At 42.7% G+C, this 72,089-nt stretch overlaps 3 protein-coding genes across 5 annotated transcripts in view; all 3 read right to left on the bottom strand.

Moving 5' to 3' along the window:
- Positions 1 to 3,442: 3,442 nt before the first annotated feature.
- On the bottom strand, positions 3,443 to 9,073 carry LOC117403695 (myogenesis-regulating glycosidase-like). 2 transcript variants are annotated; one of them, XM_034006019.3, is made up of 3 exons: positions 8,968 to 9,073; positions 7,054 to 7,518; positions 3,443 to 6,472 (listed from the first exon to the last, which is right to left on the bottom strand). In XM_034006019.3, exons 2-3 carry the CDS (start codon positions 7,311 to 7,313, stop codon positions 4,684 to 4,686), a joined length of 2,049 nt encoding a protein of 682 aa, XP_033861910.2. In that variant the 5' UTR covers positions 7,314 to 7,518; positions 8,968 to 9,073; the 3' UTR covers positions 3,443 to 4,683. The 2 variants fall into 2 exon arrangements, with proteins under 2 accessions (XP_033861910.2, XP_033861911.2); XM_034006020.3 differs by having other exon boundaries at positions 8,933 to 9,050.
- Positions 9,074 to 21,105: 12,032 nt separating this feature from the next.
- On the bottom strand, positions 21,106 to 29,584 carry LOC117403584 (BOS complex subunit NCLN-like). The gene is made up of 9 exons (XM_058986222.1): positions 29,137 to 29,584; positions 28,394 to 28,533; positions 27,941 to 28,119; positions 27,428 to 27,515; positions 27,080 to 27,118; positions 25,754 to 25,917; positions 23,749 to 23,802; positions 23,411 to 23,489; positions 21,106 to 22,621 (listed from the first exon to the last, which is right to left on the bottom strand). Exons 1-9 carry the CDS (start codon positions 29,465 to 29,467, stop codon positions 22,562 to 22,564), a joined length of 1,134 nt encoding a protein of 377 aa, XP_058842205.1. The 5' UTR covers positions 29,468 to 29,584; the 3' UTR covers positions 21,106 to 22,561.
- A 12,288-nt stretch (positions 29,585 to 41,872) lies between these two features.
- The window catches only part of LOC117404046 (protein FAM219A), a 60,301-nt gene continuing 30,084 nt past the window's right edge, over positions 41,873 to 72,089 (bottom strand). The window contains exons 3-6 of one of the 2 annotated variants that reach the window (XM_058986235.1): positions 65,851 to 65,953; positions 55,744 to 55,824; positions 51,926 to 51,980; positions 41,873 to 50,591 (exon numbers count right to left, since the gene is read on the bottom strand). In XM_058986235.1, the coding sequence (XP_058842218.1) occupies positions 50,436 to 50,591; positions 51,926 to 51,980; positions 55,744 to 55,824; positions 65,851 to 65,953 (395 nt within the window). In that variant the 3' untranslated portion in view covers positions 41,873 to 50,435. Of the gene's footprint in view, positions 50,595 to 51,925; positions 51,981 to 55,743; positions 55,825 to 65,850; positions 65,954 to 72,089 lie in introns of both variants that reach the window. The other variant, XM_058986228.1, reaches the window with a different exon arrangement.

Here is a 72,089-nt window from a genome sequence, read left to right on the forward strand (position 1 = left end):
AAATCTAGTCCTTACACACATCACAGATGGTAATATAATACATACACACACACACACACACACTTTAAACTACTCTAGGCACAGAACTAGATGACAGGTTTAGATTTTAGATTTTGATGACAGAGCACGTTTTTGATTAACTTGAATTAAATATTGTAAACAATGGAAGCACAAATATAACATTAAACAGATTAATGATCTTTTTAGTGCAAATGTTTTTTTTGTTTTTCCCCCATTACAAAAGAAAGTTACCTGCAGGATGTGAAATATGTATACATTTACAAAAGTATGCAAGACGCTGATTTACAAGTCCCTTGTCTAGTGTATATTTTTTTAATCACAACATTTTAAAGACATTTTTAGATGACATTAATAAGCTGCTCTTGCTAGTATTCACTGCACGTTACATGGCTTTTTCTTAACAAGCATTGGTGTAACTTGAGACACTTGACCTGATTCATAGAACTTCTGCAGTGAGCATTTCTGCTAAATTAATTATTTAGAGGTGGATTCAATTAACCAACCAGTGCAGGCGCATCAGAGCTGCACAACACAACCAGTGCAGGCGCATCAGAGCTTCACAACACAACCAGTGCAGGCGCATCAGAGCTGCACAACACAACCAGTGCAGGAGCATCAGAGCTGCACAACACAACCAGTGCAGGAGCATCAGAGCTGCACAACACAACCAGTGCAGGCGCATCAGAGCTGCACAACACAACCAGTGCAGGAGCATCAGAGCTGCACAACACAACCAGTGCAGGCGCATCAGAGCTGCACAACACAACCAGTGCAGGCGCATCAGAGCTGCACAACACAACCAGTGCAGGCGCATCAGAGCTGCACAACACAACCAGTGCAGGCGCATCAGAGCTGCACAACACAACCAGTGCAGGCGCATCAGAGCTGCACAACACAGCCAGTGCAGGCGCATCAGAGCTGCACAACACAACCAGTGCAGGCGCATCAGAGCTGCACAAAGCGTTATTCAAATCAAGATCTACACAGGCGAAGGTCACTGATGTGGATTAGGCTAATTTAACATTCCAGTTGAAACAAGTGCAGAAACAGCTGCTTTTATCTGACTCTCTGGAGAATAGCAATCCATACAAACCCAAGCAGCTGTTTCTTCAATTGCTTTACTTGGACTGGTAAATTAACCCAGTCAACACAAATGACCCTCACCTGAGGAGAGCTTATCTGAATAATCGAATCATTGTTCTGTGCAGCGCTCAGGAACGTACTGAGGGTACTCAATCGCTTAAAGATATTTTAAAGTAATGCCTATAGGAGGCTAGGATAGGTGTGTGATAAAAGTTTTGTGAAGATGGAGGTGCAAAATCAAGGCAGTTATTGCTTTCACCATGCAGAGTGAGACAGACAGAGACGATCGCTTTCATCATGCAGAGCGAGACAGACAGAGACGATCGCTTTCACCATGCAGAGTGAGACGGACAGACAGACAGACATCAGCACATAAGGCACCTCTTTTTTTTTAGGGCTTCTAGAATGATATTAACATTCTAGAAGCCTGTAATTTCTAACACACAGGCTTATATGCTGTGCCTCCTGAGAGTCTGATCAGATGTCTCCACTGAACGGCTGAAGAACAGGCACTTATTTTTATTGAATCCATCCCTTGGTAGCTGAGAGAGCCACACATGCTTAGACCAATCTAGTAAAAGTTGGTAGGCCACATGTTATTTTAGTATGTTATAATTTATTTCCCTGATTTACTGTAATTTTGTTGTACGTTTCAGTTGAATAGTTTTATAGCTTTTTGCTTTTCAACCTTCCATACTTTGTCTTAAAATAAATAAAATCCAGAAAGTGTTAAATCACATAAAAAAATAAACACACATCTTCGTCATCTCGTAAAGCAAACAATACATATCTGAAAACACTGTGTAACTTAAATTCTATGGGCATAAGTAATTGCCATAAATGCGGTTGTTCACAGCCCCTAATATAATGTAACCATTAACGTGACTGTAGTAAAACAGTCAGTGATGTGTGATGCACTGTCGTTCTGATTCTGACCCCTCCCAGTGAGATGAGACGAGGTTAAAAGCTCTCGAACCACACATGCACACGAGCCCGGCTCTTTTATATAGTGGTGAAGACGCTTGCTTGTAGTGTGCGTGGCTGCAAGCTCCTGCCCAGCCTCCTCCCTGGTACAGTAGCTAACAAAATAATACATTTCTATGCCATGCACATCCATTCACTATACACGTCTCAAAAACACAGTTTTGAAATAAATACATTTCAAAACTACACAAATAAATCTGTGTTTTATCAAACATATTTTTTATTGTAAAACAGGACAGGCAGTACAGCAACATGTTTAAGAAATCTCCAGTTGCAGGTTTGCTTTCAGACGCTGCTTTCAGCCAGCAAAATGCTTTGAATGCAGGAGACTCCGCTGAAATGACCTAGGAAGCGCACAGGTAACATACTTCTTGGAAGGGAAGTCAAGCAAACTGAGAAATTTGTTTCACCTAGTGAACTACCAAATGCCACGTTTTAAAATGAAAATACATGTGATGCCGTTTCTTTCCAAAATCGGAAGTGCATGACAGGTAAGACTTATGGAAGTATTTTGTTAGTTACGCTTTAAACAAAGTGATGTTGCAGATTATTTACAGAGCCGTCTACCTCACCCCCACACCATGATATTCTTAAGGCTGTGAATCTGTGTTGAACAGATTAAACACTCAAACCTTTTGTTTAAACACTTTACCATTTAAACTATCGGGATAGAAACAGGACTCCAATTGCATAGCAGTTTCACCCATTCCAGGTGTTAAGACGAGCTTGATTAGACCCAGTGTACAGGTAACAAACTCAAATGTGTCTTAAACACAGTAAAACGAGTACTTCCATCCTCGACGACATACATTTTCATTGAAACAGTACTTGATTTACTATTTATAGTTACCTCTTTATATTTTTCTTTTGTGTTTATTTCTCCTTTTACATCGATTTCCACACGCTGTATCCAATGACAGTGTTTTACAGTGCATCAAGATGAAGCATTTGAATCAATGCAATATCCCCGTTGGACAGCACATATTTGGTAAATGTTTAGTGAAGTATCACATGCCTTTTAAGATTTGTATTTCCGTTTATCATTTAAACCTTTACAGCCTCAGTTATTCTGGTATCCAGGGCAATGGCAGAGAGCAAAGCCGGGTTCAAAACTGAATTTAAAAACTAGAGATAAAACAGATCAAAGCCAGAATCAACGCACTGCTCCAACTGCCAACCCCAGCATTCTTTACAAAGACACATTACAATATTTGGTATTCTGTTACTCCCTTATTGAATCCTGTTGTAAAGTCAATTTGACAGCTTCTTTCCACAAAATTATATACTTACAATTCCTAAATCATTACTCGAAAAAAAAAAAAAGGCATTTCCCTCGTCCCCGCCCCGCCCCGCCCCCAACATCCATCCTTGCCTCCTCCTCTCCATAAAGGATTACAAATCTTGGTTAGTGAGGAGGCACAAGGAAGCAATTATAAGTTAAACAACCAGGGTCATACAACACAGCAAAGGAACCCTGAGAAACAATGGCACTGCACAAACCTTCCACATAATTTAGCATTCAGAAACATTACTGTGATTTTAAGGCACCTCTATGCTTACAGGTGACGGGCACTATGTGACTGTGTAGTGTAATGTACGGTATGGTTATAAAGGCAGCTATAAAGGTTCCTTTTATTCACAGTATAAAAAGGACAAATATAGGTGCAATTTCCGCAGAAACGTTAGTATCTGAAATGTATAACCATGCTTTAGATTTTTTTATTAATTCAATTTTACATACGCTTTTGTAAATTATTATTTTATTTTTAACTGAACTTTCCCTCTCTCAGAGTTGTACACATTTAGTGAAGATTTAAATTGCAATCTTACTTAAAAGGTTAATTCTTTTACATTAACAAACTCGGGAGAGAGACAAGGTCTAGCTGGAGCTTTTCCACAACAGAGATCTGCTGTGTGAGGCAGCTAGTGTAGCATGACACCTTTTACTACAAGTGGATACAGAGAAAACCAAATTCCCCGTCCAAACACAACACCCATCTCCTGCTGCAAGGCCAGTCAAGGACCATATGTAATTTAGTGCTTTAAGCTTAAAGTCTCTACCTCAACAGAGTCACACAATCTGTTATGCCAGTGCACAGACATTACAACCCCAGGTATTAGTATAAGAAATAATATCCCTGTTATTACACTGGTCTGGAATGATCTGTAACAGTAATCAGTAACAGGAAGTGATTGTATAAGAATAATAATAGATAGAAAGATAATAACATACTATTTCAGTAAGCATGACTGAGCTGTAACCACTGCAAATTATGAAAAGTTCAGCATCATAATGCATTCAGTCTGGACTCCAAATTGTTCTCATCGATTGCTGTATAAAAAGCATTTAAGAAAAAGGTAAAGCAAAACAAACACACACACATACTATGGGTTATAGACTGAACTTCAGGGCTAAAGATATTTCACCCTAACAAAAATAAGGAACTTCAACTGGATTGTTAATGAAGACACATGGGGGGACAGAGTAGGGCTGCCGGTAAACAGAATGACTGGTCAACAGAATGACCTTCGCTCGGTGTGTGTATGTCATTTTTCAGTACTTTTTGACTCCAATAAAACCGGCGGCAAAAAGCCCTAAGACACCCAGGTGAAATAAGCTATCTCATCCAGATCGATGGGGTAATCAGTGAGCAGTTGGGGCGTTTTATCAAAATGCTCCCCTTTGTAACTCCGCCACTTGCCTTTGGGGAGGTATATGTCCCTCTCTTGCTTGCCAGGCTCCAGCACGGGAGCCACCATGAGGGTGTCCCCGATGAGGAACTGCGAGTCGACTATGTGGGCATTCTCATCGTTGGGGGCGATCCACCAGAGGGGCCGGATGATGGGGTCCCCGGTATCCAACACCTCCCCCGCCAGCTCCAGAACCAGGGGGGCCACCAGGGTCTCGTGGAGGGCTGTGAACCTCTGCGCGATCTCGATGACCTCCTTGTCGTAGTGCCAGGGTGGGATGGAGAACTGCATGGAGGGCATGAATGCAGACAGCTCCAGCCAGCGGATGTAGAGCTCCCGGTCCGGCAGCTCCCCTGAGCCGTCGGTGCGGTTGGGGTAGACGTTGCCTCCGATCATGTCCGGCAGGATGAACTGGTACCCCAGGATGCTTATGGTGAGCACTGTAGGGATGAGGGACTTGAGGCCCAGCTCGAAGCCCCAGACGGAGTCCCGGTCAATGATGCGGAACAAGCAGGAGATGTTCTGCGACTGGTAACCCACTCGCAGCTCAGCGCGTTCGTAAAAAGGCATGGCCATCTCTGTGTAGCGCCGCGTGAAGTAGCTGGGGTCGGGCAGCGGGGTGAAAGTGCTGAACTGCTCAGGGAGGTAACTGGTTTCACCGGCATCGAACTTGAAGGAAGCTACCCCGTACTTGGACTTGAGGTCTTTCAAATTGGACAGGTACCAGTCCCGTGCCGCCGGGTTGGTGAAATCCAGGATGGCCCCAATGCCGTTCCACCAGCGCACCATGGCGGGCAGCTGGCCCGTGGGCTCCCTGACGAAAAGGCCCCTCTCGATGCCCACGCCGAAGTTGGAGGAGTTGTAATTGATGAACGGGTGCGTCCAGAGGGACACGTGGAAGCCGTCGTCCCTGAGCTTCTGGAACATCTCCGTGGCATTGGGGAACTTGACAGGGTCGAACTCGAAGTCACCGTAGTAGGTGGTGTACCGGTTGTCAAGCTCCAGGTGGCTGCAGTTGAAGTTGTTCTTCTTGATGTTCTCCGCGTATCTCAGGAGCTTCTCCCTGTCGATCCCAGACTTGTAGATGGCCCAGGTGGACCAGATGGGGTATTTGAAAATGTTTTCCGAGGGCACCTTGGTGGGCTTGTTGAAGTACCTCCTAACCATGTACTTGTGGATGGAGGTCACATCAGACCCGACGCAGACACGGTAACTCAGCTCTGGGAAAGGCTCCTGCCCAGGGGCAGGCTTGTAGGGGGTGTTCTGGTATCTGGCTTGGAAGTAGAGGGTCTCCTCTGTAGCGTTCCAGCCCAGGTGGAAGGGCACAGAGTCGTTTATCTTGATGGCGGTCGCGCTGGAGGAGAGCCAGTACCTCTCCAGGATTCCCCCAAAGGCATCACGGTTAGAGTAGATGTCGCTCGTCAAAAACGGTTTGGGAGGCTGCAACCCGGAGATCAAGATGGGCCAGTGCTGGGTGCTGGTTTCAGCACCCCCGTACCAGTGCGCCCCCTTATAGGACATGGCGTGCTCCACCTCACGCTCTGAAAACTCCTCCCAGCGCACGCGGTAGCACATCACAGTCTCTTTGGGCTTCACCGTCTGGATGAAAAAGTTCAGCTTCCCAGCATCAGACTGGGTGCAGCTCAGGATCTTACCATCCTTCGAACACGAGTCCAGGTCCAGGGCCCCTGACCTAAAAAAGTGCAAAGTTTGAAATTTAGCAATACACAATTAGAGGTGGGGGCTGTGAATAAGTGCATGATAGTTCCCCTACTGTGGTATTTTTACAATGCATTTCCCATGGTTATACTAGGCATTTAGCATAGTTTACCCTGGTTTTCCATGTTTATTAAGATGTTTTACGATACATTCCTATGCTTTTTACACTTCGCTTTGATTTTACTGTGGTAGTTTTAGAAGGGTTATAAATGGAATAATCAAGTAGACATGCTGGCCACCTGTAAACATTTCCTCACTATCAAGGCACTGCTTCTTGAGTATTTCATTTACATAACGCTTTGTGCATGAAGGTACAGAGGCAGTAGGAGTCCGATTTCCATCACTGTAAGGAGTAAGAAGCAAGAAAAAAAGAGGTCCCCAGACAAGTATTACAAAAGAACACTGAAAAACGAATCAACTATGGAAAAAATTCAACAAGACAAAGCAATGCTCCCTGCAAAGCTCGGTTATGACGAGAACCCTGCACACTGTGCCGGCGCGTTGTTACCAGGTGTATTTTTATTTAAATAAAATGTACAAATGAATAATAGTAACCTGAAGTCCATGCGGAAGACAATCTTCCCGCCCGGGCGGTTCCAGATGACGAAGCCATCGCGGTTGAGATCCAGCAGCTCAGTCTTGAGCAGGTCCGCCTTGCGCAGCGAGGCAGTGTAGTAGCTCCAGGCCACGACCGCAGCGAGCACCAGCAGCATTCCGAGGACGCTCGCCCCCACTAGTGGGCGCATTTGCTTGGTCTGCTTGAGCTTGGGGTTGACAGGGCTGGCGGCGACATTCCCCTGCACCATCTGATACATGACGTTCAATATCCTTGGCCTGCCACCTCTCTGCAGGGTATGGTATAGTGCCTGGATACGTGCGGGTTTGGGAGAAAGATAGCTGCAATAATGGCTCAACAGTGAAGCTGGGGTGGGAGGGGAGGTCCTTTAACTTTTCATTCTGCTAGGCAAGGAGGAAGAGGAGGGATAATGCTTGCCGGTCTCGTTTATTCCTTGGATTAACCTGAAAGGAAGAAGAAAAATAAGAAGAAGAATTTGGGAAACGCCAGATTTATTTTTATTTTGCATTTAATTTAATCAAAACTCACTGTGTACAAGTACTAGGGCGCCGACATTTCTACTGTAGCAATTTTCTTTATTAAGCAGGTGTCAAAAGTGTACCAAACTGTACCTAAAGAGACACACTGCTGTTCTTCGATGAACCCTGTTGGATGTAAACCTGCAACTCTCACAGCGTACAGTGCTCTGTTTGTAAAATGATATTAGCATCACATGATTGCCAATATCAAAATGACATTAGGGCACAGTGACCGCGCTGTGGGGGATTAAAAATACACTGGGAGTTTCACGGCTACAGCTACCAGCCAAGTGCATTACAGATCTCTGAGCAGCTGTCTTTAACACCAGCCTCTGCTCGACTCACTCAAAATACCTCGTTCAATAATGAAAAAAAAAACCCCCCAAAAACATAACTTATTCAAAATACTCCCTGCACAAGTTCACAGGCCTATTAAATTGATCTAAACAGTGCTGTAGAAAGAACTGCTGTTAAGTACTCAAATTAAGGATCCAATCAATAAATGTGATCTCGCTGATGCTTTTTCGCTCAAGGGTAATGCATTGACTGACTCATTTATTAAACGTCACAGAAGATAAAGAAACTTACAGTGGGGAAGAAGTCAGCAAATACAGACCTGTGACCTTTTGGGTGACGGCATAATATGTGCCTTCGTTTATTTTAAATAATCACAGTACTGGACGTGTACATTGAAAGTAACTAACAACAACCCTCCCGAAGTGCTGCAGAAATAAAATGCTACTGTCCAGTAGTAGGTGCATTTAATAACTCAAGTGGAAAATGACTCGTCTGAAATGCACTCAGAAATTATATCTACGTATTGAAGTGTTTATTTTAAAATGTGAACATTTGGTTGCTTTCTCTCGTCTGACTACTTTGTTAGTTCGTGTACAGTCTCAGCAAAGTTTCTCGTCTCCTACTCTGCCAGTCTGACTTCCAGAAGACAGGCTATTGCAATACCTAAAAAACCCTGAGACTGACAGAGTTGCTCGATCTCAATTTTCTTTTCTTTGCCTATCGAGTAGAATACCAAACTATTCGTGTCTAATCTTTACTAAAACGTGGGGTCTCTTTTTCTTAAATGAAATACAACATCAAACGTTATGAAATGTAACATGATAGAAATAACAAGCCCTGTGTTTGTGCATGCTAACTAAAACAACTCACTTCTGCTTCCACGGGACAACTTCACAGAAACAGCAAATTGTTAATGCACCTAGAAAAACAACACCACACGTCGTCTGGTAAAGACGCATACGGTTATGATGAGCAATGTTAAACAAAATAGTGTATGTATGTGTGTCTGTGTATACACTTGTATATATAAAAACAACAATACCTTTTTGTCAGAAACTAGACAGTAAACATTCTTACCCCCAACCGAATCCCGCCTCCTGCTCGGGAAAATCAGGCAAAAAAACACATTACGTCGCACTTAGGACGTTAAGGATTGGACTAGAGAACAATCAATCAAATACAAATAACGACGCTGACTGAAAAGACTTCTGGGAATTGTAGTATTTTCAGCTATCCTGCTCTGTTTGTAATTGCAACCTTCACTGTCATGACTCATGTATGTGCGCAAGTTTTTGTTGTTGTTGTCACAAATACACTTGGTTTCTTAATAGATATTCAGCACGTTAGCTATATAAAAACATGCAGCACATTCGCCTTTAAATGGCCTGTTTTCAAGTTTGCTTTAACCGAAAATAAGCTCTTTGCGTTTCCCATTGTTCTGTGTGTAAGACATGTTTAGACAGTTGATTTGAACAAAACTCTTAAAAATATCTTTCCTTTTGTGAAATGATTCCCTTTCGCGGCTTTGAGATTGTGAACAGGTCTGGAGGAAGACAGTGTGGCGTTCTTTCAGGGAGCACGCATTCGAGTTCAGTTCAATTAGTATGTTAAAATCAATACCTCAGTATTCCCAATACCCATATTCTAAATAAGCCTCTGATTCATGTGAGATTTTATTGTGATATTTACTAACTCATATTCACGCAAACAGATATCCTGCATGCATATTCATATCAGATTTGCTGATTTAAGAGTTACTACCTCTACTTATAGAAAAGACCAATTATAGGCAGCTGTTGAATGCTTGCTCTTACATGTGGAGTAATTGATATTTACTCTGAAGCCGAGATATGAACTCAATATTTTTGATGGCTGAATCTTAACGTACTGATTTATGCTATTTTGATATTAATCTTCTTTTCTGCTTTTGTACTGTACCTCGTTTCTAACTTATTGATAACATTCATAAAATATAAAGTGGTTTACTGCTACAACCTTGAAGTTGAAAAAGGCATGTATAATTAAGTGCTGATTAAGTTCCAAGGCTGTGATTATGGGAACACGTTATAATTTAGAGAAATGGAGGACAGAGCAGCCTGAACATGACATAAAGAGTATAAATTAAGCCATTATTCTATATAACTAAAGTGGCCCCAGCCTTCACGGTATACAAGAGCCGTCATTCAGAGACTATTGTACAGTAATGTTCCTGTTTTTGCTGTTGTTGAGCTGTAATTGAGCTGTAATGAACTCTGAACCGGGGGGTGTCACGATGTCACATTTTTAGAAATGGTCTACCTAGTTTGGAAATTTTGCGTGGGCATGTGTTAAAATGTACACAGAAAGGTGTCTGATTTGTGTTCAAAATAATCAAATGCATTTGAGTCTATTTAGTTATTCTAAATGGTGTTGGATTAAATAATAATAATAATAATAATAATAATAATAATAATAATAATAATAATAATAATAACTATAACTGCCATCGTTTAAATCATTCAAATAGATTCCTTGCTGGTGTTTTACTAGTGCTAGTGACATGAACATGGGGTTTTCAAGCTCGAATACTCTTAAAACATTTTAATAAATATTCAGCTCTTTTAAAATTTAAGTTTGAATTAGCTGGAAAATAAAAGTATAATTTATACCATATTATAAAGAAACATATCAGAAGTAAAATATACCCAGTACCCCCTTAAATGTTTTTCCCGTGGTTATACTGTGCATTTACTAGAGTTTACCATGTTTTGCTCTGTATTAATATGCTTACCATACTACTCTGGGCTTTACAAATTTTACCAGTACCTATGCTTTACCATGCTTTCACTTTGCTTTATCACACTTTGCTATGCTTTTAAGGGAGTCATTTATAAATTGAACGAATACAAACATGGTCATTTTTTTGCCACAACTACATTTCCAGCAGTGTTAGTTCAAATATTCATCCCAGAACTTATTTTATAAAGTTGTGTATTTATTTATTTATTTTTTTTAGCAAAAAAAACTAAACTCTTTCACGCTTTCTGTCCCATGGTAATGTGATGGAACTTTGAAAAGTTCTGAGCCGAACCAAACTTTAGAAAGTTACAAAGACGACACCCCAGTTTTATTTTGCAGCTTGTCTGACACAGTTTCTGTTCTCTTTGCTGGCTCTCTGCTCTCTTTCCTGTGTGTCTCACTGCAGATAGTGCCATTTAGTTCTTAGTTTCCAGGGTACCTTAGCAACACATTCGGTCTTCTTTATGAAATAGTAGGATATAAAAAGCTGGTTCTGTTCCTGCTGTAGAGTTTCTCAGTTTAGTAAATCAGCGCAGTGATTTGTGTTTATCAATCATTGTGTTGCAGTTTCTATCAGACCTCGTTCCCAGTTAACTCCATACTGTGTACAAGTCCACCCTGGCATATGTGGGCTCCCAATTTAGAATGTCCAATTATGTTCCCTCACTGTATCAATTCCCCACACAGCTGAGGAGAACTGAAGGTTCAGTGGGAGTCCTCTGATCCCACCACAGTGCCAGGAACTCGAGAGCGGATGTTAGCGAGCTACTGGCCTCTGGAGGACAAAGACCAGCCCTGCAGGTGTCCCTCTGAGCTCACTAGCCGCCTGGTCGGTATGGTTTGCCGATATGGACTGCCAACTTCACACAGCCAGGATGCGAACCTGCGCTCCCCTGACTATATGACTCAACCTGCACTGTGGGAGCCTTGGTTTTCCTATTCTAGCATATGCTTTTCCTATGCTTACATAGAATCTCACAAACAGGTGAGTGCACTTAAATAATGGGAGTGCGCTTGTATAGCAGATGTGGTCATTGTCATAACATGCCATGATGCTGTACAGGAAAGCAGATTTAGAAACATGCATTGCCCCACATCTTGAATGTTAGATCATATTCAATCACAGGGGTGCTTATATTCCTAAATGGACTCACAGGGCTATATGTGAAACCAGAGGAGTAAATGCATTGTAAATAGTGTGTGCCCAGGTACATGCCCATTTAAACTATTATACAATACACAATGGATCAGTCGCAGTGAAGACTGAAGTTATTTAAAGATGGGACACGTAGAAAAAATGACCTTAAAATTGAAACGTATTGAAGTATCTGTGCACAGCTAGGTATGAGGTGTGGTATTATTATTATCACTGAGTTATTTTTACATGTCTTATTGGTTTTTCACCAGGTGCTTGAGCTTATCAATGATTTAGCAAAATCTATGCTGGTGAATTCCAGTCCGAAGTATACTCCCAGTAATGCATGCAGTCATGAAATGTTTTGGCATGTGGTTGAGAACACCCTAAAACACCCTCTTTCTAACAGCGACTTTCCTGTTGTACATAGGCTTCCAAAAAAGAAGGTGATACAATGTGGGAACCCCAGGTCACCTGCACCAAACAAAACATCAGTGCTTTGGGCCTCAGAAACCAGGTACAGAGGACAGCTGGAAACTAAGTGGAGACAGACTTTGAATAGCAGGGAGGAGACACTTCTTCACACAGAGCGGTGAGGGTATGGAATGGCTTACCTAGCCTTGCTGTTGAGGCAGAATCACTTGGATCCTTTAAGACCTAACGTGACAAAGGTCTGAGATCAATCAACTACTAGGAACCTGACTAGCATAGAAGAGCCGAATGGCCACCTCCTGTTCGTAAATTTTTACTGGATCAAGGGTACAGCAGCAGTGTCCTCCACCTGGGATTGAACCCACGACCCTCCGGTCAGGAGTCCAGAGCCCTAAGCACTACTCCACACTGCTGCCCACACACTTATGTTCTTATGAAAGGCAAGGAGAGACCTCCGGAATCAGAAGTAGAGTTTTCTACACAGGGGTGTAGACAAAACTAACTGACCTGCTTTTAGCAGCGATTAGGAGGAATGCATGTACACCACTGCTACCAGGCCTGCTTTCAAAGAAAATGTTATCATGAAGTAAAAGAATGTTAGGACATTCAATACTAATGTTTTTTCGACTGGTGAAGTGCCTATACTGGTTTTGTATTACATGAACCCCGCACAGGTGTGAATAGCACTTGTCACACTTTGCCCCCTGGTGGCGGAGCTCGCACTACAGTAAGTAAATGAAACAAAACATTTGTTTCAGTCGAGACGTCTGTAATGGAATGTATTAAGTTTCTTTCAGTGTATTTTTAAATGTAGCACCATTGAATGTTTAACTATACCCCAGTCAGTCTTTCCTAAATAACTTACACAAACATGCCTTCCATTTTTCAATGGCTTTCTCTTCATGGAAGGATGAAAAAAGTAAACTGTGAAACATCCTCTGGTGAATGACTTGGTGCTGTGCGGATTGGACGGGAAACCAATGCATCCCTGTGGCAGGCTGGCTTGAGCAGTGATGTCAGACCCGGAAGACCCGGAGGATGAAATGAATCAATCAATCAGTCAGTCAATCTTTATTTTATATAGCGTCTTTCATAGTGGACCACCATCACAAAGCGCTTTACAAGATGCAGTAACAACAAGAAAATCCAGAATACTTTAAAATACAGAGAAATGCATCATACATGATATACAGTAAAAAAAAAAAAGTCACCTGCACCAAACAAAACATCAGTGCTTTGGGCCTCAGAAACCAGGAACAGAGGACAGCTGGAAACTAAGTGGAGACAGACTTTGAATAGCAGGGAGGAGACACTTCTTCACACAGAGCGGTGAGGGTATGGAATGGCTTACCTAGCCTTGCTGTTGAGGCAGAATCACTTGGATCCTTTAAGACCTAACGTGACAAAGGTCTGAGATCAATCAACTACTAGGAACCTGACTAGCATAGATGAGCCGAATGGCCACCTCCTGTTCGTAAATTTTTACTGGATCAAGGGTACAGCAGCAGTGTCCTCCACCTGGGATTGAACCCACGACCCTCCGGTCAGGAGTCCAGAGCCCTAAGCACTACTCCACACTGCTGCCCACACACTTATGTTCTTATGAAAGGCAAGGAGAGACCTCCGGAATCAGAAGTAGAGTTTTCTACACAGGGGTGTAGACAAAACTAACTGACCTGCTTTTAGCAGCGATTAGGAGGAATGCATGTACACCACTGCTACCAGGCCTGCTTTCAAAGAAAATGTTATCATGAAGTAAAAGAATGTTAGGACATTCAATACTAATGTTTTTTCGATTGGGGAAGTGCCTATACTGGTTTTGTATTACATGAACCCCGCACAGGTGTGAATAGCACTTGTCACACTTTGCCCCCTGGTGGCGGAGCTCGCACTACAGTAAGTAAATGAAACAAAACATTTGTTTCAGTCGAGACGTCTGTAATGGAATGTATTAAGTTTCTTTCAGTGTATTTTTAAATGTAGCACCATTGAATGTTTAACTATACCCCAGTCAGTCTTTCCTAAATAACTTACACAAACATGCCTTCCATTTTTCAATGGCTTTCTCTTCATGGAAGGATGAAAAAAGTAAACTGTGAAACATCCTCTGGTGAATGACTTGGTGCTGTGCGGATTGGACGGGAAACCAATGCATCCCTGTGGCAGGCTGGCTTGAGCAGTGATGTCAGACCCGGAAGACCCGGAGGATGAAATGAATCAATCAATCAGTCAGTCAATCTTTATTTTATATAGCGTCTTTCATAGTGGACCACCATCACAAAGCGCTTTACAAGATGCAGTAACAACAAGAAAATCCAGAATACTTTAAAATACAGAGAAATGCATCATACATGATATACAGTAAAAAAAAAAAATGCAAATCACACAGCAGACTGGGGTATGAAACGTGCTGATGTGCGCATTTATTAAACAAAACAAAAGATTTAACAAAACACAAAACAAACGGCACATGGGCCAAAACAAACAAACTAAAACACAGATAATAATTATAACAAGTACCGTGCTGTACCTCCTCTCACTCCCGTTCTCTACTCCTGAACACCTCTCCTCTCCGTGCAGCCACAGCTGCAGGTCTTTTATATTATGGCAGAGGGATTAACTGGCTATTCATTATCTTGTTAACCCCTGAGCCATAGAGTCTGCATGAGTTTACTAAAGATGCATGACTGTCAGCTAATTCAATAATTACCAGCTGACAGTCACGCATTCTCACGAGAGAATAAAAAATAAACAATACAGGCTTTCTGTCGTCATATATATATATATATATATCATAATGCCATAAATCATAATAAACAGCACACAAATACACATAAGGGCCGGGCTCCCCGTCACAATCCCTTAGTCTATTATTATGTGTTGCAGGCTTTCCTTGATTAATAAAGAGGTCAGTTACATATGTGTTGCTTCCACTTTGAGAGTTCAACTGGATCAGCTGTATCAGGCTGTGCTGTTAATGGGAGCCTTGGTGATGCTTATTTATTGAAACTTTACCGTGTTGTTTTAAGACAGGATAGCAGGATTTTGAATCCCGGTGAAAGTGAATGGCAAAGAGATTCACCTTGTCATGTAATGTATAAAATCTACAGCGGTTTCCTCAATACCACGTGCTCTCCAACAGAAATCATAAGAAGTACAGGAAGAAATGGCCTGAATGATCATTTTTACGTAGATGACACTCAGATCTATATTCATTCTAAATCGATATTGATGCTGCTGCCTCTGTTCTTACTGCCTGTATCTCTGATATAAAAAGTTGGATGTGGCAACATTTTTTACACCTAAATTGTAAGACTGAGGTTATGCTGTTAGGTACTTCCCATCAGCTACGTAAAACCAATGCTGTAAATTTGTCAGTTGATGGTACCATGCTCGAGTTCAGATCTAAAATGAAAAATCTGGGTGTGATTTTTGATCCTGGGTTAACCTTTAAACCGCATGTGGTGAATACTGTCAAGGTTTCATTTTTTCACCTCAGAAATATAGCGAGGCTTTGACCTATGCTCTCTGTATCTGCGGCTGAAAAATTGGTTCATGCGTTTGTTTTCTCTAGGATTGATTATTGTAACGCCCTGCTTGCTGGTGTCTCTAATAGCATTTCAACAAATTGCAAAATGTTCAAAATTCTGTGGCTAGAATTTTGTCTAGGTCGCGCTCTAGGGATTACACCTGTGTTGGAGGCCTTGCATTGGCTGCCTGTTAGGTTTCAAGTGGATTTTAAAATCCTTCTCCTGACCTACAAGGCTGTCCATGGGCTTGCTCCTCTTTATTTGTCAGATCTTTTAACCTTTTACACACCCACTCGCAAACTCCGCTTCACCGATCTTAATTATTATTTTTGTAATTCTAGTAATTATTTTTATTATTTTCTCCCAATTTGGAATGGCCAATTTTTTTTTTTAAGCTCAGCTCACCGCTACCACCCTTGCGCTGACTCAGGAGTGGCGAAGACAAACACACACTGTCCACCGAAGCGTGTGCCGTCAGCCGACCGCTTTTTTTCACACTGCAGACTCACCCTGCAGCCATTCAAGAGCTACAGTGTCAGAGGACAACCCAGCTCTCGGACAGCTTACAGGCAAGCCTACAGGTGCCCGGTCAGACTACAGGGGTCGCTGGTGCGCGGTGAGCCGAGGACACCCTGGCCGACCTAACCCTCCCCACCTCCCGGGCAACGCTCAGCCAACTGAGCGCCGCCCCCTGGGAGCTCCTGTCCACAGTCAGCTGTGGAATAGCCTGGACTCGAACCGGCAACGTCCAGGCTATAGGGCACATCCTGCACTCCACGTGGAGCGCCTTTACTGGATGCGCCACTCGGGAGCCCCTGCGCCATCGATCTTAGACTGTTGTGTGTCCCTTCTGCTCGCCTGCGCTCTATGGGTGACAGGGCCTTCTGTTACTATGTCCCAAAACTGTGGGACTCTATTCCGTTAGAGATCAGCAACTTTGAGTGTTTTGTTTCTATGTGTTATTGTTTTTGTTGTATTTACCTTTGTTCTGTGAAGTGCTCTGAAATGATTGCTTTTAAGGGCGCTATATACAATTATTATTATTATTATTATTATTATTATTATTATTATTATTATTATTATTATTATTATTAACATCAGTTTGTCTTTAATTTTGAAGAAAAGCTTCTCATGATAGGAGCTCCGGAGGAAGAGAATGGAAGAGACGGGACATGCCAGCCTTCAAGTTAGTCTCTCGGAAACAAACTCAGGGTGAATTATGTAGTGGCCCGGCTGGGATTTTTTGACAACCTGGAAGCAGCTGTATTCACACCTGCGGGAAAAGACAAGAAGAAAACAGCCCTGTACTTTCACGACAATCGTGTGATCTAGTGGTTAGAGCAGAGTGACTGGGAGGCAGTGTGGTCTAGAAGTTAGAGCACCTTCTGGCAGGGAGGCAGTGTGGTCTAATCATTAGCGACGATGGACTGTTTGATCAGAGGGAGTGATAGAAGTGTATTTAAAGATAAAAGGGTAGAAAAGCAAGCTCTAACTTTGCAGCTCTATTATTTCTGCTCAACACACCACTTACCTAAAGTCCATGGCTGTCTTTGGGCGGAACCTGTTCTGGCAGGCGAGTGGTGCAGGGTGGGGGCTGGAGGAACTGTATTTTGTGTACCTTGGGCAGGAATCGTGCACCTTCGGGGGTTCAGAATCTGGGATTACTCTGGAAGGAATATTTAAAGGTTTGCGTGTACGTAGGGTATGAGTATTCTGCAAAGTGATGTGGGGTGTGTTTAAGCATGGATCACACACTAGACCTGTACTATGGAATAAAATACTAATTACTAATCATGAATTACAAGTGGTATACCATTAACTACCATCCTGAATCATGATGTATTAGCAAAGGTACACCATTAGAGAAGGTACCGGTACACCATTATTTTTAAACTGTACCTTTTTGCAAAGTGCACTAAAGTATAGTGAAAGCATGATAACGCATAGGTAAGCACTGATAAGTGGTAAAGCATGGTAAACTATGGTAAATACATAGTATAACCACAAGAAAAGTGCAATATTAGCATGGTAATATTTTATAAGGGGAGGGGCCTTGCACAGCACTCTGTACCTGTACCTCTCTATGTTGTGTGGAATTGTTTGGAGCTTCTTCTCATTGGCTGGGGATCCACACACCCTGGGGTCCAGGCCCTGCAGTCTCTTCAGCTGACCAGCTGTGGCAGCCCTAACCCCACTGCCTGAGTGAGAGCCCTGCCTGTGAAAGTCTGGTCCAGGCAGAGTCAGAGGGGATAATAGGAACCGGACAGGGTTTGTCTTCTTGGGTTGGGGTTTCTGCATATGCAAGGCAAGTCTGCCCTCTGGTGGGAAAAACGAGAAGGTAAACACCAAGCAATATTTACACAGTTTCTTGACACAGCTTTACTGGGGAGGATAATTGTTTGGTTAAATTCATGAAACATGAAGTGAAAGAAGCAATGGGCAGAACCTTTAGTAAGTCTTTTAGTACTATGTACTAGCATGTGGGGAACTGACCAGAGGCTAGTTTGCATATATTTGTGATGATCAATCGAAGAACAATCAGGACAAAATGAAAGCCTTCCTTTATAAAGGCTAAACTTAAACAAAGTTCCCTTTGCATCCACAATACACATCACTGGAACAGAGAGACTAAATTAAAGTACAAACAGGACCGTTATTCCTTAATATAAAATGTCCACATTTTGGGGTGTAAACAACAACTAGAAGGGTGTTTGCCCAATGTGGAACAGCCATGGAAGAGACAGCACATTTTTAGATAGTGTCTTCATATTTGGTACACATCTGTATTCTATGATTGTCACTTCACTGGACTGGCTTGTTTGGCGGTTTGCTCCCAGCCCCCGCCCTGTTGCACCTGACTTGTTAAAGGTAAGTATTACCAAGACCAACAGGTCATTACAGGAGGTCCCTTTCTGGGGGGTAGTTACACCTTTACCTGGAGGGAAGAGGTCGGCAGTGCAGGAAGGAAGGTGGTAGCAGCTGTAGGGGGATCGTGTCGATATGTAATTATGAACCAGCTGTCGGACTCTGTCCTGAATGACACCATGGTCACATGGTAATCTTTTGGGAAACAGGAAGCCCTACAGAAACAAAATAGCCATGAGCAAGATATCTACTCTTGCACGGGTATGCCCTTATAAAGGGTTACCACTGGATTTTTGAACACTGCTTTTGCTTTTCCCATGGTTATACTATGTATTTACAATCGTTTACCCTGGTTTGACATGTTATTACTATGCTTTAACTATTCTTTACAGTGCGTACCTATGCTTTATTACACTTTGCTATGCTTTTACTATGGGAGATTTATATAAGGGTGTGGCAGGAGATACCTTTCAGCACACAGATAACCTCACAATCAGAACAGTACATGCATGTGGTGTTTTTGTCAACAGAAACGAAGTAAGGGAATAACCCTTGGCATCTGTGATCCGTTAGTGTAAATGTGAATTAAAATGGATATGACAGGATCTGTATCATTCATATGACCAGAGGTTAAAACACTATTACGTGTGTTAAACCTGACCTGCTCAGATGGCTTTGATCATGAATATATTCCAGAACGAGACATTATCTAGTCCAGTAACTGTACTACACACAGTGGCTAATGTGTAGACAAAATAAGAAAATGTGTAGACAAAATAATTATACTGCAGGAATGAAAAAAAAGACTCCTGGTCCATTCCAGGTTTTACTACGAGTTTAATAAGATACACTTGAGCTTCTTACTGATACACTGTGGCTAATCAAGCTTGTATTACAATCTGGAATGAGTGAAACTGCTTTGCAATAAGAGTCTTATTTCCATGATATGTGTATGATTTCATAAAAAAAAAAAATGGTCACAGTGCTATTATTATTTATTTCTTAGCAGACGCCCTTATCCAGGGCGACTTACGATTGTTACAAGATATCACATTATTTCACATTATACAGATATCACATTATTTTACATACAATTACCCATTTATACAGTTGGGTTTTTACTGGAGCAATCTAGGTAAAGTACCTTGCTCAAGGGTACAACAGCAGTATCCCCCACTGGGGATTGAACCCACAACCCTCCGGTCAAGAGTCCAGAGCCCTAACCACTACTCCACACTGCTGCCCTATTCAAGACCAGATATGTGGATATACTAATAATAAAACAGTGGTGCTAGCAATGAGAAGCACGTGTTTTAAACCGCAGGGTACACTAATCCTCAGCCCTGTATTGCACCCCTATAGTAAATGAACCCCGCTCAGACTCTGGTACGCAGTTGTGTCCCTACCGGTTTGGGGTGGGGGTTGTTCCTTCTGGTCGCTGATGAAGGTCTTGCCTTTGTTGGCTTCCCCAAGCCTGGGGCTTTGTACTCATCTGTGTAGGTGCTGTTATTGGCTCGGGAGCTGTGGAGAGCTGCAACGAGCATTTCCAACCAGGGCATTCACTCCAAGAGGCAGCAGCTTCAATCTGTCTCCCAGAGGAACTCCACTGCAGGCTTTATATGGAGACAGTCCCTCAGGTGCACAGGACCCTGCCCCCTGCCATCCATTGGCTAACTTCATGACTTCTTGGAAAGCTCAGAGCAAATACCCTTTAGTTTATAGACTTCTAAAGAAGAATGAATAATTGTTGCTATAGCATTTAGTTGCCCAGTGGACTGGGCTGTGTGCATTATTTTTTTTGTGCTCCCTTGAAGTGTACCATACTGTAACAAGGGTTGAAATGACAACAGGACTAGCAGAAGGCACAGGTGTCATTGTCCATCCATCAACAGTCCAAAGCACCTTTAACCAATTTCTGTGTTCTTGCGCATATTTTAGCCTTTTAGTCTTGTTCCCTTTTCTTAACAGAGGTAAGCACAAAGAGGTATTCTTACTGCAACACTATATATATATATATATATATATATATATATATATATAGTAAAATGTGAATGTTTCTATTACAATGTACATCCAGTATAAAGGACACATTCTGTTGGTCCATTATCTGGCCTTACTATCAAGGTTTTACTGTACTGTACTATAATTCAAACTGTCACTTCTCTATAAGGGCAGCAAGAGGATCCTTTAGAGAAACAGAACTCGGGGCCTGGGAAGAATTGGGAAGAATTGAAAGTCCAGAACAGCCAGTCGGAAGAATACAATCTGTGTCCTCCAAAGGCTTTGTGAAGCAGTCAGAGGAGCAGCTCATTTACTCACTCTCTGATTAAACCTCCTCCTCGTCAACCTGCCTCCGTTCTAGCAGCGCACCCAGTCAGCCCGCTCGCTCCACGCCGCTGCTCCCCCCCAGACACCGGAACACTTCATTAAATAAATAATTCAGGCGCTGTCAGAGATTGGATCTTCAAAGGCCTATTCAGGTCAGACAGGGTGTTTGCACTTTATTGACTTGCAGAACAAAGGCTGGGTCAATACGAGCTGAAAGAAGCACAATGGGAGCCGGCCGCAGTGAAAGCACCGTGTTTCACCAGCCCCACGTTCACTTCGCTCCGGTTCACATCACAAAGGGGGCCGGGCTGGTTGCTAGGATTATTTTACAGGCTCAGTGCTATACTTCTAGGACTTCAGTTGGTTTTGTGTTTTCAGGTTTTCAGACTTGACCAAGTATACATGACTGGAGAATGAATATATAAATATTGTGCCAAGACAAATAGTTGAAATGTGTGCAAGGGCAAAAATGACCACTCTTGTAAGATAATCTATAAATGACTGTACCAATAATCATGAAGATAATTATACAAAGAAAACCAATGCATAAATGACGTCTGAAATACATAAATAAACAGCCATTCATTCTGCTGTACAGGGTGTGGGGTAGAGGTCCTTGGCTTGCCATTACCTCAACAATGCATAGTGCTGTACACTGTGAGAAGGGGGTTTTATTCCAAACAGTCTTGTTTAATTCATGAAAAGCATAAGCACAGTATTAGTCAATGAACTAATTAATGTATTATTTTGTAGGGCTGTATCATCATTGGAGATAGGGGAGATAGGGGAAACACATACAAATGTAATGTATCCCTGCACAAAAAAGGGAACTGTTAGTATTTTAAATGAATACAATATTCTAAATATTATTGTAAACATAACAAAAGACATGTATACACATAGTGGAGGACTAAACTATGAGACCACCTGCCAAATACAAGTCAAAGATAAGAGCCACTATTCAGTATTCAGCTGTGGTCAGATCATCTCCACAGTCGAATCAGCACACCTTGGTATGAAGGGTCAGGATCATTGTGGTACCTTATTGGACAGGAGGTCAAAGTCAAGGTCCCTAAGCAAATACCTCATTGGTGGATGTTACACCCTCTAAGTGTCCAAGATACAGCGACATCCTTTCTGAACCACAACCCTGGAGACATCTCTTGTACTGGTTGTTTGTTGCTTTGTTCCTGTGCAGGTCAGTGTTCTTTTAGTTACTGGCTACATGATGGATTCTTGCAGGTGGGTTCTTAATGTTTTACCCTACCCCTTATAAAAGGGTACCATTACACTACAAAGTGAAATAAAGCATAGTGAAAGCATGGAAAAGCACATGTACTGTAAGCACAAAGGTAAAACATATTAAAAAAACATGATAAACCATGGTAAAACATGGTAAATGCATAGTATAACTATGGGAAAACTGTACAGTTACTGTGATAAACTTTTATAAGGGACTCTATTCTTTAAAAATATAAAGTATCTGCAATTCAATTCAAACTTGTATTGCATTTAAAACAGTCCTCCGGTACAGCATGGGGCAGTGCTCCGGGTTGGGCTCTTCTGCCTTTCCTTTGCTGGTTGACTATGGTGGAGGTTCAGCTCACTGCTGCTTCGGCTTCACCATCAGTCTGGTGACTCTGGTGTACAGGGATCCAAAATTCTGGAAAACAACACAGATAAGATTGAGATTAACTCTATGTTTATATTTATTAATTTATTTAATTATTAAACTACATTTTCAGTGCCCAATTACTTTATCCTGATTTCGTTCTCCAATTTAGCATGTCCAATTACTCACCACGACAGCTCAGGAGAACTGAAGGTTCAGTGATTGCCTCCGATCCTACCACCAAACCAATCATTACTTTAGATTAATTTGTGTCATTTTCTGTTTCAGTCATCCAAACATAAGTTTAAAGCACCCCTGAAAGCCCTCAGAATCATGTCTAACCTCCAGGTTTACCTGGTACACCAGAGTGTAACCTTTAACCTGTCCCCATGCAACACCATCAGCTCCACCAACTCAAACACAATTCCTGAACTAGAGGAGGACATTCAGCCCATCTAAGCTAATCTGGTTCCCAGTAGCTGATTGATCTCAGAGCTTTGTCAAGTTGGATCTTAAAGGATCCAAGTGATTCTGCCTCAACAACATGACTAGGCAGCCCATTCCATGCCCTCAATCACTGTGTGAAGAAGTGTCTCCTTCCCTCTGTCCCGAGTTTATCTCATTCATCTTCATTTCCAACTGTGTCCTTGGTTTCTGTATTGTGTTTAAAGTATTGGTTTGGGTAAACTATGTCAACTCCTTTTAGGATTTTAAAGACTTCAATCATGTCCCACCTGATTCTTCTTTGTTCCAGGCTAAACAGATTCAGCTCAATTAAAAAAGACATCTGACGTTTTCTCAAGTATAAGCCCCCAGTATATAGATCCCGGAGACGCTCACCTGTATTGCATGGTAAACCACTCCCAGACATGCTGCTATACATGGCACCAGGAACAGGTCAAACACTGCTGGCTTCACCCTGCGGTAAAGAGAATAAGAGATCAAACAAATGATTCATCTGAACCTCTGTGTAAATCAGAGTTCAGTGGTTTAAACTCCCCCTGTCCTGCACAAGCAGCAGGCAGTGTTGATGCACTGACATTACGGAGTCTGACCCCTGCCTGGCTGGTTTGTACAGTGGTTACGATGCACGCTTGGGTAGAGCGTGGTGCTTACCAGTGAGACTGGATGGATACGTGGTTGTTATGGTAATTTAGTAAACAAAACAAAACACTTACCTGTATGCTGTCATGGTTTGTTTCATCTGGTCAAAGAACACATAATCTGGGTCTCTGAAACAGATTAAAACAGGCAGCATTAATCCACAGTCCCCTGCTCAGTGTGCATAGCGTAAGGACCTGCACAGCAGTATGGACGCACTGAGATCTACAGTCTGTAGTAAATGGAATATTATGTATTTGATCATGACTGCAAAAGTCAACAAAATCCTGATTTAGGACACTTCAACACGATTGAGTTCACCCTCTCGAGACAAACCAGACAACAACAAATAAATAGAACAGTCACTAGAAGAATTTAAATGTCCAAAAGAGAAGCTTACATGACAAACTAAAGGGATGTACTTGTACTTGTGCATGTTCTTCCAGTAAACTGGGGGTGGCTGTTGTGGATTGAAGAACATGACTTTCATTCTCGCCCTACAATTCACCAGCCTGTCCAGTACATGCACACGTACATTACTATACAAGTACTTCATGCAAATCCACAATAAAATTAGAGAAGTAAAATACACTCAAGGCCCAAGATATGCTCAGTTTTTACACATTTGTACTGAAAATTCCCAGGTTTTACAATCACTACAGGTACTTTTATATTCAATTTTACATTGTTTGCATTCACAAACAACAGAAGCAAGTGATTACCCCTGACATTTACCTGAAAAACTAGGATTTCTATCCCCTCCAACAGATTTTCACCAGTTTACATTATGTTTAAAAAAAAAAAAAAACAGTGATACATCTGCAAGAACATTTTATAAAAAGTAAAAACGGAAAATAATGGGCCTTGAATGAATGGCACTTCACCATGTGTGTGCTTCTCAATCTGTAAGAGAAACATCTAACACTAGAGGGCAGCAGAATACTCTGGAAAACCATCCATTAACAGCAGACCTGAAGGATCTAAACTATGTATTAGCACTGGCACCATTATCCCAGTAAGATTATTTTATAATCTTTATTAAAGAGACATTTTCGTACACTGCACAACAAAGGGTTTATATAAAACCCTGATTGAGAGTCCTATGTGGGAACTTGGGTTCAAGGGATTGGTAATTATACAGCGTGCATTCATTTAATCTGTTTTATGCTCACGTTTATGTGCTTTTTGAAAATAATTTTAAATCAACGATCTTCAAATGATGATGTGAAATGAAGCCATGCCACGTCTCACGGTGTATTGTCTGCTTATATCTGCTTAATAACAACATGCTTCTAAAAGCCATGTATGTTATACCGCTTATTTATAAACATACAGAGACACTGTTTGCAGAGTATTTGAAATGCAAATGCTGCGCATGTCTTGTGCCTTGAGCGGATGAAGCTCTCTCATGATGTATGATGATGCATCCCAGCGTTCGGTGTTATGACAAATACTGCCTGGACAAATACTGTCTCCTCCAGCACATTTTAACAATAAAGTAGTAGTGTGCAAAGTAGTAATGTACTCTGTTTGTCTTCTATTACTAAAATAAACTATTATAATAATAATAATAATAATAATAATAATACCACCACCACTACGACTGCTACTACTCATATATAATAAATCTGCAGAGTTATAGAGTGTCCTTCATACAGTCATACACAGTGCTAGGTTACGACAGAACAGGGCACAGCAGGCGAGTTTGGCTGTGTTTTAATGATTCTTTACTAATGTATTGCTGTACCTTTAAGGAACGTATATAGCTCTTTTGCGCCACCTGCTGGGTTATCTCTCATGTGCGAGAAGGGCAGAGAGCTGTGTGGACATGCCTCGGATGTATCTGGAGTAACATGGGTTAACTAGCAAGCTAAATAATAGAAGGAGCTGACTCTGTGACATGTGTTATAGAATGGAACAAGAACCTGTATGGTCTGAAGCATGTGACTACCCACAATCCATGTCCAGACTCTCTGTACTGTCTCCTGGCCTGGATTAGCATTAACCCGGCCTGCCCGTTGTTTCAAGTTGCTGTGTGTTCTCTTGCTGGCGTGGCGGTGAGATGGGCGGGGGGCTCATTACCTCTTGTCAGTGAGGAAGGTGTGCCGCTGGACCTGACGCAGGTAATGACTGAGCTGCAGCTCCAGGGTGGGGAGGAGGCCAGGGTCTCGCTCAAGGAGCTGGGCAGCCCTGGACTGGGAGGACAGCCAGTGAACCAGGGAGGACAGACGGCTCTCCTGGACCTCCTGAAGAGAGACAGAGACACAGGGATCATTCAGGAAACAACAAAAAACAGACACTTAATCAGCTGCATGTGTTCAGCCCCTTGGTGATTCACTGTTCCATTTGGAACAGCATTACAATAGTACTATTATTACTCTGAAGAAACCCTGTCAGGACCATAGCATTCCCAGCAAAGGCAAAGCAATGGATTTAAAAAACGAATCCACAGTAAAACTGACATGATACCATGGTATTGAAATGAGAATGTTCTACCAACGTCAGCCTCACTGCACTGTACTGTACCTTAGGTGTCCTAGTGCAAACATTGCCTCTTAGTCCAGATCCATTGCAATAGTATTGTATTGCACTGCTCCCAGTCACAACCACTATGAATGCTTTCTTGTTAACAGTTAGTTAATATATAATGGTGAGTAACCTATTTAAAAACTAAAAAAAAGCCAGCTAAAAGTGTCCACCAAAGATCAGATCCCAAATGTACCAACTCCAAGTCCATGAATTGAAAAGGGGTTCATTTGTCTTTGTAAATACTATAGGTTACTATAATGACTCATTATTAACTACATTTGTTAGTCAAGCTTGCAGTTCATGTAGTTTTCAACTGTTTTAAAGAGGGGTTCTGATTCATTTTTAAAGCGCTTTCTAACCTAAGGAAATGTTTAGAAACCGTCCTTAAAAAAGAGTCCTTAAAAACACCCTTTAAAGCAGTCCTTAATGTTTATGAATAGAGAGCACTATCCATTTGCTGTATTGATTCTTATAATATGGTAGCATGCTTACAGTGGTAGTGTTTTTAAAACTTGAAGAATTTCCACTGATAAAGGTTTGTCTACTTTACTAAGAAGTTTCTCTAGTGCTGTTCAGATTTTATGATTGAATGTTTGAAGTTATGACTCTTTTTCATCTTTATTATGTGGGATGATATTGGCAATTGATATTGGCCTTAATAAACCAGAATGGTGCTGACATATCATCATAGCTATGGCAGTGCTGTAAAGTGTCAATTAATTCAGACTCCTGTATGTAAATACACATTGACAATACAAATAATGAAGCAAATAAAGACACTATAGATTCCCCCTGCATATTAAGAAATCAATAAAAATTGTTAGAAAATAACATTGCTGGTAAGAGAAAATAAAAAAAGAAGCAAATTCAGTACTTTACCAAGCGACCTTTAAAAACCTGAAGCTCCATCAGCGAACCCTGCAAATAAAGAGGAGACCAAATAAAAACAATGCTACACTCTAGCAGGAGCCTCTGGGACTGAACTTCATTGATATCAACCACAGCTAGTCCCTCATTGGCTACATCCCACAACTTAGAAGGGAAGGGAGGAGCCAGCAGGTGGAGTGGCAGCCACTGTGAGCTCATCATTCTAATTCCAGTGTACAGTATGTGGATGGGGCCACTGTTAACACAGACAAACTAGCCATTCAATACACACTGTGTGCCCTTTAAAACAAAGTGATTATTTAGCTCTGCTCTTCCCTGCTGCTGCAGCCAAGAACTTACCTTTTCAGTGAAATTATACATGAAGCGCGCCAAGGCCTCGGCAACAATGGCAGTGTTTCGTCTGAGCTTCCTGATGTCCATCTGAGACCTGGGCAATGGCAACACAGACATGGGCAACAAGAGGGACGTTTACAAGCTTCTCCTCAGCAGCTCCTCCTCCTAAAGCACCACGAGGAAAGCTGTGCTGGTCCACAGACAGATGTTGGTGATACAGATATAACCTCTCGAACTTAAACAACATCAGTCTAGCTTGCCATTTCTACCATGCTAAGCTGAATCTTCGCTATTTATTACAATAGTGAGTTTTCAATGTATCAATTACTTCTCTTCTTCATTATATATACTGTATATATATACAAACAATACACATTTTAACTGATCCTATTATAAAGGTATCACTAAAAAACATGTTTATATCCTCCCAAAGATATTTATATTAATCCCCACCGTGTGCTACCACTCCCCCCCCCCCCCCCCCGTCCCGTCCCGTCCCGTCCCTCCATCTACTCTCACACTGTGTCCAGGATAGAACCCCTCTGCCCTCTCAGGGGGTCCTCCAGGTGGGACAGGGTGAACCCGGGGATTCTCCGAATCCCAAAGCGCTCATGCTCCCAGGCCAGAGCCGTGTCCCCCAGATTGATTTTCTTGTGGACTACTCCAAAAGTCACTGCAGGGAAATGAGAAGAAACCACCTGGAAAAGGGAGGGGGGGAGGGATTAATACCGGTTGAGAAATCTGTAAAATTATACCAGGTTAGATGCTGGAAAGATAACTTTGTTACACAAACAATAGTAAATACGAGACTGACAGTTTTGTATCGGGAGTGAATGTTCATTTTTCATGCATGATAATACAGTAATCTAGCAGTGTATAACTCAGGAGGGTTAGCTGCTCCTCCCTGAGCCTGTGGCAAAACAGTGCCACAGACAGCTGGCATCTCGTGGTGAAGGTGGGTTTGAGACTTGCCTGTTCAATCTGCTGTATGAAGGCATGCTGCACTGTCCCTGGCCTGGGGGGTCTGGAGACGTGCAGGTGGAGCGCCTCCCCGTTCCCCAGGGTGTCCAGACACAGGACGAACGCCACGTTGTCATGGAGAAGACTGGACTCTGATCACACAGACACAGGGGAGAGTTATTTAATGACGAATAACATTCATCTTAAGACACCCACCCTGAAACTCAGATCCTTACTCTTTTAACGTATCTAGGGATGTAAATAAGGCAATTGATAAATCAGTAGTACTATGAAGAGACCAAGGTGTTGCTTTAATCATACCAGGCAGGATCAGCCACAGATTTACAGCACTGGATTTTGCCTGGATTGCTTCAACCAACTACCTGTGGTTATCCAGAGATTTCCCCTAAAAATATGTGGTTGATGCAATCTAAAAATAGGAATCCCCAGTGCTGTAAAATGCTCTAATTAAATCCAGTTGGGGCTTATCTCAGAACCCTGCCAAACGTTGCCACCACAATCTCTGGGAAACACAGTACTGCTTGGGGATGACACTCCACCCTGGTTAAATTCTACATTTCAGAAAGCACAGGCACTTGCACACAAGGATACAGAAGTACCAAAGACAAGTTAGACCATTAGACCTGGAGTAACTTCCAGCAATGCCACCCTCTGGGTCTCGTTGGATCACAATTCTGCTGCAGTGCACACTACTCACACCCCGAAACCAACACCTCACCTCCTCCAGACTGTACCTGAATGATCCAGGTGCTCCTCGATCCAGCGCTTAGTGCCCTGGTAGTTAAACTTCCCTCCTCCAGTCAGGGAGAACAGAATGTTGTACCTGAGAAAAAAAAAAGCAAAAACAAATCCATCATCAGGTGAAGACAGACATAGAGAAAAATGATAACAGCTCAATATTGGAGCAATCCAGAGGCCAGAACCACTCTCAATGACTGCAAACATCACACAAAGACAAAAGGGTAAGCACTGTAAAGAATAGCGAGGTAGGGTAGAGCACATTAATAAACATGGAAAACCAGGATAAGCTATGATAAATGCACAGTATAACCATGGGAAATGCATGGGGGGGACTGCACAATCCCATGGTAAACTTTAATAAGGGTTACAGCAGCATAGGAGACCAGATGCTTGAGGAGCCTGCAGACCCTGACTCAGGCAGACATGAAATCCCATAATCTGCTTAAGTATCTTGATGGAATAGTTCATATTGAAAGGAGCTGAACCTAGACTGACTGTGCTTTGTAAGCCAGTCTGTTAGTCAGTCTGCAGTAAAATGAACGGAGGCTTACGTTTTAAGTGATGAATCAGGGGTGTGCTGATACTTGTAACTGCCTTTAAGAAGTATTTATTGGCAGGTATTAAATAAATCCATTCATGAACATGTTGATTTCAAAACAAAATAAGTCCTTCCCTCACCTTTACAACTGAGTACCAATCAATGACAATTAAGTTTGGCATTGAATGTTTTTAAAGCAGATTGGAAGTGGGTTTTCCTCTCATTCGGGGCGCTGACATTTTTACTGCTGTACCGAGGCTGTAAACTGACAATGAAAAATGAATGGATGTATTTAATACCTGCCAATAAACACTTCTTAAAGGCAACAGTGAGTATGAGTTGGAGTATCAGCACAGCCCGAGTCTGAAAGGAGCAGGATGCAGCTGTGTGCTTCACAGCTTGAAGGCTTTAAGTAAATGTCCCTAAAGATAACTACTCATTGTTAATGGCAGAAGATCTGTCACTATCATTGGAGAGAAGAAAAAGAACCTGAATTCAAATCAAGTGTAAAGAAACTGGCAATTAATATGTAATGAGGGCATAGACCTACCGTTTCAATGAAACATTTTATTGCTCTTTGTTGGACGCTAAAAATTGTTAGGAGTTTATGAACTGAGACATTGTTTAGGCTTTTACTTTAAAAAGTCCTGGAAATGTAATAGTGCTTATTAAAATAAAAGTGCAAGTAAGTGATTATTATTATTATTATTATTATTAATTTCTTTGCAGACGCCCTTATCCAGGGCGACTGTTACAAGATATCACATTATTTTTACATACAATTACCCATTTATACAGTTTTTTTTTTTTTACTGGAGCAATCTAGGTAAAGTACCTTGCTCAAGAGTACAGCAGCAGGGACCCCCACCTGGGATTGAACCCACGACCCTCCGGTCAAGAGTCCAGAGCCCTGACCACTACTCCACACTGCTGCCCTTCCCTGGAAATATTGTTGTAATATTGGGGCACGGATGGAAGTTGCACTAATACAGATTCATTATTTGCATAAATGTATCTAACAAAGGCATGGTCATAGCTTTCTTTGTATAAATCAAAATACAATTCTGAGCCAATTTTAGGGAAAGAATTGATAAAAAAAATAAACAAAACATAAAGCTTTTGTAAATAAACATGGGAATATTTGTGTAAAAAACTGTAAAAATGGATATGAGGTGCCCAGCCTTGACTCTTTCCACATACGCCCAGTAAAGTCTCTACAGCTAGCTGACTTTGGTTTTGTTTGACGTTTTCTAGAAGTGTGACTTATGGGTGCGATTCCGAAGGAGTCGTAATGAAGCCACAATGACGATGGTAGGGAGGTCTTCACCCCACCCAGGCAGCATTCCCTGTATAGCAGTGAGGAGAGGAGGAGAGGCAGGCTAACACAAGAGAGATCACAGGAGAGTCGAGTGCTCTATGTACTGTGCTCCCTCTGTATTGCATTCCCTGTATAGCAGTGAGGAGAGGAGGAGAGGCAGGGTAACACAAGAGAGATCACAGGAGAGTCGAGTGCTCTATGTACTGTGCTCCCTCTGTATTGCATTCCCTGTATAGCAGTGAGGAGAGGAGGAGAGGCAGGCTAACACAAGAGAGATCACAGGAGAGTCGAGTGCTCTATGTACTGTGCTCCCTCTGTATTGCATTCACTGTATAGCAGTGAGGAGAGGAGGAGAGGCAGGGTAACACAAGAGAGATCACAGGAGAGTCGAGTGCTCTATGTACTGTGCTCCCTCTGTATTGCATTCCCTGTATAGCAGTGAGGAGAGGAGGAGAGGCAGGGTAACACAAGAGAGATCACAGGAGAGTCGAGTGCTCTATGTACTGTGCTCCCTCTGTATTGCATTCCCTGTATAGCAGTGAGGAGAGGAGGAGAGGCAGGCTAACACAAGAGAGATCACAGGAGAGTCGAGTGCTCTATGTACTGTGCTCCCTCTGTATTGCATTCCCTGTATAGCAGTGAGGAGAGGAGGAGAGGCAGGCTAACACAAGAGAGATCACAGGAGAGTCGAGTGCTCTATGTACTGTGCTCCCTCTGTATTGCATTCCCTGTATAGCAGTGAGGAGAGGAGGAGAGGCAGGGTAACACAAGAGAGATCACAGGAGAGTCGAGTGCTCTATGTACTGTGCTCCCTCTGTATTGCATTCCCTGTATAGCAGTGAGGAGAGGAGGAGAGGCAGGCTAACACAAGAGAGATCACAGGAGAGTGGAGTGCGCTATGTACTGTGCTCCCTCTGTATTGCATTCCCTGTATAGCAGTGAGGAGAGGAGGAGAGGCAGGGTAACACAAGAGAGATCACAGGAGAGTCGAGTGCTCTATGTACTGTGCTCCCTCTGTATTGCATTCCCTGTATAGCAGTGAGGAGAGGAGGAGAGGCAGGGTAACACAAGAGAGATCACAGGAGAGTCAAGTGCTCTATGTACTGTGCTCCCTCTGTATTGCATTCCCTGTATAGCAGTGAGGAGAGGAGGAGAGGCAGGGTAACACAAGAGAGATCACAGGAGAGTCGAGTGCTCTATGTACTGTGCTCCCTCTGTATTGCATTCCCTGTATAGCAGTGAGGAGAGGAGGAGAGGCAGGGTGACACAAGAGAGATCACAGGAGAGTGGAGTGCTCTATGTACTGTGCTCCCTCTGTATTGCATTCCCTGTATAGCAGTGAGGAGAGGAGGAGAGGCAGGGTAACACAAGAGAGATCACAGGAGAGTCGAGTGCTCTATGTACTGTGCTCCCTCTGTATTGCATTCCCTGTATAGCAGTGAGGAGAGGAGGAGAGGCAGGCTAACACAAGAGAGATCACAGGAGAGTCGAGTGCTCTATGTACTGTGCTCCCTCTGTATTGCATTCACTGTATAGCAGTGAGGAGAGGAGGAGAGGCAGGGTAACACAAGAGAGATCACAGGAGAGTCGAGTGCTCTATGTACTGTGCTCCCTCTGTATTGCATTCCCTGTATAGCAGTGAGGAGAGGAGGAGAGGCAGGGTAACACAAGAGAGATCACAGGAGAGTCGAGTGCTCTATGTACTGTGCTCCCTCTGTATTGCATTCCCTGTATAGCAGTGAGGAGAGGAGGAGAGGCAGGCTAACACAAGAGAGATCACAGGAGAGTGGAGTGCGCTATGTACTGTGCTCCCTCTGTATTGCATTCCCTGTATAGCAGTGAGGAGAGGAGGAGAGGCAGGGTAACACAAGAGAGATCACAGGAGAGTCGAGTGCTCTATGTACTGTGCTCCCTCTGTATTGCATTCCCTGTATAGCAGTGAGGAGAGGAGGAGAGGCAGGCTAACACAAGAGAGATCACAGGAGAGTCAAGTGCTCTATGTACTGTGCTCCCTCTGTATTGCATTCCCTGTATAGCAGTGAGGAGAGGAGGAGAGGCAGGGTAACACAAGAGAGATCACAGGAGAGTCGAGTGCTCTATGTACTGTGCTCCCTCTGTATTGCATTCCCTGTATAGCAGTGAGGAGAGGAGGAGAGGCAGGGTGACACAAGAGAGATCACAGGAGAGTGGAGTGCTCTATGTACTGTGCTCCCTCTGTATTGCATTCCCTGTATAGCAGTGAGGAGAGGAGGAGAGGCAGGGTAACACAAGAGAGATCACAGGAGAGTCGAGTGCTCTATGTACTGTGCATCCTCTGTATTGCATTCCCTGTATAGCAGTGAGGAGAGGAGGAGAGGCAGGGTAACACAAGAGAGATCACAGGAGAGTCGAGTGCTCTATGTACTGTGCATCCTCTGTATTGCATTCCCTGTATAGCAGTGAGGAGAGGAGGAGAGGCAGGGTGACACAAGAGAGATCACAGGAGAGTGGAGTGCTCTATGTACTGTGCTCCCTCTGTATTGCATTCCCTGTATAGCAGTGAGGAGAGGAGGAGAGGCAGGCTAACACAAGAGAGATCACAGGAGAGTGGAGTGCTCTATGTACTGTGCTCCCTCTGTATTGCATTCCCTGTATAGCAGTGAGGAGAGGAGGAGAGGCAGGGTAACACAAGAGAGATCACAGGAGAGTGGAGTGCTCTATGTACTGTGCTCCCTCTGTATTGCATTCCCTGTATAGCAGTGAGGAGAGGAGGAGAGGCAGGCTAACACAAGAGAGATCACAGGAGAGTGGAGTGCTCTATGTACTGTGCTCCCTCTGTATTGCATTCCCTGTATAGCAGTGAGGAGAGGAGGAGAGGCAGGGTAACACAAGAGAGATCACAGGAGAGTGGAGTGCTCTATGTACTGTGCTCCCTCTGTATTGCATTCCCTGTATAGCAGTGAGGAGAGGAGGAGAGGCAGGCTAACACAAGAGAGATCACAGGAGAGTGGAGTGCGCTATGTACTGTGCTCCCTCTGTATTGCATTCCCTGTATAGCAGTGAGGAGAGGAGGAGAGGCAGGCTAACACAAGAGAGATCACAGGAGAGTCAAGTGCTCTATGTACTGTGCTCCCTCTGTATTGCATTCCCTGTATAGCAGTGAGGAGAGGAGGAGAGGCAGGGTAACACAAGAGAGATCACAGGAGAGTCGAGTGCTCTATGTACTGTGCTCCCTCTGTATTGCATTCCCTGTATAGCAGTGAGGAGAGGAGGAGAGGCAGGGTGACACAAGAGAGATCACAGGAGAGTGGAGTGCTCTATGTACTGTGCTCCCTCTGTATTGCATTCCCTGTATAGCAGTGAGGAGAGGAGGAGAGGCAGGGTAACACAAGAGAGATCACAGGAGAGTCGAGTGCTCTATGTACTGTGCATCCTCTGTATTGCATTCCCTGTATAGCAGTGAGGAGAGGAGGAGAGGCAGGGTGACACAAGAGAGATCACAGGAGAGTGGAGTGCTCTATGTACTGTGCTCCCTCTGTATTGCATTCCCTGTATAGCAGTGAGGAGAGGAGGAGAGGCAGGCTAACACAAGAGAGATCACAGGAGAGTGGAGTGCTCTATGTACTGTGCTCCCTCTGTATTGCATTCCCTGTATAGCAGTGAGGAGAGGAGGAGAGGCAGGGTAACACAAGAGAGATCACAGGAGAGTGGAGTGCTCTATGTACTGTGCTCCCTCTGTATTGCATTCCCTGTATAGCAGTGAGGAGAGGAGGAGAGGCAGGGTAACACAAGAGAGATCACAGGAGAGTGGAGTGCTCTATGTACTGTGCTCCCTCTGTATTGCATTCCCTGTATAGCAGTGAGGAGAGGAGGAGAGGCAGGCTAACACAAGAGAGATCACAGGAGAGTCGAGTGCTCTATGTACTGTGCTCCCTCTGTATTGCATTCCCTGTATAGCAGTGAGGAGAGGAGGAGAGGCAGGCTAACACAAGAGAGATCACAGGAGAGTCGAGTGCTCTATGTACTGTGCTCCCTCTGTATTTCACTATCTCATAATAAATATTGAAAATAGTTCATTTGATGGGCCGTTTTGCAGTAGAATATAGAACGTGTACAAAGTACTGTTAACATTGCCTAACAGAGAACTAACCAAATTCATGAGTTATTGAATCATGAAACATTGAAGAAACGGATTACAAAACAGGCCTGCAAACTTTCCTGTGTGTGTCCAATGGGCCTCAAACTCTGGAGGGAGCAGGAAGCGGGATGGTAGTTTAGTCTCTACAACCTTGCTTTAAAAAAACTGCTGACTGAGTCAATTAAATATATCCAGGCAAATACATAGACAGACAGACAGACAGACAGATAGATAGATAGATAGATAGATAGATAGATAGATAGAGACACAGACAGACAGACAGACAGATAGATAGATAGAGATAGATAGATAGATAGATAGATAGATATGCACTTTGAACGAACTCACCTCCAGAGTGACGATGGCTGATAGATAGATAGACAGACAGACAGACAGACAGACAGACAGATATAGATAGGTAGATAGATAGATAGATAGATACAGACGTGCTCAAATTTGTTGGTACCCTTACATCATTGAAATAATGCTTCATTCCTCCTGAAAAGTGATGAAATTAAAAGCTATTTTATCATGTATACTTGCATGCTTTTGGTATGTCATAGAATAAAGCAAAGAAGCTGTGAAAAGAGATGAATTATTGCTTATTCTACAAAGATATTCTAAAATGGCCTGGACACATTTGTTGGTACCCCTTAGAAAAGATAATAAAGAATTGGATTATAGTGATATTTCAAACTAATTAGTTTCTTTAATTAGTATCACACATGTCTCCAATCTTGTAATCAGTCATTCAGCCTATTTAAATGGAGAAAAGTAGTCACTGTGCTGTTTGGTATCATTGTGTGCACCACACTGAACATGGACCAGAGAAAGCAAAGGAGAGAGTTGTCTGAGGAGATCAGAAAGAAAATAATAGACAAGCATGGTAAAGGTAAAGGCTACAAGACCATCTCCAAGCAGCTTGATGTTCCTGTGACAACAGTTGCAAATATTATTAAGAAGTTTAAGGTCCATGGAACTGTAGCCAGCCTCCTTGGGCGCGGCCGCAAGAGGAAAATCGACCCCAGATTGAATAGAAGGATAGTGCGAATGGTAGAAAAAGAACCAAGGATAACTGCCAAAGAGATACAAGCTGAACTCCAAGGTAAAGGTACGTCAGTTTCTGATCGCACCATCCGTCGCTTTTTGAGCGAAAGTGGGCTCCATGGAAGAAGACCCAGGAGGACTCCGCTTTTGACAGAAAAACATAAAAAAAGCCAGACTGGAATTTGCTAAAATGCATATTGACAAGCCACAATCCTTCTGGGAGAATGTCCTTTGGACAGATGAGTCAAAACTGGAGCTTTTTGGCAAGTCACATCAGCTCTATGTTCACAGACGAAAAAATGAAGCTTTCAAAGAAAAGAACACCATACCTACAGTGAAACATGGAGGAGGCTCGGTTATGTTTTGGGGCTGCTTTGCTGCGTCTGGCACAGGGTGCCTTGAATCTGTGCAGGGCACAATGAAATCTCAAGACTATCAAGGCATTCTGGAGCGAAACTAACTGCCCAGTGTCAGAAAACTCTGTCTCAGTCGCAGGTCATGAGTCCTCCAACAGGATAATGACACAAAACACACAGCTAAAAGCACCCAAAAATGGATAAGAACAAAACATTGGACTATTCTGAAGTGGCCTTCTATGAGTCCTGATCTGAATCCTATTGAACATCTATGGAAAGAGCTGAAACTTGCAGTCTGGAGAAGGCACCCATCAAACCTGAGACAGCTGGAGCAGTTTGCTCAGGAAGAGTGGGCCAAACTACCTGTTAACAGGTGCAGAAGTCTCATTGAGAGCTACAGAAAACGTTTGATTGCAGTGATTGCCTCTAAAGGTTGTGCAACAAAATATTAGGTTAGCGGTCCCATCATTTTTGTCCATGCCATTTTCATTTGTTTTCTTATTTACAATATTATGTTGAATAAAAAATCAAAAGCAAAGTCTGATTTCTATTAATTATGGAATAAATAATGGTGGATGCCAATTACTTTTGTCAGTTTCAAGTTATTTCAGAGAAAATTGTGCATTCTTCATTTTTTGTGGAGGGGTACCAACAAATTTGAGCACGTCTGTATATATTATTATTATTTATTTCTTAGCAGACGCCCTTATCCAGGGTGACTTACAATTGTTACAAGATATCACATTATTTTTACATACAATTACCCATTTATACAGTTGGGTTTTTACTGGAGCAATCTAGGTAAAGTACCTTGCTCAAGGGTACAACAGCAGTGTCCCCCACTGGGGATTGAACCCACAACCCTCTGGTCAAGAGTCCAGAGCCCTAACCACTACTCCACACTGCTGCCCCATATATCTGAATGGGAGAGCAGCCACAATGTTGTTAATACTGTACCCGTTTCAGGACCTGAAAAACAACAGATCAACCACAGTTACCGCAATCCATCTCCTACATTTCATTATAAAACCTTCGGCCAACTGTGAGAACCCACAAGGTACCTTACAGGGCTGGAACAATAATCGATCAGAGTGATATTACTGACCATTAGGTTTGTCTTGATTATTTATTGTACTGAAGAATGAATTTCGATAATCGTATCATGGGCAATAATCATAGGATCAGAGCCACTGCTACAGGGATGTTTTGTAACCCCTCAGAGCCACTGCTACAGGGATGTTTTGTAACCCCTCTCTTCCATTACATTGGATGTCAGAAAAACACTTGCATTTAGTCCACCATATATTGCGGGAGAGAACAACTGTATTGCTTTATTTTAAAAAGCAAACTAGATTATCATGATCATTTTTAGCGGGCTCACAATTGACAATTAACAATCTCCATCCTACTGTAAGTGACTCTGAATATAATGTACAGTTCACAGTCTACCTCTGTAAAGCGCTTTGTGATGGTGGTCCACTATGAAAGGCGCTATATAAAAAAAAAAATATATATATATATATATATATATATTATTATTATTATTATTATTAATAATAATAACTACAATTGTCATGATCTTTCATTATCTGTCAATAGAAAATTGAAAGTGCAGACGTGTAGAGAAAGGCACTTTAATTAACTACCATTTCCATCACACATTCATCTCTGTTTTCCACAACTCACTTCTGGAACGACCTGACAATCATTATTATTATTATTATTATTATTATTATTATTATTATTATAGAAAAGCCAGTTCAACCACATGTGTACCTGTCCTGTTTACCTGCATATTTGTAATCCCTAGAAATCACTCACCTTTCTGTTTTACTAGACTTTTGACATATTGCCAGTGGCTCCAGCTCATAGATAGTTGTCTCTGCAGTGAGGCAGTTCACAGTATCATACAAACGCATATTACTCCTCACACAGCCCCATCTTTAGAAGCTTCATAAGCACAGTGAAGCGCAGTCTGGGAGCTGAGCTCTGTGCATTCCTACAGCAGGAGATCATTCCAATCGCCTCAGTACACTGGCTTGCATGGTGCAGAGCAATCCCTGCAGCAGGGGAAGAGCCCGTCCTCATTAAAGCATCCCGCCGGAATCCTCATTTTGATGGCTTCATAAATAACTGTAGACAGTTCATCATGATGCACAAACTGAAATACAGAAAGGAAATTCTCACTAATTCAGGAGAAAAAGCTCAAATTGACCATTAATGTTGGGTTCATATTTCTTTGCAACTCTGGAACTAGCCATGCTTTACATTCCGACACTGAAGAATCCCAGAGCAGCGTCTCCTATGTATTTACAGCACTGCTATTATTATTCATGGGTCTGGGCTTTTTTATTTTCAGGGTGTTTGTTGTTAGCTGCAAACACTACTTAACTACGTAAGCAGTTACCCAGAACTCTATTCAAATTTTGTAAGCAGCTACAATTGTATATATTTCATCCAGTTGTACACATATACATACAAGTTCTCAGCCAATAAGAGAGCAGGATTTCTCCCCATTGTGATTGAATTTAAATCTTTCCCTTTAGAACAAGAAAATGTATGAATGAAGGGAGGCCACTCGGCCCATCTAAGCTCACCTGGTTCCAAGCAGGACTTTGTGAAGTTGGGTCTTAAAGGATCCTGCCTCAGCAACACGACTAGGTATCCCATTCCATACTCTCACCACTCTCTGTCTAAAGAAGCGTCTCCTTCCCGTCAATCCAACTTCAAATCGTGTCCCACAAAAAGATTGTACAAGCAAGTGTATATAATCGATGAGAACACAAGTGTCGTAATAAAGGGTACAGAAAATGACTGAGCGTAGCAAGAGTAATGCAGTCATAGCAGTCTTCTTATTAAGAATATTGTCAGCATGGTCCTCATTATAAGAAATAAATCAAACTAAACCATGTGTGCACCTGTACTGTTTGTCTGTACATGTGCAGGTATGTTCGAATCCTTTTAAATCATTTTTCTGGTTCAGTAGATCTCCGGCATATTGCCAGATGCACCAGATCACTACTTATCCACCTGCTGTATTTTGTACATTAAAATCCACATTTAGAAGGGACATGAGTCTCTAATGAGAATAAATCAAGGCATTTTACATCACAAAGGTTAATGGTTTAATTCAAGAGAGAGGCTTTAATGAAGGACTCTGCAATAGCTTATCTAACAGCCTAAACTGAGCGATACAAGGAAACCTAACCTGCCTGTGACCGGGGGGCGTTGCCATTGGGGGGCTCCAGATGGTCTTCTTAACCTCTGTGACCTGATCGGGTTAAAGTACAGTACATCCCTGAGCTTAGTTATCAGCAGAGTCTCAGAGCTCCACCGCTTTTGCTAGACTGGCAGAATAAATAATGAATAGGTTTAAGAGCGGTATCAGTTATTTGCTATTTTATAATTGATCGCTGTCTTAGCTTCTGCCTCAGCGTGTGCTGCGGGCTCATTTGCAGGTTCAAGATCATGTGTAGCCTTACTGCCATGTGGCTTTATTACAGTGCAGGATACATCTGATTGCAGCTGGTGGGGATTTTCAATAGGTTAGGCTTCAGGCTCAAGAACACTTACCTGGATATTCACAAGTGTAACAGATCCCTTAGAAAAGTATTTGTGCAGTTTTCCCATGCTTTTCCCCTTGCATATACTATACATTTACAATAGTTTATCCTGGTTTATTAATATGATTTACCATACCTCACTTTTCTTTACAATGCTTACTTATGCTTAGTGTTCCGCGTTTGCGCTTTATTCTGAATTTTACCTTAGAAAATTTTTGGACGTCGGTTTTTACTGCTTTATACCCAATTTTTGTCTATTATTCAATATTTTCCTGGTACTATTTTCTAGGAAATACAATATTTTGATTAAAATGCTGTTTTATTTTGACTCTGACATTGTAATAAGCAGCTCTACACTGTATCCTAGGATACAGCAGACGTTTAGACGTCAAATAACTTTCAAACGTGGTTCTCTGTCACTTCACAAACACATTACACATTATCACCTGATTATGTTGGCCAATCAAAGTCTGATTATTGTGGCAATTGCTGGGCGTAGTAACTATTAGCTTGGATCAAAAACTAAATTGAAATACTTGCACAAAAATATAATATTTTTCGTGGATGAGGAATGGGGAGAAAACATAAATCAGTTTATGAATATTCAAAAGAAAATGAATGTTTAGAAGTATACAAAAAGCAACAATACCAGAAGTGGGTCAGATGAGGTAGAGGATGCACAGCGCTGCAAATACTAATGCATTGAAGTACATGTTCACACTGACAATAAAAGAACATACTGAAAAATAAGCGACACATTAAACTAAATCAAGAAAGTGAACTGAGAGACAAGCAATCCATTTATGTGGCTTTTACACACGCTTTAATAAAAAGGAAGACTGTTAATGAGTTTGTCAGAGCGCTGTGCTTTGCTGGACAGCCACTGTTTATTGCAGAGAGGTATGTATTGGTGACTTTGTGTGACAGTACTGTCTGTCCATCAGCTAAAACACTGCCGAACGGCGACAATCTTAATCGTAAATTACTGACAGAAAATGGTGATGCTTTAGCTGGTAAACTTACATGGAACGCATTGATGGAAATGTCCAGTGTGATTTTTGACGCGTCTCCCGATGGCTTGCAACGCCCAGTTCTGTCCATTTTCTTTACTTTTTATAATTTCAAGGTGAATAAACCTGGCTTGTTTTGTGATGATGTCATGTTTATACCTTCTGTAGATACACAGCGATTGCCCAAACGTTTGAAAATTACCAGCTAACTTGGGATGTGGCTTCGACTTGCACAGATTCTGCTTCATCATACATGCCAGGGACATTATTAATCAGAGACCAGAACTGCTACGCATCATATTCCACATGTAAAGTGTGTACACTGAGATTTTTCCAGCCAATTTTTATTTACCGATGTTTCAATTAAATTTTTTTTTTTTTTTTCGATTTTATCCCTAATAAATGGGGGACACTGCTGCTGTACCCTTGAGCAAGGTACTTTACCTAGATTGCTCCAGTAAAAACCCAACTGTATAAATGGGTCATTGTATGTAAAAAAAAAAAATGTAATTGTATGTAAAAATAATGTGATATCTTGTAACAATTGTAAGTCGCCCTGGATAAGGGCGTCTGCTAAGAAATAAATAAATAAATACTATGTGACATTTTTCTAAGGGGTCATCTTTTCTATACAAGAGCATAAACTTAATTCTATAATACCATTTTCACAGATGCACAGGGATGCAACATAACAAAAAAATATATTAATAATTATAACAACGCTGAGTTTGAAAAATGATTCCACATACAAATAAATATGCAATGAGACGAGAGTTCACATGTCCACTTGTCTTTATTGATATGTTACACTACACAGAACAATAACAATGTTAAATACTGGCTTGGAAATGTTCACGTAATAAAAACAACCTAAAATACTATGTGTTCCTATGTTAAAAAATGCATACTTTTTGTATGTCTTTCAATAAATTAAAAACATAACACTGGCAATAAATATAAGTTCTATGAAACGTATCACTTAAGGCATACTCTAATTGCAAATGTATTCAGAGCCGTGAGTGGGTGCTATATTCAGTTTACAATCAAACATATCTTTTTTTTTCTTTCTTAAGGTTCCTTTAGAATCTGATTCAGGCAACAGACACAGTGGCTACTTGAGATCAAGGGGAGGACAGAGTGGGAGGTACTGCTTACGTTCCAGAGAGTCAGGGCTCTGTGTGACTTAAGAACACAACACAAATCTGTTTAGTATCTTTTGGGAGTTCTGGGGAAATCTACACCCATGCACAAGTACAAATAATGTTCCCGTACCTGTCGCTGTGTGACACCTAATGGTGTAGGCATAATCCAGCCTGGAAGACACCGAGGACCAGACTCTCAAAGCTGAACCCCCTTGCTGTGTGCAGAAGTGTCCTGCACTGAACTCCCCCCCCCTCAAAAGGTGGCCACTCTTTAACAACAGTTAGTGCAGGCTATTTTTAATGCTTTGATGAATAAATAAACACACACACAAACAGAAAGAAAGAAAAAAACAATTCAAGAGAAAGAAATTAAATTCAGTTTAGCCCCTTTCACACTGGCACTCCTACCCGGGTCCGGACCTGGGTCAGAATCCCGCGTAGTGTGAAACCTCGTACCTGGGTCCCAGTGACCCACCTCAGGATTGAACGAGACAAAATGCATGACGGCCGTTCTTAAGCCGACGAAATAACAAAAGAGCCACGTCTGTGTGAAGGTTTCACTTCCGCAAGGAACGTTTTTGTTAATTATGTTTAGCCAGATTTTTGTTGCTTGAGCCAGATTGCAGCAGGGATGAGAAACATTTGCTGTAATCAACATTTGGGCCGACGGTTCAATCCAGAGAAGCTTGGATGGAAGCGTCTGTAACAAGCTGCTTCCGGGGCATTGATACGCACATGGTGTACTTGCGTCTGTCACCCAGGTCAACCTGCTTTATCAAAAGCAGTGTGAAATCACATAGCCGACCCGCATGACACCGGGTCCTGACCCGGGTAGGTTCCGACCCGGCCAGTGTGAAAGGGGCTTTGGTCACTGCTGAAAAGAAAGGGGTCGCTCTGGTTATCAGCAACACTGAACCGCATATTTTAATAGCAAACACCACTTTGTTTGTTGTAGAACGCGTCTATCTATCTGAGATCCTTATTAATGTGTGAACTGCTGATACTGTGGCGGTAAAGATGCCAGCGCCCCGGATGAGAGGAAAATTAGCTTCATATTGGCTTTTAAAACACTCAATGCAGAAGTCAGTTGCCATTGATTGGTACTCCATTGTTAACTGAGGGAAGGTGAGCTTTTCTTGTTTTGAAATCGGCACATTAATGAATGGATTGATTTAACAGGTGCTGATAAATACTTCTCAAATACCAGGTAGTATTACCATGTGCCAAGTACTTTTTTTTCTAGATAAGTGACAGATTCAGATACAGGCTGAGAAACATGGCAGCAGATATATATATATATTTTCTTCATACTGGAATGATTGCTTTATTTGTAATGATTTTAATTCTCATAAAAAAAAAAAATTTGATTGACACAGCCAATGAAAAACGGTGGTGCTTATTGAGTTGCTAGGTTTGAAATGGGGTTTGAATCGGAGCTCTTGCTTCCTATAGAAGCTCAGATAGTGACACAAGCTCACTCTAGTCTTGCTGAACCCCAGAGCAACATCCAAACCGGACAGCCCTCTGAATCACAGAGAAAGAAAGGGTTTTCTGGCTTTCAAAATGTCAGACTGTTTATGCTGCACAGCACTGGCCACTGTGCTCAACACGGACACAGAATCAGGGCCCAGCTGTGCTAGTTAGTATTACTGTAGTCGGGTTATTTTCATCACAGTGTTCGCTGTCTAGCCAGCTCTCCTGAGTGGCTGGCTTGGCATAAACGATACAGACATTTCACTGTTTAAGAGTCTCGACACCTTCTAGTTCATAGCAGCAAAAAAGAAGAGGAATTGATAAACCTCATATTAACAAGTTTACAAATCCATTCAAGTCACATTGGACGGAAGCGCATCAAAATAATAACTATTATAGACAGCTAGACAGTTACAGCAGAAACAGCACACACTCCCGCCATGGATGTTTTGAGAGATTGCATAACTTATACAATGATGTTACACTATATTTTGATGTTGTTATTGCTCTTCCTTAATACTGCTACTACTGATACTGATCATATTTATAATATCATTAAGAAAAAAATATCTGTATCAGGAAGGCTCACCCCCGTTACTGTATGAAGTTTTGAAAGACAGAAACATGAAAGACAAAAACATACAATCATTTTAAAAATGAAAAAGCATTGAAGCTTCATTAACAGGTACATTACTTCAGATACAAGGAAAATGCTTGATCACAGAGTGAATGACCCTCAGGGATCTACGTACTAGTTAGTTCAAACACAGACAGTGACAGAATAAATGACTTCTGAAGGACTCCTCTTGCATCCCTAGACAGCAGCAGCTGCTGCATGGTTTCGCTCTGATCTATAATATATAATCTATGTCTGTGTACACATTGTGAGTTGGATTGTTGGTCAATAACTGCACGGAATGACCCACATGCACAATGACCCTTGAAAAACCCTTTGCCCGGGAGGTTTGGATTATCTTTTCATTTGATCACGTTCTAGTTTCTACCCTAATCTAGCAGGTGCTGTATTCTCTTTATGGTCAGTCCCCACCCAACGTTATCCCTTCTCAAGTCGGAAAGGGTTTCATCAATGCTGCCCTGTAGCGCCCAGTAGCTTGCTGGGTATTGGAGCGATTGCACGCTCCCCCACACTGCTGCCTATAGCATTCTGCTCGGTTGTCAGCAGTGTGTAAGAGTTGTGTCATTTAACTGGTTTAACTTCTCACAACCAATCAAGACAACCCCCTACCATTCCCAGCCAAAGCAAAGCCAGAGCTGCAGGCACGGATCCAGATACGCATTTGTGTTTGTGATTTTAGCGTCCCCTATATCCCCCTTTTCCTATACATATATAAAAAAACATGATTAAAACATAAAAAAAAACTAAAAGGAAAAAAAAACTAACATTGCATAAAAAAACTCAACTGAACACAAAAAAAGGGTTTTATTAAACCCGTTTTTCATTTCCAAACAAAAAGTACTTTTCTACTTCTTGTATAAATCTGTATTTTAAAGTATAAAAATATATTGCAGTAGCCACACAGTCGCAGGTTCATGACTTTAACTATCGAAGACTAGCAGTTATTTAAGAGAACCCCCTTTTTTAAAGTGGATACAGCACCTTTAACAATGTTTCTGTTCCCTACAGGTTCACTGCCGGGAGCAGCAGACCTACTGAACTAAACTCCAAAGCTAATGACTGGTCATGTTTTTGTTTACCATTGGCAGGCTATGTACAATGCACTGCAGTGTGTCGGGTCTCCAGCACAATGCATTTCTCACGTTATACAGAACACCACTCATTTACAGAGCAGTGACCCCTATGTATACCACATGTTCGGTCTCCAAAGCAGTGGGTTATATCCAATTTGCAATACAGTATATTATTCTCAATTATCAATAACCCTAATGCAGCAGTTTATGTAAAAAAACAAAGATTACCTGTAATATGGTTTCTTTGTACAATGATGAACTCCTGGAACAGGTTTTTTTTAATCAAGTTTATAACAAAACTTGATACAAGATGTAATCAACCTAGAAATGGTCTGTTTTGACACAGGTTTGCCCTGGGTTTGAGAGTTAAAAGACATAAAAAGTTGCCCTGATGTTCTCTTATTGATAGTTCTGAGAATATAGAAATTCAGTGCTCTCCGTACATCAATTAGGTGGTGTCTAGCCTCCTCTTTTGATTTATGTGGTCTTGGGTAGAAATCATGAAAAGTCATGACCTTGTTGATATGAAAACGTGTTACCACCTTAGGTAGGAATTGGGGATTTGGCCTACAGACAATCCTGTCCCTGAATGACTGGAAGTAGGGTGCATCAATCACTGGTGCTTGAAGCTCACTTACCCTTCTTGCTGACATCACTGCGACTAGGAACGCTGTTTTCCATGTCAGGAAATTCTCATTGCATGTCGCCATGGGCTCAAATGGTGGTCCCATGAGTTTATCCAGTACTAGACCGAGGCTCCATTGAGGAATGATCTGTTTCCTTGGGGGCCTTAGGTGGTTAACCCCCTTATGAAATCTGGATACCGCAGGGTGGGAATCTACCAGGTGACCTTTCCACCCAGGTAAAATACTGGACATTGCCGAGATATGCAACTTGATGGAGGATATTGAAAGAGCCCAGTAGAACAGGTGACTACAGTAGGATAAAAATATAGATAGAGATATATCTGTGTCGTGTAGATGCTTTGAGCTGCACCAGAGAGTAAACTCTCTCAATTTTCCTGAAGGGCTAGAAAAGTGGAAGTTTTCTTTGAAGCAAGTGAGATATTGACTACTTGTTCAGATAGGCCCTGATTTGTTAGTTTTTGCCGTTCAATCTCCAGGCAGCTAGTCGTATCCATGAAGGATTGTTGTGTAGCATCCTCCCCTTGTTTTGAGACAGTACATCGCGGCTCACCGGTAAGTGCACAGGTCTCTCCTCTGCTATTTCCAGGATCTCCGAGAACCAGAACCTCTTGGCCCAGTAAGGGGCTACCAGAATGAGAGTGGCTTTGTCTCTCCTTGTTTTCCTGAGCACCGCTGGGATTAGTGGCATGGGAGGGTACACATACATTAAGCTGTTTGACCATGAAAAGGACAGCCTGTCTGTTGTCATGGCTACTCTTTCCCAGAAACGGGAGCAAAACAGTGGCAGCTGGGTGTTTTGTGTTGTGGCATGTAAGTCTATTTGGGGTGCCCTAATTTGCTGAATACCTCGTTTGACACTTATGGGTGAATTTTCCACTCGTGAGGCACTGTTTCTCTGCTCAGCATGTCTGTGAGTCTGTTGTCGAGCCTGGGTACGTATGTTGCCTGAATAGCGATGTTCTGTGTCCTGCACCAGTTCCAGATGCTTATGGCTAGAAGGCACTGTCTCCATTCCATTTATGTACGGATGATATCTGTTGATGGTGGTTGACACTAGAATGATATTTTGTATCCATGTTGTACTATCCCCAGGACCCAGGTGTTGGTGTTATTTTCTGCCAATTTCTTAGAAAATGCAACACTCTCCCCCTACAGGCAGATGTGAGGGGGTGGACTGGTTTATGAGCAGACAATGTCAGGAAGAAGTAGATGGCCTACCTTTCCCTTATTATAGCCTCAGGGTGGTCTATATGGCCTGAAACCTTGATTCCATTGAAACTGGCTTTGTCCCCCAAATGATGATTAGTTTGACTGCTGTCTAAACCTCTGTCTGTTAAAATAAGGCTTATTAAAGGGTGTACCTCTCCCGGCTGTTGAGCAGGATCTAATGGCTTGTCTTGCGTCCTATTAGGGTAGGAGTCTGTAAGGAAGCAGACAGCTGGTTCCACATCTTGTGCTGGTATTTTGCAGCATGTATTTGGTAATTGTTGATATGGAGCAGCTTCTTTTCAAGAAGGTATCAACCTTTTTGTCTCCCCAATCTAGACCAGATCTGTATGACGTACCTGTGGCAGGTATTGCCATAATGGTGTCTACCTTTGGCTTTTTAAACATATGATCTTTATGATTTGCCAGCACCCTGTAGAACTTGTCGACTCTGGGAATACGTGGTGCAGCAAAAGCTGGCTTACCCCATAAAGCCTCAATGGGCCTCCAGACTGCCTCATGGAAGGGGAAACCTTCAAAGGCTTTCCTATCCTTTGCAAAAATGATACTTAGGGAATCGTCCTCTTCAGTACTCGTCTGGGTAGTAATGTTGAGGGATGATGACATTCTTTTTAAAACAGCATCTGCATTTGTATACACAGGTTCAGTACCGTCTCCAGCCACTGAAACGTCTTCCTCCAGGCCGGAGTCCATGACGTCATCGTCTCTCAGGTTGTGTGCGTCTGCAGAGTAATCCTGCTCCTGTGCACGCCATGCTGTTGTGGTATCAGAAACCACTGCCCGGTCTACATAGGGGAGGCAGAGCCTGCCTTGAGCTCTCAAACTCCTGCAGTCACTGCTGGAATTTCAGTAAAGGCCGCCGCTGCTTTCAGAAGCACGTCTTTCTCCCTGCTGTCACGGGTGTGTTTGGATTTTGAAGTTCTTTTTCTCGGGGGAGACGAGGGGTCTTGTTTCTCCCTGAAACTGCTTGGTCTTTTTGCTGTGGAGGATGAAGAGCGGGTTCTTTCTGACCGCGGAGCTGGGGAGGAAATAACCCTTCCCTTGTGTGTCAGTGTGTCCGACATACAACAGACATACATTTCTAACACAAGAAGGTGAAAGAGGGGAACCACACTGAACAAACAGACGGCATGCGTGCAACACACTGTAGAACGAGAATAAAAGGGGGGAAAAATACTATAAACTCCTAACCCGAGCAACATGGAGACTGGGAGTTCACTCTGTGTGTGGAGTTCATCATACAAGGAAAGAAAAAAAAGTTTTTTTAACATAATAGAAGACAGGAGGCTGCACTGAATCACCTTCAACCTCCTGAGAAGCGGGTTGCCTCAGTACAACTGCAAGTACAGTATGTTATTAGAAAACTAGTACAGGGGCATTTTCCTTCTAAGTGTGGAAGTTTGATTGAACAGAGCCGTAAAACACAGGAATACAGCAGGACGTCCAGCTGTACGGCACAATAACTGCCTGCACATGGGATACAGCACTGCAAAGGGGATATAATGCACTTCTTTGGAGACAAAGCCTGTGGTGCTCACTGGATTACACAATGTTCATTTCCCTCTCGCTGGATATGCACAAGGATATATAATAATAAGCATGGTTGCGGGGGGGTGCCTTGTAAAAGTCTACCATGGTACATTTGCACAGTAATTTCCCCCATGCTTTTCCTCTGGTTATACTATGCATTTACCATAGTTTGACATGTTTTAATATGCTTTACCATACTTCTCTGAGCTTTACATTGTTTACATGTGCTTCACTACACTTTGCTGGGCTTTCACTACGGGAAACTTTTATAAGGGGTGAATTAGAAGGCTTGGTGAAAAGAACTGAGTTTTAGGGGGTGCAGTGGAGGGTTCTGTCTACCCATTGGGCTCCAGCTTCAGTTTCTTGTGGACTGAGAGAGACGCTGTTGTGCGGTGTGTTGCAGCGCTCTCATCCTCGTTCAGACTCTCCTTCCCCTATCCCCGCACTGCGCTCACGCTCAATCACAGGTGCAATTCACCTTGTTTGGCAAACATGGACACAAAGCAAAAAGCAAAAAGCAAGGAGGAACCGCCACCAGACTGCCACTGCAACCCACTGTAGACATTATCCACTCATAGGTCTATCAAGGACTAAGCTTCTGTGCCCAACCAACCCAGTGCCATGAGGTCTAGGGACAGGAGAACAGCTGATCAAATGGGGACGCTCCCACCCCCTCCCCCTTCATTCCAGGGCACTCACCCCAGTCCTGCGAAACATGATTCGTTCTGCTTATTGAGCTATATCAAACACTTACATTATGTATTTTACAGTAAGAGCTCTAGTATTTCATATTCTATTTAAATGAATCTACATTGTGAGATCCTTATCATTCCTACTCTTCATCCAAATTGGTTAGTGTCACTTTGATATTTTCGCCCTCGTTTGATATGATATTGTCCATTAAGAGCATTATTGTCTCCATGTTGAACACTCACCACTGACATTCTGTCATTGTTTACACTGTTGACACTTTGCTGACACTTTCGCATCATTTAATTTTCGGGTTCAAGTTTTTAAAATAACTGGTTCTCATTTGACGTAAACTGCTTGGGTTGAGCATAAAAAATAAATTAAAAAAAAACCTCAACTATATAAACTACTAACAACCAAACGAGCAAGATGGGCTGAATGGCCTCCTCTCGTTTGTAAACTTTCTTACGTTCTTATGTTCTAAAGCGGAAACAGAAGCATGAATATATACATTTCTCACCAAATGCATGAGTGTAAACATTGGAATATTTGGACACCAGTTTCCAAAGATGGTGTGGAAAGGGGAGATGATCTAACAGTGTTTATAAACCTCATTCATGTGAACTAGGAGGTGGTACAAAGCATTAGGCCATTCTGGCTAACCACCAAACCTACTATAAACAAGCCTTTTCTTCTGAATTATTTTGCGTTGTTGTGGATGGGCCACCAGCTCTAGGTTCCTCCTGCTCTATAAACACAGAGAAGTACATGTCCTACCATAGGAGGAAGCAATGGCTGGTAGTTTGTTTTTGTTTGTTTTTTTTTTTTTTACAAGTGTGCAGGAGTGGTGGGAGCTGCCTGCTCTCTGTCGCCGCACGGTGGCAGAGTGCACTCACTGCAGCCTCCCCCTCCTCTGGTGGAGGGTTACTGGATCTGGCAGGCGGTGGAGGAGGTGGCCTGGCAGCACATGCAGGTGGGGTTCACAGACTTGGGGGGGATGAGGTCGAGGTCCTCGTCGTCAGGGATCTCGTCTAAACGGTAGCCGTCCTTCAGCAGCTGGATGTTCAAGTCTTGGTTAATCTGCTGCAGGCAAGGAAGGGCACGTTAGAGTAGGGGTGTCCAATCACGATCCTGGAGGGCCATTCCACTCCAGGTTTAACAGGTGAAACTATATAATGAACTACTTTAGGGTCTGGATGGAAAGAACAGGGCTGGAACAAAGACCAGGAGTGGAGGGGCCAACTTTTGGCCACCCCTGCAACAGTTGAAGACAGGGGCACACACAGTGCCCCCTAAAGTCACGTTTTCACGTGCCAGTGGTGTGTCATACTTTGGGATCGGTCTGGAATGGTTTGTTTCCTTCAGCAGCAGCAGCGTGAGGTTTCAGTCAGGACTGCTGCTGGAGGATGTTACCTGCTGCTAAGAACACAGGAGGCTGGGTTTGAACATGTCGGTGCAAGTGCTGAGAATTAATGATATTAGAGCAGGGAAACCCTGGCGGGCGAACTGATTTATAAATAGCAATTATACAAAAACGTGACACATACCTGCTATCACTGATCTTTGGGTAATGTCGGGTTTCAGACTGGAGTGTAGACTTGTGATGGAACCGGCAGAGTTTTATAGAATGGTTTCATGATGCAGATGGAAACGTGGCATATAGCTTTTACTGGGATGTTGCAAATCACTAAATAAATAATTCAGTGGGTTAATCCGAGAGCCCCGGAGTAGCGCTGTGTTGTCTCTTGCTTGATTTGTCACATCACCTGGTTGTTTTTCCCTTTTGAAAGCTGCACTTGAGAGCTGTATTGTGAATCTAGCCCAAGGTATATTAGTAACATGCCGAGCTGTTCCCAAGACACAGCTTCAAATAACAACGACAATTAATGATCACTACTTTAAAAAAACAGGCTACTGTGACAAACATTCACAGCATGTGGAACAACTTCTGCAACAAACATTGTGTCCAATTGGGGCCCACGTTTACATTCACAGTCCAATAAACAACCCTCCCACTAGCAAGCACAATTGAGAATATCAGAAACTGTATGATAGCTGAATAGGGGCAAGCTGAACTTGTGCTTGCTTACATGCGCTTTCTTAGATCAAGAATTAAAAATGTGTGTTCATGAAGCAATAATACAGTATTAAGAAACAGAGTTATACTGAATGGGTGACTTGGTTTCATTCCCCTTTTCTTAAAGGTTCTAGACAGTGTTTAAAAAAAAAGAAAACCATTGGCCACAAGGTGGCATGTGTGCTAGGAAAGAAAAAAAAACACAGTAACACATAAAAGACGACTATGTGATTTGACGAGAAGGGGGTGCTGTTCTCATGAGTTCATTAAACAATGAAAAGGGGAAGTGAATGTAGCCTGCATATCCTGGTCTCAGGTATGTCCACGAGTATCTCACCTCAGCGGAGGAGTATCCTGATGAAGAATATCTGGACATGTCGAAGTCATCGTCACTGAAAGAGAATAACCGTCACAGTTAGGCTTTCCCGAGCTTACCCAGGGAACTCTACCCCTTACACCACCAGGACTCAGCACAGCCCTCCACGGGAGCACACTATCCAGCAGAAGAGATGCTGCAATGAATCAATTCATCAATCATATATCACCATGGCTTTAATTCTACGATCCTCTATGAAATATTTATTGATCAATGAAATCGCCACGCTGCCCTTTTTGAAGCCTCAGTTATATATGACATTTCTGCACGTGAACGTTTCAGTTTATTTCATGGCTTTTGGGAAGAGTCTACATTTGTTTGCTTCATATTTTCTAATGTCAATGTATGTATTGCTGTGTATAACATTGTATAATAATATGCACATGCATGTTTTCACTTGTATTTTGAGTCTATATGCTTCTCTTGCTTCTTGCTTTTCAATAATAAAGTGCTCTCAATGCATCGATCACAGCTGATTGTTACCGGTCTGATATTTGATTAGGAAACTGGTTTCTGATTACACCTCTGCCATGCACTGATAATACAATGTAAGGCACGGGAACATTTTAAAGATCACTGTTTGAAGCCAGATAAAATGAAAACAGAAAAAAAAATACAAAAATGTACCTTTTTGTGAAAATAAATAATATTAATAAATCCTTGGTAATTTTTAAACACTGCCCTCACTAAATCTGTATGACAGTGAAGGAGGATCCAATCTAAGAGTGGAGGGACATAGGCCCCCAAACGATTTAAAAAAAGTGCAGTAAGGCCAATTAATACCTGAACACATGAAAAAAAAATGGTTTTGAACCATAAAATAAAAAGTACAGTATAAATCTACTGTAACTACGATGTAACAATTGAGACAATACTGGAATACCCTACTGGCTGAAACCCTACAACCCAGTACAGGAAGAATAACATGTCTGACAAAGTACACTATATCCTTCAATTAAACAGGGGGGCTTCACAGTGCAGTGCTTTACATCCCTAATCCCAGGAGTGCATTCAGAGCCTGCAGACACAAGAAAGCTGTAGAGCATCATGCGTTTCTAATCTCGACAGCATGCGTAACGCATGCAGCATCCGTACCCCCAGAGCTACAGCACATTCTATCCTCATCTTTCCATCCAAAAAATGATTTTTCTGCAGGATCATCAGCTCCTGCACCCAGTCGCAGTCTGCGCATACTAGTGCTTCACAGCCTATTGTAATGATACTGCGGTAGAAAACAACAAGCTGTGGGCCTTCAGTGTATTTCTGTCTGCTGCTTTGCTGTAATTCTGCTAAACTTGATGGTCGACAATTAACCAGGCGCTGCAAAGCCCCTTGGATATGTATTACATGTCCCTATACTAATCTCAGAGATTACCTCATACTGTAGACAGCAGCTGCAACCAGAAATGTCACTCCAGGGTTCTCTCGAGATTCCAGGTCAGGGAAGCAGTGTGCTCCATACCAGGCTTTCTAACAGATATTATTTGTTTATTTAGCAGACGCCTTTACCCAAGGCGACTTACAGAGACTAGGGTGTGTGAACTATGCATCAGCTGCAGAGTCACTTACAACTACGTCTCACCCAAAAGACGGAGCACAAGGAGGTTAAGTGACTTGCTCAGGGTCACACAATGAGTCAGTGGTTGAGGTGGGATTTGAACCGGGGACCTTCTGGTTACAAACCCTTTTCTTTAACCACTGGACCACACAGCCCCAGGTGTGGCTCTAATGGTGGTAGTAAATAATGAAAGGTTTGATCATTCAAACCTTTAAATTCAACACCTTCCTTCCTTTATTAGTCAGATTTGATATAGGGCTGGTAGAAAACAGCAAGAGGAGTGTTATTTCTCTAGAACATGGGGTCTGGAGAGACCCTTGCGATGCTAAGGGGAGGTCTGTGTAAGAGGGTCGGAGGTCTGGATGGCAATTCCCAGCATTCACACTGTCTTACTGTAATCCCACATTGCTTTGAAAGAATGCTACTGCATGTGCAAAGAGGTGCACACCTTCTTATTGAAAGCATTAAACCTTTATCTGCTTCACTTAGAGTCAGTATCACGTCCATCTGTCACAACAATACCTGTAAGATGTATTGGACCTTGCTGTGTTAAAAACTCCTAGGCAAAAAAAAAAGTTGGGTGCCACTTTAAGAGCAAGTTGGTTGCTACCAATTAAACTGCTTAAAATACAACAGCTTGTTATGACACTAAACCGCTAATCACTTTGTATCTACTTGTTTATTGCCTCATTCTGTTGAATGCTCTAGAATGACTACAATGAAAACAGCATGTGTTTATATTTTAGATATTTTGCAAGCACATTGTCATATACTTTAGATATTTTCAAATCATTATTTTCTACTGCAATCAAGTAAGCTACATTAAATGTAATTAATTCCCTAGATGTTTTTTTATTTATGTATTTATTTTTCCCCCTGCAGGTACTTCAGTATCACATTGCTCTGGCTAGTGGTGTCACTTCCTAATTACAGTCCCAAGTATATCTATGCTTTGAGTATTCACCGTCCTTCAAATGGTCAGTTTGAGAAATAAACTCTGCAACGGCTGACCATGCTTTAGTACAACACTCACAATACATTACGTTTTTTTTTTCATTATGGCGTCTTGAACATGAATATCAGCTCATCATCTAACTAGGGAAGCTGCTGTGCAATTAAATCATCATCAAACTCCTGACGGTAAACAATAACCAAATCTATTGTATCTGGGATAGTAAAGAAAATTGATCAAATGATAAATATCCGTTCTACTGACTCAAAACTTTATTTATATGCACCCTATGATTGGACTGGCGAAAGACAGCAGTGGGTTTATTGGAGGGACTAACAATACTTCATTTCAGCTGGATATGGTAACTTTCTCGTTTTTTAAAATACATTTTTTTTATTCTTTTTGCAGCTCTTCATAGAATGATTTTCTTTATTTAAAGTTTTCGGGGCATTTTGATAATGGCATGTGTGCAACACACAACCCTTAGAGCATTTTTATTTGTGTGTGTTTTCGTTGTTCTTGATCTAAATTCCTTGAAAGCAACTGTTCATTTCAAGGTACATTTTTACCCATCAGTACTCACACACGTTTGGTCACCATCACTCCTGTTGTATTAAACTGGGGTTACAGTATTTCATTTTCTGCTGGTGTTAACATACCACCTCTGCATTATATATATATATATATATATATATATATATATATATATATATACATATATATTGACACACGTTTTTAAAGGGAGAAGGGAGAGGCAGCATTTTTGGCGTTAGAGGCAACATTGGCCAAAACCAAAAAGGCAGTTGCCAAAAAATATATATATGTGCATTTGCACCCATTTTAGTCACAGTCTGGAGCCCTGGTTCCCCTGAGCTTACTTTTATAGACGATGCTCAGGTTGCTTGGATACGGTCCCATGAAGCAGCAGTGTCATCTGGGATAAATGAACTCCTTGTTGTTTCTGACCTATTATTGTTCCTTTCCAGTACAGTTTTATATCTTTCTTTTACTATTATTGCAACGCATCTTGGCAGTTTCTTGTGCATTTCCAACAGTTGCAGCTGGATCCATTTATCTTTCCCTCACAAGGTGTGCAGTGTATTGTGCAAAATATTTAACTGCACTGATTGATGAGTTATTTATCTTAACCTGCATGGATGGGGTTTTCCATCACTTTTTTTTTATAGCACAGCATCAATTACCTATGAGAGGAAGCTATTTCCTGCTTGGTTAGCTGTGGTTTAGAAGGCGCTCCAAGGTTCTCCTTACCTGTCTGTGTCCAGAGCCACCAGCGGCTTCTCGTCAGGACTCTGGTCAAGGGACGAGTAGCCTTTGTTTGGGACAACCAGCCTGAAAGCAAAGAAAAACAAACATGTTTTGCATTAGCATTCGTGAACAATACAGTATGAGGACACTCGGCTGTGGCTCTTTCGGTCCATTCTAATCCAGGACTCCGGTTAATTAAAAGGGTAACGTGGCTCCAAATGTATTTCTTTTTGTCGCCATAAAACATCATACAAATGGCAAGGTGAGAAAGAAATACAATGACAGTGGAAATGACGTGCTGTTAAACAAGAAAAGAGCGGGTTGGTACCAGGTTCTGAACAAAATGACCTAGAAAAGAGAATGTCTGCGTGCATTTTTTATTCTTTACAGGAAAGCATTCATAACTCAGTTTTAAAAGAGAGGAGTCTATTCTAATGATCTAAACAGTGGCGTTACTGCAGTTCTGTTGCCATTTACATCGACAGAACTGACTCCAGAGGCCGCCACCAAGCAGCAGACACATACTTTATAAAATAAATCAAGAACATTCAAAATAAATGTTACATGCTTACTGGTGTTAAATCTGTGAGGTACGGTGGAAGAGTCAATGCATTTAATACAACATAAAAAATACCTAGAGATACCTAGAGATGCCTAGAGACAGAAGCCCTGCACATGTGAACAGTGTGGGTGTGTGTGTTTGTATATATTGTCTGTAAATAAAGATGTATCAGTTTGTATTTAAGTTTGGCAGAGGTGGGGTTAATCCCATCCCTGCCAGATCCACGTGGGGAATGTGGCTGGGTCTGCATTGAATACTTGGTCATCAATCAAGTCCCAGCCACATGGTATAAAGGAAGCCAAAATCCTTTGTTTGAGGAGGAGAGTTCAGTGAAGGCTAATGCCCAGCCTGGAAAGGAGTGTGAGAGAGCGTGGAAACCTTTAGTGAAGACCAATGCCCAGCCTAAAGGTGAATATTATTTATTTTATTTTTGGCTCCTGTACCTTATTTGTTTGTTTTTATCACACTCTCCAGTCTGATCTCCTGTTCTGTGTGCTTCCTTCCTCCCTGCGCTATCACACTCTCCACTCTGATCTGTATTGTGTGCTTCTTGCCTCCCTGCGCTATCACACTCTCCACTCTGATCAGTATTGTGTGCTCCCTGCCTCCCTGCGCTATCACACTCTCCACTCTCATCTGTATTGTGTGCTTCCTTCCTCCCTGCGCTATCACACTCTCCACTCTGATCTGTATTGTGTGCTTCTTGCCTCCCTGCGCTATCACACTCTCCACTCTGATCTGTATTGTGTGCTTCCTGCCTCCCTGCGCTATCACTCTCCACTCTGATCAGTATTGTGTGCTTCCTGCCTCCCTGTGCTATCACACTCTCCACTCTGATCTGTATTGTGTGCTTCTTGTCTCCCTGCGCTATCACACTCTCCACTCTGATCTGTATTGTGTGCTTCCTGCCTCCCTGTGCTATCACACTCTCCACTCTAATCTGTATTGTGTGCTTCCTGCCTCCCTGCGCTATCACACTCTCCACTCTCATCTGTATTGTGTGCTTCCTCCCTCCCTGCGCTACCACACTCTCCACTCTGATCTGTATTGTGTGCTTCCTTCCTCCCTGCGCTATCACACTCTCCACTCTGATCAGTATTGTGTGCTTCCTTCCTCGCTGCGCTATCACACTCTCCACTCTGATCTGTATTGTGTGCTTCCTGCCTCCCTGTGCTATCACACTCTCCACTCTGATCTGTATTGTGTGCTTCCTGCCTCCCTGCGCTATCACACTCTCCACTCTGATCTGTATTGTGTGCTTCCTGCCTCCCTGCGCTATCACACTCTCCACTCTGATCTGTATTGTGTGCTTCTTGCCTCCCTGCGCTATCACACTCTCCACTCTGATCAGTATTGTGTGCTTCCTGTCTCCCTGTGCTATCACACTCTCCACTCTGATCTGTATTGTGTGCTTCCTGTCTCCCTGTGCTATCACACTCTCCAGTCTGATCAGTATTGTGTGCTTCCTGCCTCCCTGCGCTATCACACTCTCCACTCTGATCTGTATTGTGTGCTTCCTGCCTCCCTGTGCTATCACACTCTCCACTCTGATCTGTATTGTGTGCTTCCTGCCTCCCTGCGCTATCACACTCTCCACTCTGATCTGTATTGTGTGCTTCCTGCCTCCCTGCGCTATCACACTCTCCACTCTGATCTGTATTGTGTGCTTCCTGCATCCCTGCGCTATCACACTCTCCACTCTGATCTGTATTGTGTGCTTCTTGCCTCCCTGCGCTATCACACTCTCCACTCTGATCAGTATTGTGTGCTTCCTGTCTCCCTGTGCTATCACACTCTCCACTCTCTGTATTGTGTGCTTCCTGCCTCCCTGCGCTATCACTCTCCACTCTGATCTGTATTGTGTGCTTCCTGCCTCCCTGCGCTATCACACTCTCCACTCTGATCTGTATTGTGTGCTTCCTGCCTCCCTGCGCTATCACACTCTCCACTCTCTGTATTGTGTGCTTCCTGACTCCCTGTGCTATCACACTCTCCACTCTGATCTGTATTGTGTGCTTCCTGCCTCCCTGCGCTATCACACTCTCCACTCTGATCTGTATTGTGTGCTTCCTGCCTCCCTGCGCTATCACACTCTCCACTCTGATCAGTATTGTGTGCTTCCTGCCTCCCTGCGCTATCACACTCTCCACTCTGATCTGTATTGTGTGCTTCCTGTCTCCCTGTGCTATCACACTCTCCACTCTCTGTATTGTGTGCTTCCTGCCTCCCTGCGCTATCACTCTCCACTCTGATCTGTATTGTGTGCTTCCTGCCTCCCTGCGCTATCACACTCTCCACTCTGATCTGTATTGTGTGCTTCCTGCCTCCCTGCGCTATCACACTCTCCACTCTCTGTATTGTGTGCTTCCTGACTCCCTGTGCTATCACACTCTCCACTCTGATCTGTATTGTGTGCTTCCTGCCTCCCTGTGCTATTACACTCTCCACTCTGATCTGTATTGTGTGCTTCCTGCCTCCCTGTGCTATTACACTCTCCACTCTGATCAGTATTGTGTGCTTCTTGCCTCCCTGCGCTATCACACTCTCCACTCTGATCTGTATTGTGTGCTTCCTGCCTCCCTGCGCTATCACACTCTCCACTCTGATCTGTATTGTGTGCTTCCTGCCTCCCTGTGCTATCACACTCTCCACTCTGATCTGTATTGTGTGCTTCCTGTCTCCCTGTGCTATCACACTCTTCACTCTGATCTGTATTGTGTGCTTCCTGCCTCCCTGTGCTATTACACTCTCCACTCTGATCTGTATTGTGTGCTTCCTGCCTCCCTGTGCTATCACACTCTCCACTCTGATCTGTATTGTGTGCTTCCTGCCTCCCTGCGCTATCACACTCTCCACTCTGATCTGTATTGTGTGCTTCCTGCCTCCCTGCGCTATCACTCTCCACTCTGATCTGTATTGTGTGCTTCCTGCCTCCCTGCGCTATCACACTCTCCACTCTGATCTGTATTGTGTGCTTCTTGCCTCCCTGCGCTATCACACTCTCCACTCTGATCTGTATTGTGTGCTTCCTGCCTCCCTGCGCTATCACACTCTCCACTCTGATCTGTATTGTGTGCTCCCTGCCTCCCTGCGCTATCACACTCTCCACTCTGATCTGTATTGTGTGCTTCCTGCCTCCTTGCACTATCACACTCTCCACTCTGATCAGTATTGTGTGCTTCCTGCCTCCGTGCACTATCACACTCTCCACTCTGATCAGTATTGTGTGCTTCCTGCCTCCCTGCGCTATCACACTCTCCACTCTGATCTGTATTGTGTGCTTCCTGCCTCCCTGCGCTATCACACTCTCCACTCTGATCTGTATTGTGTGCTTCCTGCCTCCCTGCGCTATCACACTCTCCACTCTGATCTGTATTGTGTGCTTCCTGCCTCCCTGCGCTATCACACTCTCCACTCTGATCTGTATTGTGTGCTTCCTGCCTCCCTGCGCTATCACACTCTCCACTCTGATCTGTATTGTGTGCTTCCTGCCTCCCTGCGCTATCACACTCTCCACTCTGATCTGTATTGTGTGCTTCCTGCCTCCCTGCGCTATCACACTCTCCACTCTGATCTGTATTGTGTGCTTCCTGCCTCCCTGCGCTATCACACTCTCCACTCTGATCAGTATTGTGTGCTTCCTGCCTCCCTGCGCTATCACACTCTCCACTCTGATCTGTATTGTGTGCTTCCTTCCTCCCTGTGCTATCACACTCTCCACTCTGATCTGTATTGTGTGCTTCCTGCCTCCCTGCGCTATCACACTCTCCACTCTGATCTGTATTGTGTGCTTCCTGCCTCCTTGCACTATCACACTCTCCACTCTGATCAGTATTGTGTGCTTCCTGCCTCCGTGCACTATCACACTCTCCACTCTGATCAGTATTGTGTGCTTCCTGCCTCCCTGCGCTATCACACTCTCCACTCTGATCTGTATTGTGTGCTTCCTGCCTCCCTGCGCTATCACACTCTCCACTCTGATCTGTATTGTGTGCTTCCTGCCTCCCTGCGGTATCACACTCTCCACTCTGATCTGTATTGTGTGCTTCCTGCCTCCCTGCGCTATCACACTCTCCACTCTGATCTGTATTGTGTGCTTCCTTCCTCTCTGCGCTATCACACTCTCCACTCTGATCTGTATTGTGTGCTTCCTGCCTCCCTGCGCTATCACACTCTCCACTCTGATCTGTATTGTGTGCTTCCTGCCTCCCTGCGCTATCACACTCTCCACTCTGATCTGTATTGTGTGCTTCCTGCCTCCCTGCGCTATCACACTCTCCACTCTGATCTGTATTGTGTGCTTCCTGCCTCCGTGCACTATCACACTCTCCACTCTGATCTGTATTGTGTGCTTCCTGCCTCCCTGCGCTATCACACTCTCCACTCTGATCTGTATTGTGTGCTTCCTGCCTCCCTGCGCTATCACACTCTCCACTCTGATCAGTATTGTGTGCTTCCTGCCTCCCTGCACTATCACACTCTCCACTCTGATCTGTATTGTGTGCTTCCTGCCTCCCTGCGCTATCACACTCTCCACTCTGATCTGTATTGTGTGCTTCCTGTCTCCCTGTGCTATCACACTCTTCACTCTGATCTGTATTGTGTGCTTCCTGCCTCCCTGTGCTATCACACTCTCCACTCTGATCAGTATTGTGTGCTTCCTGCCTCCCTGTGCTATCACACTCTCCACTCTGATCTGTATTGTGTGCTTCCTGCCTCCCTATGCTATCACACTCTCCACTCTGATCAGTACTGTGTGCTTCCTGCCTCCCTGTGCTATTACACTCTCCACTCTGATCTGTATTGTGTGCTTCCTGCCTCCCTGCGCTATCACACTCTCCACTCTGATCTGTATTGTGTGCTTCCTGCCTCCCTGCGCTATCACACTCTCCACTCTGATCTGTATTGTGTGCTTCCTGCCTCCCTGCGCTATCACACTCTCCACTCTGATCTGTATTGTGTGCTTTTTGCCTCCCTGCGCTATCACACTCCCCTACAAGATTTTTAAACATTCTAAAACCTTCCCAGGGCACAAAACTGCATGCTGATGCTTTGGTACATTTACTTCTAAAAAAAATCTCTAATAGCAGTCAAACACTTATTTTCATCGTGTTTCTTTGTAAACACCACGAATTAAGAACTCAGTCATTTAAAACACTGATTCAAGTCCCTCTCCAAGATTCGTCATCAGACTTAAAGGGGGCCTGCAGTTGGTTCTCAAGCAGAGTTACATGACAGGGAAACACACAGAAGAGTTGCTGGGTTTAATAAGGGGAGCTGTCCCAATCCCCTTCACTCTGACTGATAACAACAAGGGTGCCAAAGGCTAACAGATGTCCATTTACTCGTGCCCGTTGAATGGCCAAGAGCTTCTGAGAAAACAGCGTGGGACACAGTAAACACAGATCTCTGTTTTGCATTGGAAAGTTTAGGTGGAACAGTCGAAAAGAAGCTGGATAAATTTGGGGATACCATCTACGCATATGGAAACGAGAGGTTTGGAGTTGAAAAAAGAGAGGAGAAAATACAAACTACTCCTGTAAAGTCTAGATGGCAGCAGGGGACTGAGCACTTAGTTAGAGAAAGAAGGCAGCTGAGGAAGCAGTGGAGGAGAGCAGAACAAAGTCAGAAGGAGGCACTCAATCTATTACAAAGGGTCATAAAAGATAAGCTTGCAGAAGAAGCGTGAGAGTACTAACTTTTATAAAGACCCATTCAAATTTGAAAAGAAATTATTCACCAGGGAGAAAAATGGCACACTAATAGTAACTAGTCTGAGCTGGAGAGATATCTTGAGGAAACACACAGATTCAAAAAGGCAGGAGCCTATGTTCCTTCAGACCCACCTATCAATCCACCACAATAACACGTGGAGTCCTGTGCACCTAAGTAGAAAGAAGTAGAGAAAGCTGTGAAAAAGGCAAGGGTGTCATCATCTCCTGGGCCTAATGGAGTTCCGTACAGAGTGTACAAGAGTGCCCCTGGTGTTCTACAAATCCTGTGGAAATTGATGAAAGTAGCATGGGAAAAACAGATTGTATCAAGAGCATGGCGCCGAGTAGGTGGGGTCTTATACCCAAAGAAAATTCTATTTATCTATTTAAATTCTATTATCTATTTCCCTGATAAATGTGGAAGGCAAGCTTTTCTTCAACATTGTTGCTCAGAGATTGTCAGCATACCTATTGATGAACTGCTTCATTGACACTTCAGTACAGAAAGTCGGTATTCCAGGTTTCCCAGGATGCTTAGAGCACATCAGTGTGATCTGGCAGCAAATTCAAACAGCTAAAAAGGAGAGGAAGGAGCTCCATGTGACATTCCTGGATTTAGCTAACGCATACGGTTCAGTACCACATGAGCTTCTTTGGACAGCATCTGATTTTTGCAGTCTACTGAGGACAATAACAAACTTTTTGTTTTTCAACTTCAGAATTCACCACTACATGGCAATGTCTAGAAATTGGAATAATGGCAGGATGCACCATTTCTCCACTGGCTATTACCATGGCAATAGAAGAATTATTACGGCGTCAAAATGGTGCAAATACTATTTATTGTGAACCAAATGCAGTGTTGTCCGGGTTTTGTGCTGGCCTGTAGCGACAGCTCCAGATCGTGTTAGCTGTCTAATAATAACAAACAAGAATAATTAGACACGACAAAACAAACAAAACACTCACGATACACAATACGGTTCTCCTTCCAGTTCAGCATTAACCATAACAAAGGAACAGATCACTTCGCTATGTCCCCTTATATACTGTCAATCATGACCCCTTCGTTAACGATTGCAACCGCTCCTCCAGTTCCTGGCTGCCACATCGTTTCCCTTCCGGGTTGATGATTTAGTGTACCGTAGCCCCGCACCCTTTCTAGATGGCCGACTTCTGCCTAACCCTGGGAATGAATTATCTGGTCATCCAGTCCAGGGCACTCTGTTCCCTTTACATAGCGTCCTCACAGGTCGGGAGGGAGATTTATCACCAATAATCATTCTGTCTCTGTCACAGACAGGCAGCACCTGTGTTGAAAACTGGAAGTGGGCAGAAAAGGAAGCTGTGGAAGATGCAAAGGCTGCCTTTCGTATCAGTGATATCATGGAGCAAGTACAGCATGGAAAATGTGGCCTTGGTTTCAGTTCAGCTCCTTTAACAACATGGCACAAAGCAGCCCCAGCTCAACGGAGGAAGCTGGTAATCAACAAGGTGCAAAAGCAGGAGGAGATTGTAAAGGCAGTTTCGCAGGCCAAGCAGGGAGAATGGATGAGATGGGAGAGTGTGGAACAATGCAAGATCGGCAGGATCAGTTTCCTCATCAGGTCAACATATGATGTTCTCCCATCACCACAGAACCTTAATCTATGGGTAGGAGACGATCCATGGTGTCTTTTGTGTTCATCGCCAGCTACATTAAGACACATTTTGACAGGATGTAAGGTGGGTCTTAGCCAAGGACGGTTTACTTGGTGTCATGATCAGGTGCTGCAATGTTTGGCCTTAGCATTGGAAGACAAGCGCAGCATGACCAACAGGTTACCACCAATAAAAGCAATATATGACACACGAAGAACAATATTCCTCCGTCCAGGGGAGCAACCACCAAGAAAAGGTATTAAAACCAAAAATCATCTCGGCAACTGGAAGCTGCTAGAGACTGCGAAATGCTGGCAGATGTTGGAGAAGGGCTTATTTTCCCACCTGAGATTGCCACCACTAATCTTCGACCTGATATTGTCTTGTGGTCTGGATCAGCACGCCTTGTTCACCTGGTTGAGTTAACAGTGAGGCGTATCAAAAGGAAGACACATCGGTACGCTCAACTAGCTGCTGTAGCGGAACAGCGAGGATGGAGATTTACCCATCCAGATTTACCCAGTGGAGGTGGGTTGTTAAGGATTTGTGGCACACTCCACAGCCTGGTTTCACAGAGACATTGGATTCAGTGGTGAAGAGTTGCGACGCACAGTGTAGAACTTATCAGAAGCAGCAGAGAGGAGCAGCAACTGGCTCTGGTTGAGACAAAAAGATTCTGGTTGGAGACCTCAAGCACAGTAGAAAGAAAGCAACGTCGATGTAAAGGAAGGTAAGTAAGCTGGGCTTAGCTGAGTGGGGGACGGAGGGGGTTAATGCTGGGATGCCAGAATCACTGTCGAGCCCTCTTAAGGTGTCGTGGACTAGTTGACGAAACACCAAGGATGTAAGGTGCCCACTTGAAGACCCCGGAGAAGTACCCTACTCAGCTCAGTCCAGACGGTTGCAATGCTGATGCGCTAGGGAGGCAGCACCGTGGTTGATCCCTGGAGCCAGCATTGCAGCCGTTGTGTGTGATTATACTTCTGCCATCAACACCAAGCAGAAGGATATCTACATCATCAGATGGAAGCAAACGCAGATGGAGCACATTAGTTTACAATAAAAGAAGCTATGTTATTATTTGTTTATTTAGCAGACACCTTTATCCAAGGCGACTTACAGAGACTACGGTGTGTGAACTATGCATCAGCTGACGGAGCACAAGGAGGTGAAGTGACTTGCTCAGGGTCACACAATGAGTCAGTGGCTGAGGTGGGATTTGAACCGGGGACCTCCTGGTTACAAGCCCTTTTCCTTAACCACTGGACCACACAGCCTCCTATGTCTTAGTTGCTGCTTATCTTGGCGAGAGCTGTCCAATATCAGCATGAAGTTTTAACACCTACTCTCATGTAATGGAAATCATCTTCTTGTTAGATTGTGTTTTCTCTTTCTGTCATCACATCACAGAGACTTTTTAAAACCCAAAAGTTTAAAGCATTCCTGTTGCTTCCAGAGAGCTCTCAAACATGTCTTCTCTCTAGGTTACATCACAGTGTAACCATTAACCTGTCCCCCTGCAACACTCTGCCCCCAGTGGATCTAAGAAATACATCAAGCAATGCCACATAGAGAATATGTTCTGTCTCTTACTGTACTGTACATCCACTTGCTCACATTGCCTGCCCATTCAATCTTCTGATGCTGAAAAACTGACATTGTGTTGTCTTTTCTTTCCCACTCCTGTAAAGCCCTAATGAATCCTCTGTGCACCTGTCAATGAAATACTACTATATGCAGCTGAAAAAATACAGCTGTGTGCCCTCACTGCAAAACAACCAACATTCCCATAGACAGAGACAACCGATATATGAAGCATCAAACACACAGACTCTGGACGCTCCCTTGGAAATCTTTGATTTCTCAAACCTGTCTTCTATTAGTTGTTGCTGTCTTGTACTTGTTTGCAGTCTTACTTCTTGTTTGCTTTTTTACTTCTCCCCCTGCTGCTCCTGTGCAGCTGAGTGTTCTTTAAGAAACTCTCTACGTATTGGACTTCTGCAAACAGGCTCATCATCTTTGCACCCTACTGCATTAAAAAAAAAAGTTCTCTCCAATTGAGTAGTTATCCATGAGGACCAGCAAATTGTATTTCTAAGAAGAAACAGCCTGATTACAATACAGATCTCTCAGGTGCAGCATGTTTAAACCACCCCTCTGCCTCTGGTGTGAAACAGCGCAGGGTTCTCTTACCGTGTTCTGGCCATGACGTTGTTCTTCTTGGGCTGCTGATTGACCGGGCTTCCCACGTTTCCATTCTTCAGGGACCCCTTTCTAGCCAGCTCTCTCTGTTTCTCTGAAACCACAGAACACACACCAGCGTTACAGCGGGCGGTGGACCGACCCATTGTGTATAGTGATATTAGCACACTGTACTGTTATAGAGGTGTGTATTATTTCTATTGTGATACATTCCAAAAGCACAGCTTTTACACAACTACTTGTAAGCACTGTGGAGAACGGTGCGAGGCATGAACCAGAAACCTTTTCCCCCAATATTGTGGTCAATGAGTAAAACCACAGAATTAGGCTGTTGCCCAACACTGAGTTATCATCAATTCTCTCAATCTGCCTTTACATGACTCTGAGCTAGTCTTGTGACAATGTGCCTTTTCAACCCTGCTAGCCCCAGTGACTCTGCATTCATATAGACAAAGGCAGTGGGTGGGACTGGAAAGGTAACAACAAACAGGCAGTGGGCCGCATACATAGTAACTGCTGTTTTCCCATCCATTGCAAAGGTTGCAAAGTATTTCTCAAGACACCGTTCACTTCTATGTTCACTGAGAAAACAAATTTATATATCACTTGTGATGAAAGCTGAATTCCCTGAAAATGGAAAGAAAACACAGCATGCAAGAAAACCTGTGCAGCATTGTACAGTGGCTGCATCTCAGAGAGTGTAAGGCTTTATAGTCATAACGCTGCCCTAAGAAAGCAGATTTGTACAGTGGCTGCATCTCAGAGAGCGTAAGGCTTTGGTCATAACGCTGCTCTAAGAAAGCAGATTTGTACAGTGGCTGCATCTCAGAGAGCGTAAGGCTTTGGTCATAACGCTGCTCTAAGAAAGCAGATTTGTACAGTGGCTGCATCTCAGAGAGCGTAAGGCTTTATAGTCTTAACGCTGCTCTAAGAAAGCAGATTTGTACAGTGGCTGCATCTCAGAGAGTGTAAGGCTTTGGTCATAACGCTGCCCTAAGAAAGCAGATTTCTACAGTGGCTGCATCTCAGAGAGCGTAAGGCTTTGGTCATAACGCTGCTCTAAGAAAGCAGATTTGTACAGTGGCTGCATCTCAGAGAGCGTAAGGCTTTGGTCATAACGCTGCCCTAAGAAAGCAGATTTGTACAGTGGCTACATCTCAGAGAGTGTAAGGCTTTGGTCATAACGCTGCCCTAAGAAAGCAGATTTGTACAGTGGCTGCATCTCAGAGAGCGTAAGGCTTTATAGTCATAACGCTGCCCTAAGAAAGCAGATTTGTACAGTGGCTGCATCTCAGAGAGCGTAAGGCTTTATAGACATAACACTGCCCTAAGAAAACATTATCATTGTGTGTCTGGCATAGCTTATTGCCTGAACTTGAACAAATTATTCTAGCCATGTACCATACACACGCAAACACAAGTCACAAGGGCAGGCACACAGACACATTTCAGAGCCATATTAAACACTTGTTGCTGTATGTTGTGTTGACAGCTGGGAGAGGCTCAGTCCTCATTAGTGAGTGGGACACCAGCAAACAGCTTGAATGCCTGCCAGCCCAGGCAGGAAGAAGGGATCTGGGAAACGAGCACCAAGGGGCGTCTCCTTCACCCTGTGCATGAAAAGCAGCGTCTCTCACTGCCCTGCTGTGTGCGAGGAAACACAAGCTTAACCAAGCAAACCGCACAGAACAGAAAACAAGCAACACAACTACTTCAGTGAGAGAAAAGTGGCTGCTACTGTTCATTACAATCCTGGCTCTATTTGTAAAGCTTCAGCTTTTGTTTTGATCAAAATAAATGCAGCTTGATAGTCTAGACTGCTGTTGCTTTACTTATATTTGTTATGAATACATATCATTAATGTTTTGTCTTTTAACAAAATAGTCTGTCATTAATGATCACTTGATCACATGTAGCACGATACATATTGTTATCATGACCTGCATATGGTGATACATATCAGATGGGGATTGCTTTTCATACATTTTCTATACCAGGTACCTCTTGTTTATTGTCTGAAGTGTACTGCCCTGTTAGTCCAAGGCTCAACCCTAATTACTCCGGTAAACACCAATAAGCAATCCTGTGACCCGCAACACTGTTGCAGTTAAGCTGTGGTACAGTGTTTGACTGCCTGCCAATGAGAAGTGAAAGCTGGAACACTGTGGGGTGTTTGACTCTGTGCTCTGCATGCAAAGCAGAGTCCCCAGCATAAAGATCTTTATTACTCATTAAAAAGTTATGAAAGAAACCCACTTTCTTTCCTAGGAGAAATTAGAGTTCCATGCTCAAACTGAAAGAAAAAAGCATAAGGATGAACTAGAATTCTAAATTCTCTCCTTCCAAAAGTTTACCAGTAAATTTGCACAGCAATTCTGCATTTATTGTGTACTTTTCCCATTGGTACAGCATACAGTATTTTGCATTTACCATAGTTTACCATGTTTTCTAAAATATTCTTTACCTTACCACTCTGGGCTTTACAATACTTACCTGCTTTGCCACACTTTATTACATTTTGCTATACTTTTATTACAGGGGTGGAAATACGACTCCTATTGCATAGCGGTTTGATCCATTCCTGGTTTTACTACGACTTTAATAAGACACACCTGAACCTGTTACCTATACAATGTGGGTAATCAAGCTCATAGTAAAACCTGAAATGAGTGAAAACACTATGCAACAAGTCTTACTTCCATCCCTGTACCATGGGGAACTTTTATAAGGGCTGTAAGACAGCTTTGGGTTCAGCTTGATAACTGTCAGATTGCCCCAGATCTTATTCAGTCCTGTGATACAGTACACTGCTATCTGATTCCAGTGTAGCAGTCCAGCTAGTCTTTGGAATACTGTAACAGGGGCAATGTTACATTATTTAATCTCATATTGTAAGCCTTATCCATGCAGAAGTATTGAAAGTGACATGTTTAACACTGGTATGCGAACCACATAACTCCATCCATTCAGTCAAATCAAAACTCACATGTTTCACTTCTACAAAGGTTTTAACAGTAAATGGTTTAAAAAAAAAAACCCTTCACATGGCAAACCCTGTCAGACTCTGCTGTTAACATACAGCACTTAGCTCCGGGTCAGGCTAGCAAATTGCTTTCCAATTCAGTTTTTTGTCTAAGACAAAGTTGTAGGATTAATGTGCAGAACAACCATTCTGATAAAACATATAAATACTGCAGATTCTTGTTGGAGACTTGTTAGACATAGTATCAGCGTTACATTTTTTTTGGAAGACAGAATATTGGTTTGGGTTTTAGAACTCTAAGGCCCAAATCTGTAAAGGGGAAAAACTGAGCGCAAAAAGCCCTGTAATGTGCGTGTTCAGTACGGCCGCGCTCAGCGTCAAAATAACCACCTGTTTTATAAGACTAATAAGGTGAAGCAGGCGATTCCGCAATCAACCAATTTAAATACCCCTCACCGCAATTAGAGATGGAGAATTACACACCTCTCACAATGAATAGCGGGTTTGGGTCAACACTGCATGTGTAGCTACACGTTCCAAAAGAAAATGAATGGCACACAAAGACCTCAGCCTGCTACTAGCCATGGTGATGAGGATGCTCGGAAAAACTGAAATTTATCAATATGGAAGTGGAGATTTTGGTACAAGCAGTACTTGTAACACATGAAGATGCGTTACAAGCTTGAATTACATCTCCAGGACAAAGGAATCAAATATGGAATGTGCGGTGGCTTCTTAATAAACAAATGTACCACTTCAGAGTTTGTAGACTAGGTTGCTTGTACATTACGACGCATCATCCAGTTATTGTCCTTTGCATATTAGTTCAGCTTCTTATTTCGTATAGAATAATTCCAGGCGTATAGACTTTTCAAACTTGATAAACAATACGTTTTATTTACTTACATCCATGGCAGTCAAACGGGTGGAAAATCCTTCCATTGTACAGCAATATGTTCAACAACATAACCATACAGCTTCATACGAACAGTCTTCAGTTTAACTACGACTTATATCTTCTTAAATTCTTGTGCAGTTACATCTCTCCTATTTCTTATGTATGTCTGTATTTCTGACTCTATGTATGACTTTAAAGCATATCTGCATGGTCTATAATATCGCTACATTATTCAGATGTGCCTACAACCAGCTGTACTGTATTTGCTCTAGCTACAAACTAACTGTGTCATCTGTCGCCTCTGTCCTTTTTTTTTACCGTTTTCTTTCAAACTCGAATTTAACAACACTGCCTGAACCAGTATTGTTAACTACCAGAATGCCATATTACAAAACATAAATTCTGTAGGCATTACTAAAATAACGGTGGAGGATGAGCCCTCACTGTATTACATGTATATGAGACTTTTTCTTTAGTGCGCCTAATCTCCTCCACCAGTCTTATAATAATGTCTACACTCCAGAAGTAAAGGCTCTCGTTAGAACCTTGCTTTGCCACTGTGGGGTGACCTTTTTAGGTGCTTCTAAGAACCTTTTTTTACATGGATTCTATATTCTCTATTTGCAGACTTTCTTTTTTGTCATGTAAGTTATGAAACATGTATTGAAAATTAGAGTTTGCAAAACAATACAGTATTATAAACCGCAATTTACAATCTGACTTGATCAGAAGGGTTTAAAAATTAGCCCTTTGCAAAATGTTATTAAATGTTTCTTTGTCCTTGAAAACGATGTCTCCTTCTTGCTGCAAACAAGTCTCCCACATCACTTTGCCTTTTACATAGCCTACTGTCTGAATGCAGCAAATTAACGCCTGCTTTTCAGAATTCTTAAAATAATCAAGCAAATGCAAGGTCCGCAATTACTGGCAGCTTTAATAAATTAGACTGAATATTTAATAGACCTAATTTGCAAAATCCCCTCCCAATTTTAGTGGTTTCGTTCAGAAACGCCCCAGAATTACATATGCACATACAGAATTACATATGCATATACAGAATAACATATGCATCAAGGGCTAAAGCGCACAGAGACATTGCCCCTGCAAATCACGTCTTAATTGCGTGTTTATGCCATTGCGTGTGTTTGAGAAAAATCCCATCCAAGAACTCAGAACCCTCAGTGCCCGTTTTACAGTTGTAAAACATGTGCAATCCTTTTATAAAACTATTATTATTATTATTATTATTATTATTATTATTATTATTTTCTTAGCAGACACCCTTATCCAGGGCGACTTACAGTTGTTACAAAGTATCACATTTCAAAGTATCACATTACAGATAAGAGCAGTTATAAAAGACAATAAAATCAGTAGTAAATAAGAGCAAATTCAAATGAGAGAAAACAAACACAGTAAATAATTACATTTGAGAGTGATTACGACTAAGAGCAGTTGAATTTAATATTTGGTTATAAGAGTAAATTCCATTAAGAGCAAGTAGTAAGTATAATAAATGGCTAAGAACGATTTTAAATAAGAGCAATTACAAAAACCGTGAATATGTGATTGGATCTGTACTCTGTGAGTACAGATACATACATCTACAGCCAGATCCAATCAGATTGGTTGTTTAATAAAGAACCGGAATGCCACTGAGTCAGTATGCGATTGCAACATAATACAAAAATATATTGTCAGCCTCATAATGCTAGTTTATAGTGTATGGATTTTCTAAACATGTATTAGTAGTAAACTAAATTGAGGCTTTTACACGTTTCTCTTATACTGTACCGGAGTCTGCAGTGTATTAAAATGTTTTTTTTTTTGTTTTGTTTACAAACAAGAGGAGGCCATTCAGCCCACCTTGCTCATTTGGTTGTTAGTAGCTTACTGATCCCAGAATCTCATCAAGTAGCTTCTTGAAGGATCCCAGTGTGTCGGCTTTAACAACATTAATGGGGAGTTGGATCCAGACTCCCACAATTCTCTTGGTAAAAAAAGTGCCTCCTATTTTATGTTCTGAATGCTCCTTTATCTAATCTCCAGTTGTGACCCCTGGTCCTTGTTTCTTTTTTCAGGTTGTAAAAGTCCCCTGGGTCGCCACTGTGTCAGGTGCTGCTCTAGTTCAACACACAATAAGCTGCGTGAGAGATGTGCTATTCAGGAGCAATCAAGGTAGAGAAGAAGGATGTGAGTGACTTCACAAGGTGCAGGATCGTGGGTGCCTGTGTGATCCGCTTGTCTCTAAACTGAGTGCCTTGACCAGCATGTCCATCATGACAGTCTCTCAGGAGTCCCTCGAATGGCAATGTGTGATCCGCTTGTCTCTAAATTGAGTGCCTTGAC

Source organism: Acipenser ruthenus, chromosome 2 (assembly GCF_902713425.1).
Source record: "Acipenser ruthenus chromosome 2, fAciRut3.2 maternal haplotype, whole genome shotgun sequence".
Classification (NCBI taxonomy): Eukaryota; Metazoa; Chordata; class Actinopteri; order Acipenseriformes; family Acipenseridae; genus Acipenser; species Acipenser ruthenus.

Bases quoted from the DNA above. Each gene is read 5' to 3' on its own strand.
- LOC117403584 (XM_058986222.1), bottom strand. From the start codon at position 29,467: ATGCATTTCCCATGGTTATACTGTGCATTTATCATAGCTTATCCTGGT. The intron at 28,120-28,393 runs GCAAGTCTCAAA...TCCCTTTTCCAG, and splicing joins TCATACAGCAGATTGAACAG to GTGGTTTCTTCTCATTTCCC. The intron at 27,516-27,940 runs GTGAGAGTAGAT...GCCATTGCCCAG, and splicing joins GGTTCTATCCTGGACACAGT to GTCTCAGATGGACATCAGGA.
- LOC117403695 (XM_034006019.3), bottom strand. From the start codon at position 7,313: ATGTATCAGATGGTGCAGGGGAATGTCGCCGCCAGCCCTGTCAACCCC. The intron at 6,473-7,053 runs GTTACTATTATT...GCACTTTTTTAG, and splicing joins GTCTTCCGCATGGACTTCAG to GTCAGGGGCCCTGGACCTGG.